At 46.2% G+C, this 72,089-nt stretch overlaps 1 protein-coding gene and 1 pseudogene across 1 annotated transcript; one reads left to right on the top strand and one right to left on the bottom strand.

The window, feature by feature from the left end:
- Nucleotides 1-33,984: 33,984 nt before the first annotated feature.
- Nucleotides 33,985-38,730, top strand: LOC144108734 (uncharacterized; annotated as a pseudogene).
- A 19,293-nt stretch (nucleotides 38,731-58,023) lies between these two features.
- Nucleotides 58,024-66,252, bottom strand: LOC144108733 (sterile alpha motif domain-containing protein 3-like). The gene is made up of 8 exons (XM_077641901.1): nucleotides 65,580-66,252; nucleotides 63,761-63,885; nucleotides 63,453-63,659; nucleotides 63,304-63,388; nucleotides 61,727-61,873; nucleotides 59,400-59,621; nucleotides 58,167-58,340; nucleotides 58,024-58,065 (listed from the first exon to the last, which is right to left on the bottom strand). The coding sequence occupies exons 1-8, from the start codon at nucleotides 65,724-65,726 to the stop codon at nucleotides 58,024-58,026; spliced, it is 1,149 nt and encodes a 382-aa protein (XP_077498027.1). The 5' UTR covers nucleotides 65,727-66,252.
- Nucleotides 66,253-72,089: the final 5,837 nt, after the last annotated feature.

Genomic DNA, 72,089 nt, shown 5'->3' with positions numbered 1-72,089 from the left:
CCCCTCTCCCGCGCGCGGGCTTTGGCAGTCTCCCGCGCAGCGATGCTGGCGCCCTCTCTTGCCAGTTAACGTAACTGACAAAGGAATGCGCTGAGCCTCGAGGTGAGACTGCCGCGGCACGGTGCCTCGTGGGAAAGCAAACTCAGGGGGCTGCAGGGCAGGTCCCCACATCCCCCCAACCTTAAATACACCCACGCGCCTGAAAGTACATGCTATGGAGGAGTCTCCTGGTCTTCATGTCCTTGAGGCACGTCTTGCAGCGGAGATCACGCCGACAGCGTCCACGCAGACTTCCGCGGTATTCCGAAGGCGGCGTGAAGGTCTCCGCTGGGACGACTCGCATGGCTCAAGGACTACCGTGTCCGCAGGCCCTCGAATCGAAGGCCGGTGGGAAAACTCTAGGCCAGTATCCTGCAGTAGTCGCCAGGGCTGCAGCAGCCGGAGGTGACTGCTGACTGGTCTCGCCACAGCTGCCTCGGATGGATGCGGCGAACAGGATACAGGCCGCCCCGTCGCAGCAGGTGGCAGCGAGACGATGTGCACCGGACAGCAAGCCTGGGTGGCTCCACCGGATCTGCAAAATTGCCGAAACGCTCCGGCGTGCCTTTAACGTAGGTCACGGGAGGGGAAACGGCATCAGCAAGGGCCTCGTGGCACAATGCCTAACTCGCTAGCAAAACGTGTCGGCGGCTGTGCAAACGCAAAGTTCGAGTGAACAAAGCCCTTTCTTGAGTTGAACGAGACTGCTCAGTTCGTGCGAGGTTACAAAAAAAAACGGGTGGGCAGCAAAGTGCGCCCCTCTCAACGACACGGTTCGGTGGTCGTGTCTCTTTCAACGTGGTGCAGGCAGCTACGAAAAGTCTCAGGCCTAACTACCACTCCGACAACGACCATGACCACAACAAAGACCCGAAACGGGTTATGTTCGCGCTGCCGCGAGGAGACGTCAGCTTTGTGGGGTGGTCCTACCCGGCTCACTGCACAAAGCAGCTTCTGAGTGGTCGGCGCCCACCGTTTCGGACCTTGTCGGAGCGCCCGGTGCCGAGCTGCAATACCAACGAGCTCGTAGCGGCACCCGTGGCCCCAGGCCACCCGGCTCTCGTAACCGCGACTCCCAGAGTCGAAGAAGAGACAGTATAGAAAATATATACAGAAACTCGGACCACCCACGCGGCTTCCGTACTCACTCGCTTCGGGCTCGGCGACTCCGCGGGCGCTAGCCCTCGCGCTCCCTCGATGCGGACCAAGTGATTCTCACGAAGAAACTACAGGGAAAAATGTGCTGAGCATATCGAAAAGTTCAAACATGCTGCAGCGCAATACTCGCACTCAAGAAAGCATGCCGCAGGTCCTAGCGATCAAAATTCACTCTAGGCCTAGCACTTGTCAAGTCAGGACAAGGAGCGTTCCCCGAACCGAACCGACAGTCGTCCAATGTTCGAAGAGCAGGCCCCACGTTGGGCTGCCAGATGTGGGGGTTTTTTGGAAGATAAGTACGTTCTCCACACTCAATCGTGGCTGACACGGTTCAAAGCCGCCCGGACCCCACCCCGTGATCGCGTACGCTACCGAGCGCTCGCCGACCACGGCAGGCCTTGCTCTGGGGGAACAAAGGAACGACACATTGGCTAACACAAACAGGCATTTATTGCTACAGAAACAATAACTCCAGCTAGCAACAAGGTACGCTAATGAATCAAGGTCGTCCGACTCACCAGCAAGCTTCCTAGCGAATGTTCGCCCGCGCTAGGGCAAGGGATATATACTCCGAAGGCCGGACGGGACGAGTACGGGAGCCTGTCTCCCCGTCGCTTCCTCGCCCCGCCGGCGGAGTGGAGCCGCGAGCGACACGACCGCCGATCCCAGCCATGCCCCCTCTCCCGAGCGCAGGCTTTGGCAGTATCCCGCGCAGTGATGCTGGCGCCCTCTCTTGCCAGTTAAAGTAACTGACAATGGAATGGCTCAGCCTCGAGGTGAGACTGCCGCTGCACGGTGCCTCGCAGGAAAGCAAACTCAGGGGGCTGCAGGGCAGGTCTGCACAATATATATATATATATATATATATATATATATATATATATATATATATATATATATATATATATATATATATATATATATATATATATATATATATATATATATATATTAATGTGTCGTGCTTATCAGTGGCATAATATTACTTATATTAATAAATCGCTTAAAGAACATTACTTATAAAGCAGCAGAAAAACAACCATGCCGCCGGTGGGATCCGAACCCACGACCTCCGAATATCGCGTCCGAGCTCTTACCAACTGAGCTACGGCGACGGCTGTCCAATCTGCTGCTCTCGTGGGTATTTATGTTTATTTGGTGTACGCGAACCTTGAGATTGTTCACCAGCGCCACTCTCGACCATAGCGGCGGACGTAGCACGTCCAGTAATACCGTGAGCGCGACATGGAACGTAATCTAACAGCGAGGGCGGAAACTGTGCGAGAGCCCTCTTAAGCAACCTGTGGCATCAAGACTGCCAGAACCGAGACCCTCGTTAAGCTATTCGCAGACAAGGTAAAGTAAATGAAGGGCCCGTTTGACAAACTTATGAAGGGAGCCAACAGTCACCAAAACCAAGGTGCATAGGGGAAGGTTATTTTTTATTTGTAAGTTTTTTAATGTGTTGTTCTTATCAGTGGGATAATATTACTTAGATTAATAAATCGCTTAAAGAAAATTACTTATAAAGCAGCAGAAAAAACAACCATGCCGCCAGTGGGATCCGAACCCACGACCTCTGAATATCGCGACGAGTACACTTACCAACTAAGTAATATCACTAAATAATTAATCTAAGTAATATTATCTCACTGATAATCACGACACATTAAACAATATTGTTACGTCCGGGGTTTATTCAAACCACGACGGGCGACTGAAATACCAGGTGGGGACCAATCTCCAAGTACCAGACGCCACCAACCGCCTCGTTCTCCTCTTTCTCTTTCTACCCAGCGATGCCGACCAAATAGACTAGGCATCGCCTCTTAGTGAGCGTCACACTTCCCCTACGCAGCCGAAGCCCGCTGGGGGAGTCAAAAAGCACCGCGGGAATGGTAGGGCTTCAGCCGGGCAATGTGAGTCACGTCAGTTCGTGTAGAACGACGGCCACTTGCCGTAAGACGCGCTATGAGGTTGTTGAGGTCACTAATTTTCTCAATAATGACATATGGTCCATCGTAGTAGCACAGCAGCTTCTGGGACAGTCCCCGCTTTCGGACAGGCTTCTACAACAAGACCAAATCACCAGGTCTGTAAGTGACGTGACGGCGGTGGGCATCGTAACGCGCTTTGGCCCGATTTTGGGAGGCGAGGGCACGAAGGCGGGCGAGACGCCGGGAATTTTCGGCGAGACAAAGTGTCTCGGCGATGGAAGGGTCTTCATGAGACTCGGCAGAAAATGGTAGTATGGTGTCCAGGGTGTAGCGTGGAGGGCGAGCATATAGTAGAAAGAAGGGGCTGAATCCAGTAGTCTCATGGCGCGTGCGGTATTTAACGCGTAGGTAATGAACGGCAGGACCCTGTCCCAGTTTTTATGTTTCGAATCAACGTACATTGAGAGCATGTTGGTAATTGTTCGGTTCGTGCGCTCAGTTAGCCCATTCGTCTGCGGATGCTAAGGCGAGGAATGGTGAAAATGCGATGCGCAAGAACGGAGTAGCCGTTCGACAACGTCAACGGTGAACGGCCGACCACGGTCACTGATGATAAGTTTTGGGGGTCCATGGCGGAGAACTATGGAGCGCAGCATAAACGAGGACACATGAGACGCCGTAGACGAGGGTAGGGAGGCCGTTTCACAAGGCCGAGTGAGGTAATCAACAAAAACCACTATCCATCGGTTCCCATGATAGGATTTGGAAAATGGGCCAAGGAGATATAGCCCACTTGCTCGAACGGTGCGTAAGGTGGTGTCACAGGGTGAAGCTAACCAGCAGCAACGCTAGTAAGGCGCTTATATTGTTGGCACTGAGGGCAGCTGGCGACGTACCGCTCAGTCGTGGCGCGCATTTTCGGCCAATAGAAGCGGGCCTGGACACGGTGGAGCGTTCGTGCCGACCCAAAATGTCCATATGTAGGGTCGTCGTCCATATGTAGGGTCGCTACTCCTGATGCAAGACGGAGGTGTACAGGCTCTGCGGAACTACCAGAAGGAAGCGCTGAGCCGTAGAAGAATAATTTTCTTCCATAGCAGACCATCTCGCAAGTAGAACTGGTTTGCACCGGAGGGGTGTTCAGCCTCCTCAAGAAGAGGCCGCAGGGTCGAATCTCGCTGCTGCTCGGCTTGGAATGTAGTGAGGTCGGGAAAACACGGTGAGACTGACACGACGCAGTGATCGAAATCATCGATGTTAGACTCTGTCTCAGAAAGAGGCAACCGCGAAAGACAGTCCGCGTCAGCGTGCCGGCGACCGCTCTTGTAGGCGACTGTGTAGTCAAACTCTTGTAGCCGGAGAGCCCACCGTGAAAGGCGCCCACATGGGTCACGAAGGTTAACGAGCCAGCAGACTGCATGATGGTCGGTGATGATGGTGAACGGGCGTCCGTAGAGATACGAACGGAAACGCTGCGTGGCGAAGACGACGGCGAGGCATTCCAGCTCGGTGACCGTGTAATTGCGCTCCGGCTTACTGAGTGAACGACTTGCATACGCAACAACGTGCTCTTTGGTGTCGCAGCGCTGGATGAGCACAGCCCCGATACCAACCCCGCTGGCGTCGGTATGAATCTTTGTGGGGCGGAGGGATCGAAGTGGCGAAGTACAGGGTGGGACGTGAGAAGGAATTTCAGTTGGCGGAAGGCGGAGTCGCACTCATGGGTCCACTCGAAAGCCACACCTTTCTGAAACAGGCCTGTCAGGGGGTATGTGATGTCCGCAAAGCGATGGATGAAACGGCGAAAGTATGAGCACAAGCCCAAGAAACTTCGCAGCTCTTTGACAGACTGTGGTGGCTTGAAGGACTCGACAGCTGCAGTCTTGGCTGGATCAGGTCTGTCGCTGTCTTTGTCAACGAGGTGTCAAAGCACTAACGCTTGGCGCGCACCAAAGTGGCACTTTTTAGAATTAGGCACAAGACCAGCTTTGCGCATGCAGTCTAGGACGAGAGCTAAACGATCGTTGTGCTCACTGAACGTCTTTCCGAAAATAATCACATCGTCAAGGTAGCACATGCATCTCTCTCATTTCAAACCACGCAGTATAGTGTCCATAAATCTCAAGAAAGTGGCGGGCGCATTACAAAGACCAAATGGCATTACATTAAATTCATAAAGATCGTCAGGTGTAATAAACGCTGTTTTCTCCTTATCCGCGGGATACATAGGGATTTGCCAATACACCGACTGGAGGTCAATAGAAGAAAAGTAGGACGCTGAAAAAAGGCAGTCGATGGCATCGTCGATTCGAGGGAGAGGGTATACGTCTTTTCTGGTGACGGCATTTAGACGATGGTAATCCACGCAGAAACGCCATGATCCATCTTTTTTTCGAACAAGGATTACTTGATCAGCCCAAGGACTCGAGGACTTTTGTATAATACCTTTGGTTAACATCTCCTGCACTTGTTCATTGATCACCTTGCGTTCAGACGGAGACACTCGGTAGGGCTTTTGTCGGATCGGATATGAGGCGCCAGAGTCAACCCTGCGTAGGGTCCGAGATGAGGGGATGGAAGATGCGCCGCCGGGCTGTGAAAAATCGAACACAGTGGAGTGTCGCCGGAGGATGGCCAACAGAGCACGGCGCTCATGCGTGCAAAGCGAGTTGTCGATCATGCGAAGAAACTGCGACTCGTCGTAAAGTTCTGGTGGTGCAGCGCACGAGGTGGTGGTAACGAAGGCAACGGATACCGGCGTGTCGTGGCTGCATGACGCAAGCTTGAGGCCATGTCACATATATTAAGTAGCGTAAATTCAATTTTAAAGAAAAAAAAGGTGTGAAGAAGACGACGCAAATTAACCGAAGTATACAGAAGAGGAAGAAGAACAATTCGTTGAGGTGGAGAGAGATGATTGGTGGAGAAGCATTCGGCCAGGTGGAGAGAGATGATTGGTGGAGAAGAGAAGACGACGACAAGGCTTACGTGGACTAATACCGAGGCTAATACCGAGGACTAATACCGAGAAAACCCAAAAGACCTTAGAGACAGATGCGGCAAAACCAAGATCATTTGGCGGTGAATCTAAGGCGCCAGTAGGGTGCTTTCTCTGCGGCAAGGTGGGACACCGTGCAGCGGACTGTCGGACTAGTAGCGCTGCCCAGAAAACAAAGGTTGTGTGCCAAGGTTGTAAGAGGAGGGGTCATACTCTGGATGAGTGCCGATACAGAACGCAGGACCAAGCTGCATGCATTGTCGACTCTAGGGTAGAACTTGTAACGCCACCCGAAGTTCCACAACTGAAAGGAGAGCAAACGCCGCTGGAAAATGAGGCAGTGAGTGGAACACCCAAGTCGAAAGCAGCAATGCCGGTGGTGGTTGGGCAAATAGGGGACCGTCCTTTATTGGTGCTTAGAGACAGCGGAGCTATTACATTCTTGGTTCGTAAAGCCTGGTGAAGGACGAGAATCTTACAGGGGAAGCGTCGGTCGTCACTCTGGTAGACAGCACAGTAAGGTACCTTCCTGAAGCCAGGATTCTAGTGTCCACGCCATATTATACTGGGCAGGTAGTGGCAAAATGCGTAGACCAACCCATCTACGATCTCATCTTGGGGAACATTACGGGTGCAAGAGGTGTCGAAGACCCCGGTCCCGAGTGGAGGATGCTCGACATTGAAGAACATCCAAAGGAGGAGAGGCCCGCGACAGCTCAGACGGGTGCAGTCAGTTTCTCGTGGGCAGTGGAGACAAGAGCTCAAGCGACAGCCCAAGCAATGCAGCGTCCACTCTCTACTCCTGTTACGATGTGCCTGAGCGTAACACCGGGTGAAATTGCAATTAGGCAAAAAGAAGAGCCGAGCCTGAATACCTGCTTCGAAAGAGTCGGGGAAAAGGTGAAAAGAAAGAAGAGTCGGACGTCATTCGAGTATCAATTGGTAAATGGTCTTTTGCACAGATAATGCACATTTAGTTCAGGAAGGCGGGTCCACCAGCTGGTGTTACCAACAGATATGCGAGAGACCGTGCTACGCTTAGGACATGACGCCATTATGGCCGGGCACCAGGGTGTTAAAAAAACGGTGTCTAGGATCACCGAGGAGTTCTTTTGGCCGGGTGTTCAGAGGGACGTTAAGCGCTTTGTTCGCTCATGTGACGTGTGCCAGCACACAGTTCCGAAAGGAAGAGTTGGTCCCGTACCTCTGGTGAAAGATGCTAGCCATCGGCCTATCGTTTCAGCGAGTGGCTATTGACATTGTGGGGCCAATCTCTCCAGTATCCGCCAAAGGCAATAGATATGTGCTTACTCTAGTTGACGTGGCCACTCGTTATCCTGACGCTATTCCACTGAGAACTATTGACAGTATACAAGTGGCGGAGGGTCTCGTGGAAATGTTTTCGCGTTATGGGCTCCCCAGGGGAGTTTTGAGTGACCGGGGCTCGAACTTCACATCGGAACAAATGAAGGAGGTTAACCGCCTTTTGTCAGTGAGGCAGTTACTGACGACGCCTTACCATCCCATGTGTAATGGGCTTGTAGAGCGGTTCAACGGCACCCTCAAAAATATGATCAAGAAAATGTGCCAGGAGAGACCTACTGATTGGGATAGATATCTCCCAGCTCTTTTGTTCGCTTACCGCTAAGTACCGCAAACGAGTCTTGGTTTCCCGTCCTTCGAGATGTTGTATGGGAGAACCGTTAGAGGTACACTTACAATACTCAAGGAGCTGTGGGCTTATAAGCAGATTGCATCAGATCTCAAGACAACATACACATATGTTCTCGAGTTGCGGGGCAAGTTGGAAGAAACATGCAGGCTTGCACATCAAGTCCTGGAAAGGGCGGGCGAATGCTACAAGGGCTACAATGACAAGAGAGCCACTCACAGGAATTTGAATCAGGGGGACAACGTTCTCATCCGCTACCCACGGATCATAATAAGTTACTGATGCAGTGGAAGGGCCCTTACCTTGTGACGCAGAAGAAAAACGACATGGATTATGACTTATTGATAAATAACACCAAGAAGGTTTTCCATGCAAACATGTTGAAAAAGTACAAAGAAAGACTTCCCATACAGTGCGCCCCCAAGGTAGCATGATCGGTAGTAGCCGAGGAGACAGATGATGTTGTCGAGATGGCCACATGCAGTGGGAAGAAAACTGTACGTTGGGATAAGGTGCTAATTAACTCCAAGTTTAATGAAGACCGAAGTTCAGAGATAAAGGCCCTACTCCAAAACAAAGAGGATGTGTTTTCATATGTTGCAGACTAGATCTCTCTACAGATAGACAAATCAGCGTGAAGCAATACCCATTAATTTAGCAGTTCAAGAATCAATAGAAAAGGAGGTGCGGGATATGTTGGAGCTTCGTGTGATTGAGAGGTCGTGGTCAGCATACAATGCGCCTTTCGTGGTTGTCAAAAAACCCGATGGTACTAACCGACTGTGTGTAGATTTTCGTCGGCTAAATGACATCATAGTACCCGATGCAGAGCCCATACCAAGAGCGGTCGGGGTGTTCGCTAAGGCGGCTCACAAAAGGTTTTTTTTTCTAAATTTGACTTAGCTAAAGGATATTGGCAAGAACCAATGGAAGATTCGTCTAAAGAGAAATCTGCCTTTTCGTGCTCGGCGGGTTTATTCCAGTTTAAATTCATGCCCTTTGGTTTGAACACAGCATCTGCAATATTCACGAAGCTGATGAGGAAGGTTTTGGATGGGCTCCAAAATGTAGAACACTATATAGATGGCATCCTGGTGGCAACAGATACGTGGGAAGAGCATATAATTACGCTGGAAAAGCTATTTGATAGAATTCAGCAAGCCAGGTTGACCATAAAACCGGCAAAATGTGAGGTGGGCTTTGAAGCCATTTCTTTTCTCGGACACAAGCTGGGGATGGGCCGTATCGCGACGAAAGACGACATCTTGGACAAAATACAGCAGGCCCAGACACCGACGACGAAAAAAGAGGTACAGTCGTTCCTGGGTCTGACGGGGTACTACAGGGGCTTTATTACCGATTATGCCCACATAGCCGACCCGCCTGTCGAACTAAGAAGGGGGCAAGCAATAATCTGAATTAGACTGCTGAACATGAAAATGCATTCGTAATGTTAAAAGTGTATATGGCAAAACCGCCCGTTCTGCTTGCTCCTAATCTGATTAAAGAGTTTGTGCTTGCTGTTGTAGCGGTGGGTGCCGCCCAAGTACACGAACTGCTACCAACAAAACATCCCCGTTTATTGCCACATACAGTCATATATATACACATAGCGACACTGGTGCCTCTGGCGGCAGGTGATCTCCAAACCGGAACCGAAACCACATATACAACATATTCCCTTCCTTATAAAAAAGACAGCTACATGGGTTAGTGATTTAGTAGTGGTAGTACGTTAGTGCTCTTTTACAGAATTACATTTACAGTAACAACAATGTGCTTGTCTTATGCACTTAATACGAAAATATAAAACAAAAAGAGGAAAACAAGATACAACTCCATTTATGTCCATATTTCACAACGTCAGCAAACTCAACACTCGTGCAGATTGTGACAGGTTCATGCTCACTGCAAAACGTGTCTTTCTGTACTTAGTGTCCATAGCGGTCTGGAGATCGTCTATTCCTTGATGGCTGTACCCTACGCTGAGGTCCCGATGCTTCTGAGGAACCACTGGCGGCAGGCGAAGTCTCTTTTGGCTCACAGCCGGTCACTGGTGACATAGGCGGCTGCTTCGCAGCAGCCACAGCTGAAGTTCCGGTTGGCGCTTCTGAAACGGGTCTCTCCAAGGTAGGCGGTGAGCTGCTTTCCCTAGCGGTGTCATTTGTATCACTCCTTTCCCCCCACCCACAGATAGATGCAGAAGCTCGTGGCATCCTTGACAACTTTGAAGCGTTCCACGTTTTTCCATCATCAAGTTGGAAGGACGATTGCCGCTGCTTTCTTATCACTTTTCTTGGGCGGCTAAAAGCCAGGTCACCTTTAAAAGCAGTTGTTTGTCTGCGTACTCGTACAAGGTTACCAACATTCACTTTGGTTTCCCTTGCGGCCCTGCGAGCGTCTGTGTATAGTTTACTGGATTGCTGCTTTTGCTTCACCCGCTCGCGTAGGCGGTGGAGCTCTGAAGTAGGGTCGGTTGCAAATATTGCTGACGGATACCCAACAACATCGAGCCGAGTCCTTGGCAGACGTCCATGCAGGAGAAGTGCCGCAGCAACTGCAGTTGTGGCATGCGGCGTACAACGGTAAATGCCCAAGTATTCTGTTACCGTTTGGCGTAAGGGACGCTGCTCGAGTGTAGCCACTTGAACAAAGCTTTTAAAAACTCTGTTGAACGGTTCTACCTGTCCGTTTGCTTGCGGGTAGTATACGGACGAATGCCGCAAGCGGATGCCGCGATCCTGCAGAAAAGCTTGGAACTCTCGAGATGAAAACTGTGGCCCGTTATCGAAAACAATTTCCTCTGGGTAACCTTACCGTGCGAACACTGACACCAAGAAGCCTGTTACTGTGCGTGTTGTGGCTTGGTTGCAAAAGTATACTTCGGGCCACTTAGAAAAGTACTCGACCAGCGTGATCGCATATCGACAATCGTGTGCTGCTCTCTCAAATGGGCGAACAATGCCCATGCCAAGCTTTAGGCACGGTTCCTTTGGTAAGGGGACCGGGTTCAATGATGTAGCCATAACCTTCGGGCTCCTGTCCGCTGCCTTGCATATACTACACGTTTGAATAACTAGCTCGACTTGCCTGTTCATGGCTGGCCACCAAAATATTTCTCGCAGACGTGCTTTCGTTCGTACAATTCCAGGGTGAGCCTCATGAGCAGCGGTAATTATCTGCGCTGTAAGTGATGCGGGAACCACAAGGCGTTCACCACGCAAAATCAAATTGTCCACCACTGACAGTTCATCGCGAAGTTTGAGGAAAGGTTGAAGCTCACCCGGGAAAGATTTTTGCGTAGGCGATTTTGCGAACCCTTCCGGTACTTTACTGTATAGTTGTACTGCACTAGGCGCTCCGCCCACCGTGCTATCCGCAAAGGACGCCTTCCTGGCCCTTGAGTAGACAGCAATGCGACCAAGGCTTGATGGTCAGTAAGCAACGTGAAATAGCGTCCCCACAAGTAAACATGCCACTTCTCGCACGCCCAAACACACGCAAGCGCTTCGCGTTCTCCTACTGAATATCTCGTCTCTGCAGATGAAAGCGCTCGGGAAGCAAAGGCGACAGTGTGTAGTTTTTCTCCCTCCACCTGTTGGAGAACCGCTCCAAGCCCACAGTCTGAAGCGTCAGTGGAAACAACTGGAAGAGATGCATCGAACATCTGCAGGACTATGTTGGACGCAAGTGCCTCTTTGATCTTTCGAAACCTGGAGTCTACCTCGCCAGACCAAACAAATGGTTGCCCCTTTGGAAGCAGAACGCGCATCGGTTCAACCATATCGGCAAAGTTGGGAACGAACCTAGAGTAGTATTCGACCAGACCCAGGAACGATCGAAGGCTGGCTGTATTGGTGGGTGCCGGTGTATCCTTGATGGAAGCAACCTTTTCCTCCAGCGGAACAATACCACTTGCTGTGATCCTGTGACCCAAAAATGAAAGTTCCTGCGTATCGAAGATACATTTGCTGTTCAGTTTGAGTCCTGATTCTTAAATGCGTTGAAGTACTGCTGCAAGGTTATCTATGTGCTCCTGCCGGCCCCGCTCGAAGACTATAATGTCATCTATATAGAAGAGCACGTCATTACATCCTTGCAGGACTTTGGACATCATACTCTGAAATGCAGAAGGCGCGGAAGCCAGTCCGAAGCACACTCGTTTAGAACGAAAGAGGCCTTCGTGAGTTATAAATGCGGTCAAATCGCGACTCGCAGGGTGAAGCATGACCTGGTGGTAAGCTGATGCGAGGTCTAGCTTAGAAAAATTTGTAGCCCCCACTAAACTATGCAATAGCTCTTCTGTATGAGAGAGGGGAAATCTGTCTATTACGACAGCTTTGTTTGCTTGTCGAAGGTCTACACAGAGGCGAATACCTCCCTCTTTCTTCTTAACGACCACAATGGGTGACACCCATTCAGATGCTTCCACCCTCTCTATGTCCAGATTTTCCAACCGATGGAGCTCTTCCGTGACCAATGGTCGTAGCGAGAGAGGAAGGCGCCGAAGTTTGGATTGCACTGGCTGCACCGTGGATCGCGTTTTGACGTGATGCACAAAACTTTTCGCGAGGCCAAGGCCTGGATCGAAAAGAGATCCAAACTCGCCAACTAATTCCTTTGGGAGGTTAATATCCTGCACGGCCTTCGTCGGGTCAGGGCGCTGTTCCCTTCGCGAATTAGAAGTTAGCGTCGTTTCAAGGCATTGCAGAGATGACCCATCAATCTGTAGACCGAGGGCCTTGATGGCATCGATACCCAAGAGTGAGGTGCCTTGTTCTACGATGTAGAAAAGAACGCTTGTTGTGCTAGCTTTGTACGTAACGTCAGCGAAGAAACAGCCGCGAACCGGAATTGGCTGTTTTGAATATTCCAGTAACCGAACAGTCGGGGCCAAAAGTACATGGCCTTCAAAATACTGCTTAAAAAGATCGTGTGCAACAATGGAAACTGATGACCCAGAATCTACAAGGAATGTTATGTCCGCACGGTCAATCGAAACTGTGACGTGAACAGCGGAGCGAGCGGCCGTCGTCACAGCCAGAATGCTCAAAACTTCCTCGCTAGGAGAGTCTTGGCTGTCTACCTCACGCACCGGAGCGGAGCCTCGTTTCTGGCAAACAGAGCGGAAGTGACACATGACACCGCAATGGTGACAACGCTTGCTTTTGGCTGGACAGCGAACTGATGCTGCATTGTGCTGGGATGAACCGCAGCGGTAACATTGAGACTGGCGGTTGTGCGACCGCTTCGAGCTCTCGTCGGATTCTGGTGTACGCGTAGGCATATTTCCACGAGTATTTATGCGTCCAACATCTACAGAAGCAAATTCTTGCAGATCATTGCACGCCTGCTCAAACTGCCTTGCTAGTAGTACTGCTCTAGCGAACGAGAGAGACGATCCTTCAAGCAGAAGACGCTCGCGCAAGCTCTGAGACGAAATACCAGCAACGAACTGGTCACGCAGCAAATCTTCTTCGACAGGAAAAGAGCATGTAGCAGAAAGCTCCCGCAATGCAGTGATGTACTCATTCACTGATTCACCAGCTTGCTGAACTCGCCTACTGAAACGATGCCGTTCGGCAACAACATTGCTTGTTGCCGAAAAATGAGCGTGCAGAGCGGCGACTGCGATATCGTACGACGATACTTCAGACCTTGTGTCGCCTGTGCCCTTGCTATCTTCCGACCTTTTCTCAGTAGCAGTTTGCTCACCGAGCTTGACGTTGTCCAACGATGGAAGTGGTAATGTGTAAAATATGCGCTGACCTTCTACGCCGAGGCTGTGAAGAAGTAGTGCTTTGCGACAATCCGGCGTGCAGTCAGAGGCCCGCGAAGCAAGCAGGTAGTTCTCGAAGATGCGGAACCATTGCGGCCACGCAACAGCAGGTCGACCAGGCACAAGCAGGAACGGGGGCGGCGGCGCGAGTCCAGAAATGCTCATGGCGCCGGAAAGCAAGCGGCAAAAGTCACGCCCCCGAAATGATCCCATCCTTGTCGCCAATGTGGTAGCGGGGGGTGCCGCCCAAGTACACGAACTGCTAGCAACCAAACATCCCCGTTTATTGCCACATACAGCCATATATATACACATAGCGACACTGGTGCCTCTGGCGGCAGGTGATCCCCAAACCGGAACCGAAACCACATATACAACACTTGCTTCGAACTGATGCGTCAGACCGAGCTTTAGGAGCCGTACTCTTGCAAGAAGAGAATCGCGTGCTACATCCGGTATTTTTTGCAAGCAAGAGATTATCGGCTAGTGAACGCAACTACTCCACTGTTGAAAAGGAATTTTTGGCGGTGGTGTGGGCGGTAAAGAAATTCCACATTTATCTTTATGGGAGACATTTCAGGATTCAAACAGATCATCAACCGCTTGAATACTTACCCAAGGCCAAAATGAACAATAGTAAAGTTATGAGATGGAGTTTGGCCTTGCAAGAATACTCATTTCAGGTGGAATATATTAAAGGCAGAGATAACGTTGGAGCGGACTCCATGTGTAGAGCCAACTGAACAGCTCTACATATCTCTGGGATGTATCTTGTTGTTGTTGTTGTGTTAAAGTATCCCTGGGATTTATCTTGTTGTTGTTGTTGATGTTGTTGGTGTTATGTGATTTTACAAGGGAGTGTGTTGTGGACACGAACATGTTTATTAAGGACTGTACGGACGGCGGCAGTGGTGTGTTAGTGTTCTGAAAACGCAGTTTGGTGTGCTGTGTTAGAGGTGTGCGTTTGGTGTGTGCTGGACATCTTCAGTGTGGTGTGTGCTGAGTTCAGAATCGCCACAGAAGATAGTCAGTTGGCTGAATGGCTTGGAGATGAGGGCGACGTGAGCAGTTTTTCATGGAAAAACTCCTGAGAGAGGGGGCCCTTGTCACATATATTAAGGAGCCTAAATTCAACTTTAAAGGAAAAAAAGGTGTGAAGAAGACGACGCATATTAACCGAAGAATAAAGAAGAGGAGGTAGAAGCATTCGTTGAGGTGGAGAGAGATGATTGGTGGAGAAGCATTCGGCGAGGTGAAGAGGGATGATTCGTGGAGAAGAGAAGAAGACGACGACAAGACTTACGTGGACTAACACCGAGGCTATAAAAGGGGGAGTGAGAGCGAGGCACTGGGGGGAACAGCAGAGAAGTGGAGGCTCCGGCGGGTCAGGGACACTTTGGCTGGAAGAGAGCGACGCCGGCTACTGCTGCAGTGAGCTCGCGTTCTACGACATCGCATCGTGGACTTCCTGCCGTGCCTGAGCCCGTTCCGGGGAGTCAACGGAGGACGCTACCACCTGCTACGGCCAGGGGTGTCTCCAGCGCTATTGCCACCAACCCGGGTGGTGCTTCCATGCCAACGACACCGGCATCACCTCCACGGGCGCTTGGACCGGAAGCTTGTACGACGCCGCCAGCGACGCCAGCCCAAGCGCGTCGAACGCCGCCAGCGACGCCAGCCCAAGCACGGCGAACGCCGCCTCGCCGCCGCCTACTGGATCTATACAACGCCGCAGCCACACCGAATCAACCGTGAGCACGAACGCCGACCGCTAATAGTAGAACACTAGTAGTAGACGCTAGTAGCAGTGTCCCCGGGTCGTGTGTATTTATAATATTTGTGTTTTGTGTTAGCTTTGTTAGTTTTGTGTTCTAGTGTGTGTGTCACGTAGGGAGTATTAAATGTGCGTTTGTGTGGGTACACCTGGCGCCTAGTCCATTCTTTCAGTCCGAGTGTTCTCCGGAGAGATCCGTGACAGGCCTTCAGGCAGAACTACAGATTCTGTCGAACAATTCACTGTCCAGAGTTCAGTGCTTCCGTTGGTGACAGAAACCATGGCATGAGGTACCAAGATGTTCTTCATGCAGTTCGAGTGGTTCGGCTCTATAATCGCATCAAACACGTCGAGAGGGGTATTGGGACAGGAAACGGGTACGCATACAGCCGAAGGAGGAGGCATGACAGTATCTCGAGTAACACAAAACACACTTTCTTCACTGCACGAGCCTTCCACAAGGCCACAGATGGAACATTTGCCGACGTTGAGCTCACCAGTGTGACAGTCGACGTTAGCGCCACACAGCTACAAAAAGTCACGGCCAAGAATAACATCGTGCGTCGACCGGGCGAGCACCGCCATTTCCGTGCTGAACACTTTACCATTCAAAGAAACCTTAACACTACACACTCCAACTGCACGCAACGGTTCCCCACTCGCACCACGAAACTAGACATTTCTGTCCCATCGAAACAAGACTTTACCTCCGAGGCGACACTTAAACGCAGCGCTCATGACTGAAACAGTAGCACCGGTATCCACTAAAGATAACACAGGTACTCCATCCACTAGCACATTTACTTTGTTTCGTAACATCACTACAGGCAGAGGTATCTCTTCCAGCGGCAGACGTCCAGCGACCTCATTTCCATCGGTCGCGCCGACTAGTTTTCCGGCGGAGGTGAGGAGGATCGGTGTCGGGGTGATAGAGATCGACGAGTGCGGAGAGCTGGAATTGGTGTCACACTTCTATCCGATGCCAGCGAACGATTTCTCATTTGTGCAGACCATGGGTCACCGGAATCAAGCGTGTAGGATGGGTACCGGGCAGAAGCAGGTTGGTAATTCAGCCGCGGAGGATAGGTAGAGGAACCGTAACGGGAGGGCTGTCACTCTCGTCGACGGGGACAAAATCGCGAGATGTGACCGGGTTGGCCACAGCGGTAGCACACAAGAGAAAAATCAGCAGCAGGCTGCGCCGGCAAGTAGTCATCATGCGAAGTACCGGGCCGAAAGTTCTCGTCGTATGTGGCCGGCGTAGGATGGTAAAATCGGGACCGGTGTTCCGGGGCCGATCGCGGTATGTTGCTCGGCTGCAGCCCTCGGGGTACCCGGTGCTCCTCGAAGTCCGTTGCGTTAACGGCGGCTGGCGGAGGAGGGCGCGTGGGATGCACAGAAGGGAGAGCTGAGGAATCCCATGTGAGTTCCAGCGACCTGGTTAACTCTTCGCGAACGATCTGGCGGGTTGTGGAAGCCAGATCACATGACGATGATGTGTCTACTGCTGCCACCGTCGTCACCCCGGCCAGTCGGCCAAATTTAGGTGTGATGCGACGCATTTTCAATGTCTAAAACGTGCGGCAGTGCTGGATTACGTCGGACACGGACTCAAGACTTTCTTTGCCAATAATAAAATTATAGACGTCTTCGGCGAATCCTTTAAGTAAATGGCCAACTTTGTCCTCTTCTGTCATGTTCGGAGAGACGACCTTGCATAACTTGACGATTTCCTCTGTGTACTTCGCACATGTCTCACCGGGAAGCTGAGCCCTTTGCGCAAGCATTTGCTCAGCACGCTTCTTCTTCGTGACTGAGTCGCCGAAGCACTTCTTCAGCTCCTCTACAAAGCAGTCCCACGTCGTGAAAGAATCCTCGTGTTTGTCATACCACGTTAGGGCCGTGTCCGTTAGGGAAAACACAACATTGGCAAGTCGAGCGGAGGAGTTCTACTTATTGTAGCGACTCATGCCTAGGTAGTGGGTGAGCCATTCATCCATGTCGTCGCTGGTTGAGCCCGCGAACTACCGTGGCTCCCGGTAATGCTGCCACGAACTGCTGGGCACAGACCTCGGAGCGTCGCCGTCCAGGGACATCATGGGCACAGAAAGCGGTAGACCAGCAATGCGGCGACTCCAGCGACGGTGAAGCAGGGGATCCGTCTTCGGGGAACCAGTATACCCGGCACCTTCCACCAAGATGTTACGTCCGGGGTTTATTCAAACCACGACGGGCGACTGAAAACCCAGATGGGGTCCAACCTCCAAGGTTGGACCCACTAGACAGGAACCACTAGCCGTTCGTCAGAGGCCACCTCCGCCGCGCGTCCCAGCGCGGACAATTCCGAGTAGGGGGCTAGGAGGACAAGAAGGAAAAGGGGAATCAAAATGGAGAAAAGAAGAAAGAGGGGCGCATGGTGAGCAGGATAAAAAATAAATGTCAAATAACAAATTGGAGCCTCTTCTGCCTCTTTCAGTTGGATAGGTTTTTGAGGGAGGCGAAATTGCCCAAGTTCTCACTGATGCCGTTGGTTAATGTCCGAAATTTGTGTATGAAATGCGACTCTGGAGGAGGACGACCCTGATGCTTTCGAATATAGGTTTTGGTAGACATAGGGGCTTAGAAAAGGGTAGTCTGATCGGTTAGGAGAAATATTCATTGTACCCATTTAATCACTTGAAAAAAAAAACTCAGTATGAATGGCTACGGTCGCAGTCTGGGATTGTTGGTGATTCATGACGGAAATGTACAGCGCAAAGAAGGACGAGGGCACAAGGTAAACAGAGGGGACACTCGTGCACTGACTTGCAACAGTTTGTTTCGATCCTCGGTTCAGCATATATATACTGAAGAAACGGCCAACATCACACATGGGCATTAGGCGGCACATTCAAAATGATGACGTAAGTATAGCTCCTTACGTGCAAGATCAATAAATGACCCGGCCACGCGGGACTCTCCCGACCGGTCTATCATTTATCATTTCAGCCTCTATAATTTCTTCAGTCGGTTGACAAAAGTTTTCGGCGATAACAGAGCAATCTTGGTAAGCTGGCTGTCACAAGAACACTTAATCTGAACCGCTATCGTCTTAATCTACACCGTTTTCTTTACATTTTCTGCAGTGTGGGTTCAGAAACCCAGCTTGTAAATCAGGCACATTTTTGCGATGTTCTCAAAGGTGGTTGTTGAAACACCTACCGCTTTTTCCTACATAGTTTTTACTACATTTAAAAAGGGATGCTGAAAACAGTGCAATGCGTACATTCTACGAACTTTATTCGGTGTTTTTTCTTGCAGGTGAGATTTTTCGAATAACCGGGCCTGGACAGGCTGCATAATTTTTGCAGCTTATCGGTGGCAGAAAAAATTGCTTTCACATTCTCCCGTCACTGATTTTTTAGGCGCTGAGACAGGCCATGAATGTAAAAGATCACAGCAATGCACTTTTTTGATGGTGGTAGTGCCGTACGAGTCTCCTTTGAGAACAAGCTCTTAAGAAGGGTTTCTGCAACTCTGATCAAGACATGAGTTGCCACAGGCAAGTTTGACCTCTTGTGTCCAGGACTGTACTGACATATTTTAAAATACAGCTTTTATGAATGAAACAGGAATGACAACCAGAAGCTTCTTACAGGTTCCAAGGTTTCATCTTCGTTCAAATTTTATCCATTGGGAAGAGTAAACACATCTGTAGAAGGGGAGATTTTTTATCAGCTCCTGTACTACCCCATTTTTAGTGAACTATTTTTCACTTATCTTGAAAGCCGTTTGTGAATACCTGCCAAATTTTAAGGTAACCACAATATTTAGGTAGATTGATGATGTTCTAATATTACTTGAATGAAGTTCAGACTCTTCTTAAGTATTAGCTGCTAACACACTGCCCTTTTTACACGCAGACTTGTCGCCTCTAGAATTAACACACCAGGTACCTTCTTGCGACATTATTCAGTTTGTGGATATCAGGTTTTTGTTTCGTGGCACACAGATGCATTGGAAGTACGAGCCACGCGCTAACTAGCCACTGCTCGCATTCGGCTCAGCGCATTCCAAAGTGGAAAAGGGGACATAAAATAGTTAGATATAAAAAATGTGCCTTATATGGTTTGGTTTCCGAGTAAGAGGAGGCCTCGCTTTGAAAGGAACCCTGGCGCAGCCACTCGTGCCAGCCCTACAAGTCAGCGTCGCTGGCCGTGACCTAGGAATATTCACCTGAGGATCCGCGCTACGAATAACGCCTTCACGGTCACTACCCCACTCGAGACAAACACTCTTCACCTCGCTTACCTTTCAGACCACTTGCCCTGTCGCAGCCTACATTGAACCGCCGGCGCCTGCTGTGCGCGGAGTCACATCGCAAGCCCACTGGGAGGAAACGCAGGAGCAGATGCTACAGGACCTCCATGCCCTCAACACGTACGCTGATATCATCGCAGAATGGGCAGGACTCATTCCATATACTGTTCCATCTTTGCGCACGGACCAGTCCCCCATACCATACGCTACATGAGTCTAGTGTACAGATGCACGCCATACGCCATGAATAAAATTTTAGTTGGGAGACAGCGCCTGTGTTGTGCACATTTTCTTCGTCCGTCATCGCTGTTCGAGCTGTATTTTGTTTTAAATTGAGCGTGCACGAACTGTCGACGGCCGGCCGACAGGTCTGACGTGTGCCCACACCTCAAGACTGGTCTCTGCCCTTGTTGTGGAGACAGGCAAGAACCGCAACATGTGCCCTCCGGCATCCCGACCTGCATTCTTTGTGGAGGCCAGCACCTCATGGGCACCGGGTCGTGCAAGGCAAGAAATCCCAACGCTAAACCACGCAACCCATCGCCGCAGAAGGCAATGCCCCCTAACAAGAAAGACTTTCATCCGCTGCAAACGACCCTTCCGTCTACTAAAACATGGGCCTCCAAGGCTTCCGGGACGAACACCAGGACCTCCCAGGACACGGAAGTGAAGGCTTTGTGCGAAGAGGTAAAGCAGCTCAGGGAAGCCCGCTCTACCGCCACATCTGCTCTATTTTCCGATCCAACACCCCCATCTTATTCCCCTACCAAACCCACCCAACCTCCCCCCCCCAAAAAAGGGGGTCTGATAAGAGCCCAATCCAACCCACAGACCTGGACACCAAATTTTAGGACTTCGACCAAAACTTGGAGCCCTTGGAATCCAGGCTAAGAGAGAGCATCAGTGCGCAGTGCCATATTATGATTGAAGCTACCATTAAACGTGTAATGGATAGTGTCATCTATAGCATCATGGCCAAGGTAGAGGAGCATTTCACTCGCCGAACTCCTGGATTCTCAACAGACTATCCTTCCACAGTCCCACTCTCCACACCCCTCGTTCCCCTTACTACCCCGCAACATGGCTCCTCCGACGTGCCATAATTCTTTACAGATTATTCAATAGACTGCAGGGGCATTTGACGAAAGCGCCATCCTCTGCAGCAAATTATCGCAAGTTGTTCATCCCCATGAGACAATATTGCCATTCAGGACGCCAGTCTTTTCCAGGCAACTGCAGTAGGCATTTATCTCCTCAGACTCCCCCCCCCCCCTGATTTTCCTCTGGTGGTCACGTCGTCTATAAATCCTAGCATTACGTAGAGCACGCAATTAGCTCCCCTATCGCTCAAAACCTTTTTTAAATTTTACCGCCCACTCTAGAAAAATCTTAACTGCTATCTTCTCCCACATCAGCTATTTAACCTACTCCCCCACTCAATCAAATCTGCAACCAAATTGGCTGGATGAAATCCCCTACTTATTGCCGGCGATTTTAATTGTGCTCACGTGGACTGGGCCTGTCGGCGCACCAACCACAGAGGCAGTTTTATACAACGAAAAGTTGGTGCTCCACCCCACCATCTTTAATGATTTCAGCTAACCAATTCGGATTGGTAACAGTACTACTGCCGATACTAGCCCAGACCTCACGCTTGGTAGAAACTTGGCCCGCCTGCAGTGGGAAAGAATGCTATCAACACTAGGCAGCCATCACCACCTAATTCGCACCACGCTAAATATCTCCGATCCTAGCGCAAAATTACCGTTAGCACACTAATTGGCACGAGCTCCGCAAATTTTGCAAGCGCAGCCAACACAGGCCCCCTTCGACTCAGACACCTGGGTTACTCAGTTGCAGAAAGACATTCGCCAAAACACTCAAACAATTTATTCCACCCCAGGCACCCCTGTTTTTGACAGTAAGCTCGCCCACCTCCTCCAGGGACAAGACAACGTAACCCAAACTTGGCAAACTCAAAATCACAATAGGAAATTAAAAATCAAACTTTCCCAGATTCAATCCCAAATATAACACTGTAGTGCCACTCTTCTCAGCGCTAACTGGGTTCAGATTTGTGACGGCCTCCGCGGCAATCTCTCCACAACCCGCGCTTAGCACCTGCTACTGCACATGCTAGATCCCACGCAATCCAAATGCGAGATGCGCCTTAGCATTCGCCGCCTCGCTCACAACCATAGACAGGACACCGACGCCTTCTTCGCGCAGGTGAAATGAACTTATACCACCCATGGTCTCCCTTGAAAGTGCCCCAATTACGCGGGCCCACCCCAGGCTGAGCTTGACGCCCTTATTACAGAATCAAAATTTCGCGCCGCCCTATTGAAATTACGGAATACCGCTGCCGGAGACGATCAAATTACCAATGCAGCTATCCGAAATCTTGACGATGCTTCCATCTCTGACCTAGTCACTACTTTGACAAATGTTGGGACGCAGGTACTCTCGCTGCCTCGTGGAAGCATGAAAAAAAACTTTACTCAAAACCCCGCAATCCTATCAGCCTAAAAAACTTCCGCCCAATTTCTCTTACATCCTGTCTAGGCAAGGCCTTCGAGCACATAATTCTTGTTTGGCTAACAATATATAGCCTTCGTCAAAAGTCTTAAGTCCGAAGGCTTTCGCTTCAGTCGCATAACAGAGCCACTACGGCACTATTAAACCCCGAGTGACCTTGAAATGATAGCAGAAAGTTTCGTCTTGTTGTAGACAAGCTTCCCGCTCGTCTTGTGATTTGAATGAACCGCTACATGGAGCGTTTTAGGAACATTCATTTCCCTGCACCTGAACGCTGTGGCCTTAAGACTTTTGAGCAAGACTGTACATAGAAGACAACTAACTGTTGCCACACAGTATGCTCTGCTTTCGTGCGCATCTATCTGCGCACGATGCCCTACTCCAAATTACGCCTGACGTGATTGATGATACCATCCCCCACCACACTAAAGCTATCGGGGCAATTGACCTCACCAAGGCATTTGACAGGATTTGACACGATGCCATCTTACGAGAACTGCAGCCGCTAAATGTAGGCCCTAAAATTTACAACTACGCTCTGCGCTTTTCACTCGGGCCGCACTGCCTCCTTACACGTAGATCAGCTTATCACACCCAAATATACACTAAGAGAGCTCGAAACCCATCAAGGCGAGGTCCATTCTCCCCTTCTCTTTGACATTGCTCTTATCCTCCTACCTCGCAAACTGGCTCTAATCCCACACATAATGATACCGTATACGCGGATGATATTACCACATGGACCACTCATAGCTCTGATGAGGAAATTCAGGAAACTTCAGTTAGCAGCAGACACCATCTCCTCTCACGCGTCATTCATCGAGCTCGAATATTCCCCCTCTATGTCCGCGCTCTTCCGAATGAAACCAAAATCTGGCGCTAACTCACCCATTCAAATCGCTTTAAAAGGATCCCCTATCTCCATCACACCCGCCCTCCACATCCTTGGCCTCCAGTTGCAGGATCGCGAGCGAAATGAACATACCCTTAAAAGACTCAAGGCCTCCATGCACACTGCGTTGCACCTTCTATGCCGAGAATCCTCCCTTAACAATGGTTTAGACGACGCAGACAACAAGAAAGTAGTGCATGCATTTACGTTCAGCAGCATTCTATAAGGCAACTCCATATCTGAACTTCAACCACACGAAGCCGAAGTCGTGAACGCAATGATCCGCCTCGCAACTAAGGGAGACTTAAACCTTCCTCGTAACACTAGCGCAGCCAGTCTCCTTGCACTAGGCATGCAGAACACCATTCAGGAACTCGTTTAAGTCCACCTTCATATGCATACCTTAGACTTGCCGCGAGCGCCACTGGCCGCCATATATTCTCCTCCCTTCGCATCAACCTAACAGCTAACCACTCAATCCTTATAGCCATCCCTCGACACATCCATACACTTCTCGCCGTGAAACCCCTTCCTGGAAACGTCCACCCCAATATCATATCCCTCGCCTCGTAGCCCGTGCTAATGCCCTACATAAGTTTTATGGGCAAGCCCACGATGCCATTTGGGTAGACGCCACATGTACAGAGCATGAAGCGAGGGCATTTGCCTACAATCAAACTGTACCCCACCCTCTAACTCTCCGTATTCCCTCGTGCTCTACGCCAGAGGTGCCAGAGGGGACCACCAACGCCCTGGCCCTCGCATATTCGGACGCCCGAATGCATCTTCAGCGACTCCAAAACGGCTCTGTCAAACTTTCGCAGAGGCAGGATGCACACCTGTGTCTGGCAATTGTTGAAAACCCCGACCTAAAGTTTAACGCGCAAGGTGGAGCTCTAGTGGGTGCCGGGTCGTTCTGCGAACCCTGGAAACGAGGCTGCGCATAAATTTGTCAGAGGTTTGATTTGCCGGGCTGAGGACAGTCTCGATCCAGGATTCTCGAAGAAGCGGATGCACAGCTTTTCAGAGATCACGCAAATACCCCGTTTGGACCGTCGGACTTAATCTCCTCCCCACCCCTCTATTACGCACTCCCAACAGATCATCTTCAGACGCCTCCAGACCCGCTCTCTGTCATTCTCTGAACTGTTATCCCACTATTGTGGCACGTCCCCTGCATGCTCCCTATGCGGTGACCCTCACGCCACACTCTCCTACATCCTTTTCGGCTGCCCTGCATACTCTCTCCCCCATGGACAGCGCGCCATCTGTGGTTGTGAGAACTAGAAAGTCCTGCTCAACTCTGCAGCCCGTACATCGAAGCTTGCGGCGGTGGCTCAGGCTGCCGACGTCATGTCTAGACATGACGAACATGATGCAGTGCTGGACCGCGCAGTGTCCCAGGGACCCAGCAGAGCCTAAAACTCACTTGCAGAAATAGTTTTTTTTGTCTGCCTGTCTGTAAATCTAGTCTTGAGCTTATGGATTCTAGGTTCAGTAAACAGATCCTCCGTCTCAGAAGCCTTCGGTATCCCACTCATGATTTTGATTTGTAGCACGGTTTGAGATGTATGGTGTCTATATTTAGGAATGAAAGTGAAGTAGGATAAATGTGCAATTCACAGTGGACTGTGGATAAACTCGAGAGGTTTGGATATTACATAAATAAATCTGTCGGGGTATTCTTACCGTTATGAGTCGAATTCGGTGCTGGTAAAGTGGAATTTATTAATATGCAGGTTGCTTTAACACACACACAAAACGCACGCCCAGATGGTTGTGAAGTTTATGTATAATTACTGTAAGGTGTAGCAAGGCGGAAATTTGGGCGAGTTGGTAAGTGTTCATTTTCGCTCTCAGCGCAACACGAACGGGACACAAGACGAAGGACTAGCACAAACAGGTGCTGACTATCAAATGGTTTTTATTGAGGAACGAAAAGCGTATAAATACAAACAGTGAACTACTTATCAATCAACAAAAGTTATCTGGAAGGCACGTCGGAGGTCAGATAGCTCAATTCCCTCTCGGATTACGTTATGGAAGGGCTGCTGATACATTTTGTGCCATTGTGGTGAATATAAAAAGCTTCCATTACCTCGCGTGTTAATTTATTGTTATGTCGGAACAGGATGCACGTGTTCTTGTAATCGAGAACACATTGGCACTTTTGCACTGGAAAGACGCTTGGGCAAGGGGGTCCCCTTTAGTTCTCCTTTCTGCATGATCCTTTTCATGCCTGCATTGGCATTGCCTGCTGTGGGAACCTCTGTGAGACAGGGGGTCATTTTTCCTGGTGTTTTGATGCTTCATCAAGCGTTTATTAACGCACCTGCCAGTCTGGCCAATGTGCATGGCAATGTACATTGTTCGCTTGACACCAGAGGATATGCGCCCCCGTTGCACCGTGGATTGCGTGGACGTGCTGGGGAGAACCCATGGTAAGCAGCGGAACAGCGGTAGCATAAACAATACCGTTGAATTTCTTGCTGGAAGCGGTCTGAAGTGGCTGACAGCTGATAAGGAGGGATGCTTTGTAGTGCTTCCAGCGGGGGCCTTTGATGAGAAAGCGTCCGAAGCCCTGCGGAAGAACTTCAGACAGGTTGCCTTCAAAGCTTCGAAGGTGAAAGGACAGGCAGTGCAACTTATAAGAGGCCACAACTTGAACAAGCTGGCTGAAGCAGCCAAGAAGTCAACGGGTCAGCAGCTCGAAGTCTTTTTCACCGCTAAGACGCACAAGCCAGGCTATCCTTTTCGTTCCATCTTCTCTGAACGGGGGACTTGGCAGCATGTCATCTCAGGGTATCTTCAGAGGCAACTGGCTTCTTTTTGCGTTCCGGACCCGTTATATTTCTTTTTGTTGTAAAGACGGATGGTTTTATGGTATTTGCGGCGCCGGTTTGGCGTAAGGAGAAAGTTAGCGCGAATTACTTCGTGGTCGCTTATTCCCGGTAGGTATGTAATAGGCTGTACGCTGTCTGGGTGACTGGTTATTAAGAGGTCTAAAATATTTGCACAGTTCTGTGTTACGTACGCGTGCAGGTTCAAGTATTACCTGACTAACGTTGAGGCACTTGCAGAAATCTAGGAATTCTGTTGTTTCTCCATCGTTAACTGTAGGTGCGGGCTGGTTATGCCAGTTAATCTTTGGAAAATTAAAATCGCCGAAGAGGAAGATATGTGAACTAGAATGCTTTGTGGACAGTTGACTTAATACCTTTTAAAGGTGACGGGAAAAATCCTGGATACTATGTGGGGGCCTATAACAAACTCCTAGTAGAGCTGTGTTAGATGCTGCGTGAAAGATTAGCCACAACATTTCGAGGTCGGATGAATCTTGTATTAGGGAACATGATAAATCTTGGTTGACAGCAATGAGTACACCCTCTCCTCGTGAATCTTTACGGTCCTTCCGAAAAACTTGAATGTTTGGTAGATGAGTCAGTACATCGTTGTCTGTTATGTCACTGCTCAGCCAATCTCAGTTAGTAAAGTAGGCTGTTGCTTGAAGACAAAACAAGGCTTGAGATAAGTTCACGCTTAGAAATAAAACTACGAATGTTAGTGTATATAACGGAGAGCGAGAAGCTAGATAAAGAAGCGTTATTGGTACGGTTTGCAGACGGTTCATGATGAGGTGATTGCTAATCTGATTGTGAGGGACGAGTTACTATTTCTTCACTGTTTTTGTGGTTTCGTCGAACACGTAGCGCTTGGGACCAATATGCAATGTCTTTAAGTTCATGGCAAATTTTGTTGTGATTTGTTTAGCGAACGCGACCAGGTGCTCTCGCGCATTTCGTACTTTGAGGGAAATGTCCTCGCCGACGCTGAAGTTAGTTTCCTTAAACTTAAGACCATTCTATAATATGGCATCTTTAATTTTAGATGAAGTAAACTTGACGATGATTGGACGAGTGTGGTTAGATTTGTAACGCCCAAGGCGATCGGTGCGTTCAATGTTCTCGTTGATAATTGTTATATTGAGAATCTGACAGGAATGGTTGACTGTTTCCTCAGAGCCTGCAAAATTTTCTGATGGGTTAGTGTCGGGAATGCGATAGAATATAAGATTATTGCGACGCGAGTGATTTTCTGCATCCTCATTTCGCGCATACAGAATGTCTACATGTCGAGCAATCCCAGAACTCTCAGATTTCGTGGCTTCAAAATCGGTTTGAAGATCTGAAAAGCTTGAGAATGGGCCTCTAGATCAGTCATTCTCTTAGTCAAGCCGGCTATGGCAAGTTCAGTGGAATTGAACTGAGTTTTGAGGTCTTGTATTTCGGAAATAAGCGTGATTTGACCGGCGGATATATTTTTCATTTCAGCGAGCACATCCTCGATAGTGTTAGGGCCTGGGTTAGATTCGACATCACCTGCGAAGAGCAACAAGGCACGCAAAATATTGCTGCAATCGGCTACAAAAAAATACGCAGCACTGCGGGCTCGGCAGCTGCACTAAGAAATAGTCGCTAGTTTAATTTTTTTGCAAACAGAGAATACTTGTTACCAACCTGCATGACGAATACCAGAGGATTAGTGACTTGTGCGGGAGCACAGCCCCCGAGCGCACAGAGCGGCGAAGGTGGTTGCAGCACTTTTATATCGGCGGGTGATGACTGTGGTGATGCGGCTTTCCATTGAGCCTTCAAGAATAGAAATCCGGGTAGTGAGGCGGCCGGACGGGATGAAGCGTTGATGTCGGGCGGAAGCAGCAATTGGATGCTGTTATCACAGTAGCTGGGTGCTGCAGTCGACACCGTGGTAGGGGGAAGGGCGAGCAGAGCAGTGAAGAGCGCGTTGGCAGTGATGGCAAACACCTGCATGATGAACACCAGAGGATTAGTGACTTGTGCGGGAGCACAGCCACCGAGCCCGCAGAGCGGTGAAGGTGGTGGCAGCACTTTTATATCGGCGGGTAATGACTGTGGTGATGCGGCTTTTCATTGAGCCTCCAGGAATAGAAATCCGGATTGTGGCGCTCCCGGACAGGATGAAGCGTTGATGTCGGGCGGAAGCAGGAATTGGATACCGTTATCACAGCAGCTGGGTGCTATAGTCGACACCGTTGTGAGGGGAAGGCCGAGCAGAGTAGCGAAGAGCGCGTTGGCAGCGATGGCAAAGACCTGCATGACGAATACCAGAGGATTAGTGACCGCAATGACTACATAAGCAGAATGCAAAGCCTACGGCAAGATGACGCCACCTACTCCCGTCTCGACAAGGACCCGACCACAAAGGTGCAGCGCGCTTTACAAAAACTTGTTTCTGACGTGTTCAAAATCGTTCGTCCTTCCCACAAAGCACTTTACTTCAAACTGTTGTGCACGACTGGTTCCGCCCCCGCTCTCTACGGGCTTCCAAAGGTGCACAAACCAGGTATGCCGATGCGTCCCATCGTACACTACAGTCCTTCTCCTCTTTACAGTTTATCCAGCTAACTTCACCGGATCCTCAGGCCACTTGTTGGTCTCGACTCAACACACGTACGCAACTCGACAGACTTCATTAAGAAGGTAAGCGACGTATCACCAGACGATGACGGGCACATGGTTTCGTTAGGCGTCAAGTCGCTTTTCACATGCGTTCCCGTTGACCTCACCGTACAAGTGTGTTCTGCGGCCCTTGAAGCTGACAATTGTTTACCACAAAGGACCCCCATTGACATTCCAGATCTCCGCAGGCTCTTACAGTTCTGCCTGGACAACACTTATTTCGTCTTCCAAGGTTCTTTTTACCGACAACTTCAGAGCACACCAATGGGCGCCTCTATCTCAGTGACTGTCGCGAAACAGACTATAGAATTTGTTGAGCGCCGTGCCCTTGAAACATTCCCACACCGCCAAGAATTTTCCTTAGATATGTAGATGACTGCTACTGCCTCATTCGGAAAGCTGATTTGCTCGCCTTTTCGTCCCATTTAAATTCCATTGAAGAAGCGATTGATTTCACCGTCGAAGAAGAAATGAATGGTGCGTTGCCCTTCCTGGACATATTGGTAAAACGAAACAGTGGAAAGCTATCATTCAGCGTTTGCAGGAAACCCACCCACAACAGAAGATACGTTAACTTCAAATCTGTGCACCCGGCTAATCAAAAGAAACCTGTTGTCACAACTTTGTTCAAACGCGCAGAACGCATATGCAGTTTTCCTGAAGATCGGGCAGTCGACTTTGGCACTGCACGGCTAGAACTCGGCGCAACGAGTACCCAGCTGCTTCTGTGGCATCCGTTGAAAAGCAGTTATCTTGCCCGACACGTGAAACTCCCGTGTTGTCCCCCCTGAAACGTGCCGCTGTTCCCTACACACAAGGAATAAGCGAAGCCTTGGCGAGCATTCCGCGCACATTCCAAGTTCACGTTGCCCATGTCCCCACAAGGAAACTACGGCATGCGCTGGTTAACGTCAAAGACGTTCTCCCCAAAGAAAAGTACCCTTGGCATTGTTTACAGCGTCCCGGGTTCTGATTGTGACAGCGTCTACATCGGCGAGACTGATGATTTTAAAAGACGCCTAAAAGAACATTGTAATGATGTTAAAAACAAAAAAGTGAACTCTAATGCTATCACCGAACACTCCGTATCAACTGGCCACGATATTGGCTGTTGTAGGGCACACGTGCTGGCAACTGAAAAGAACCTGTACCGTTGCCTTCACCTCGAATCATTATTCATTCAAACGTCTAATCGCACCCTCAATCTCAGCACTTCTGTATACACATGCTCCCTGCGCCCTCTTTTCAAACGTATTTAACCCTGACGCACTTCCTAATCCTTTTCATTTTGAACAAGGCTCCGGTACGGGAGCCGAAACGTCATTTTGTTGTTTTTTGTTTTTTACTTTTGGTCGGCGCCCTCCTTTTAAGTTTTATTATGATTAGTGAGTTGTACGGGAGCACAGTCACCCAGCCCACCAATTGGCGCCGGTTAGTTTTGCGCGCCTTGAAATACTAGCCACAGATGCGCCATTAGGCGGCTTTTCTGGCCAATTTTTTTTGTTGGGATAGTACGCCAGCCAGTTTAAGTGAACCTTGATGGACTCTAACCCTGTAGGGTAGGTGGTGATGCTGCGGCCCAGGGTTGGTCTCTGGACTTGTCGGGGACCTGCCACCTTCATGCTGCTAGTACTTGCTTTCATAGGCCATGTTGCCAAGTGCTTGCGTAGGTTTTAGGGATGGCACTTGTGATGAAGATGCCCGTCTCTATTGCGTGCCAGAGACCTCGAGGTTTGTGCTGACTTTGGCAGCTCTACCTCAGCCAGTTGCAGAAACACAACGCAGCGGGGCGTAACTTTTGTACGCAGAGGGGTCCGTACGGCCACTTGCGAACCACACGTGGGGGCAGCTTTATAAGGGACGCAGTGCGGCGAATGGTTGGAGAGTGTTGCCCGTTGGTAATGTTTGGCCACTGGCTCGCGCCACTCGCGAGGCCTGTTGGTGCAATCCGCTCTGGTGCTTATATCGGCGTTCAGAAGTTATCATGGTTTGGCGTGTGGGCTACGGGTATGTTCGAGTCTTCAGTGTTGCTCCTATGCTTGAATTGCGAATGCTTTCAAGGTCTTCGGGGCTCCCATTATAGATGAAGGAAGGTTTAGGATGAGAGAAAATTTTGGAGTAGGAGAGGTATGGTGATGAGATACATGGGAAAGGACGGTACAGCTACAGGAACAAAGCACAAAAGAAGGAAGTAGGGTTGTGGTGGAGGCTAAATTTGAGGTATCAATGCTATGGTTGATCTTTTATTATTATGGTCTGGCTACCTGATCGATGCATATAACTATTTCCTGTGTTAGCAATTATACTGCTGCAACTTTTATGTAGTAGTAAGTGGATTTACTAAAGATAATAATAAACGAGGAAGGAAAAGATTTTTGCCAGCCCCGGCATCTGCCTTCGGTATTGAAGCACCAGATCTGGGGCAGCGGAAGTATAACGATAGCAGGCAGAATGGAGAAATGAAAAGAAAGAGCTGAGAGGGCAGGAAGAAGGGATAGGGAGAGAGATGATGTATACAAAAACTATTTGCACAATATTAAATATATGCTGCCTGCACGCGTGGTATGTTCATGAAAAAGGGATAAAAACACACGCGCACAACACTATGTACACTACAGCTGGAGTGGGGCGTCCAGCTGTTAATCATCCAAGGTAGGACTCGCGGAGCGTTCGGTCACTGCGCGTAACTACCTGGCGGAGAACAGACGGGACGTCAAGCCCGTCTGTTCAAGCAATGCACACAGAGCTTTACTTTTTATCATATCTGGTTTTTGGGTAATACATCTGAGAACTCATCCATAAGTGCTTTTCTTTCTTTTTGTGCTTATGAACAGTTTGTTAATTAGTGATCAATGTTTTGTCCTTGAAGGCCCCAAATTGCAGGTTTTGTGCTCTGTTTAGTACAACTTGTAAAAGTAAAAATGAAAGCGATGATGACCTGTTAATGCATAGCTAGTATAGAAGTTAGTGTGCAAATTGGGAGGGAGGAGTATGTGGCGAGGGTGCCGGATTCGTTGGTATTGCTTTCTATCTGAACTTTCGTTGTGCCATTCGTTGGCCTTTTAAGAATGGACGTGTACACTCTGAACACAGTAACCTACAACGGAACTTTTGAACGTAATTAACTTTTGTCACAAAGATTACAATAGATGTTTTTCGGTATTTTATTATGTTTTCATTATTTTTGTGGTGCGAAATGGTTACCAAAAGTCAACCAAAAGTAAACCGTTTTAAAGGTTACGATGAAAAAATTGTCAAGTAACATTTGTGCAGTAACATTTGAGCAGCACGGTAACCTGTATACGTGGACAAGCCAGGATATATGCACATAGAGAAGACGTATGCCGCTTATGTGCGGGGATGTGCTTTTCGGATGCAGTGAGGCTGCGGTTTTGACCGCGAGGTAGATGCTTTAATATGCCGGAGACATCAACGTAGGTTATCGCATGAGCCCGGTACTGCTGTTTTGGGTCGCAGTCACATTGAATCGCGCGTTATCAGATATCTGTCTTCACTTTTACCAAAGGAGGCTGCGAATGCAATGCAAACACAGTATTTTTCGGCTGAATATGAGAGAACACATCTTGAATGTTCGATTCCTATTCATGAGTTTTGCAAAGAAACCCAACGTATCCTTCCCTAACCATGTTCTGTTTAGATTTTATTGCACGAATAAGCGTTAATAAACAAATATTTCAAATTACTCGTAATTTCTCGATGCCTGGGATGGAGCCTATTTCTCATCTTCCTGGAACTGATACGCGATAACAACAGATGGCAATTAATGGTCAAAAACAGACATATGGAAGGACAGCGCCTGGGAAGGCGACAGCGTACGTAACCGCATTTGCGGGCTGCCGAGTGCGCTATTCGACGTCCCTTCTTGCGGTTCTCTACATACGCTTCCAATGTATCATATCAGGTGGCAAATATATATCACAAATCAAAGCGTAATAGGCCCACGGTACGAACGGCGGCGCCCAGAAAACGAGTAATTGGCAAAGAACTACTCAAAATATCACATGACGGCCGCTCCAGTATGCGTGAGACGCGCTTGCGCAGATGGACGACGCTTCACCCAATGAAAAGCGAGCTTCTGCTTCACGCTTGGCATCGTTGCACGCCGGTAAGTCTAGACAACGGGCACGGCCGCTCAATGGCAACGCACTTGGTGCGGCCCGTCGCGTCGCGCCGATTCTGCTGGGCGAGAGCGTGACACGAGAGTTTACAGTTTCCGCCGTCGGGGCGCCACTGCTCCGGGACACTTTGCAGTGGGGAGAGCGCCCGAGCGCCGCAGAACCAGTGGGTATCACGTGTCGCAGCGTATTTCTTTTCGATTCACGACTGCTGTATTATGCGTGCGCACGTGTGTGATCGTGCACGGTGTAAACAGATGTTTTAGCACATGCAGTGCCATGCCGCGCAACTGCTGTGTGCCGCTGTGCAGCACCAACGCAAGGAAAGATCCGACGATCCGATATCATCAATTTCCGTGCGATCCTCAGCGGCGGGCAGCATGGTTGAAGAAGAACATTTCCCGGGAGGGCCCGGGTGGAAGAGGCACCAAGTGGGAGCCGAGTGATAAATCGCTGGTATGCTCACTGCACTTTACGGACGCGAACTACAAGATAGAAACGAAACTGAAGATTCTACTTCCGACAGCGGTTCCGACTGTGTTTTCGAACTACCCAAATTACATGCAAAAAGAAAGTGAACAATGAAGAAAGAAGTGGCCACGAATTGACTGCTCTGCTGACTGCACGGTTAAAAAAAAAAACAGAGCCCAAATGTGAGTGGAAATGAACTTTTTGCAGAGGCATGCACAGGAGTTTCTAGTGAAAGTGCCTTGTTAATCAAGAATTTATACCAGCTCACATTAAAAGCCGGCTGCGATAATTCTGCGCTGGTTGATGAAGCTTGTCAGGCAACATTCGATATTGCGAGAGTGATAGATGATGCAAAGAAGATTGAGCGCAGGCTGAAAATGAAAATAGCTCGTCAGTTTAAAGCACTACAGAAGCTGCAAGCCGAGCACGACAAATTAAAAGAACGTTTGCAATGGTACGAAGTAAACAAGGAGATTCAAGATCATCCGAAGCCGAGGACAAAACAGCTCTCTTCATCAAAAATCAGGTTTCTAATTGCTGCAAGCAAAAATCAGTGTACAATGAACCTGTCTTGAGAGAGTGTGTGTTATGGAAAGCGTGCTCAAGCAAGGGCTATGAGCATGTTCGCTCGAGAAGCCTTTTCAAGCTACCGTGTCGTACCACACTACAGAAATATGTGGGTCATTCAACAGGAGAAGTTGGAGTCGCATCCCTCATCAGAGAACGTCTTCGTGTTGAGTACGAAAGCCTGAGTGTGCCGCAAGAGGCTTTCTCTTCACTCATCATCGATGAAATGGCGATTGCACAAAAAGTAATCTATGACCGGGATGTTGACAAGGTTTTTGGCCTCGTAGACGTCGGCTCTACCGAGCATGCTACAACAGTCCCTCAGGTGGCAAATTGCCTGCTGTGCTTTGTTTTGAGAGGGTTGTCGACACCTTACGTTATACCAGTCGGCTATTTTTTCTCCCGCTGCCTGAAAAATGACAAGCTTCATTCTATGACTATGGAACTAATGAAAACAGTGGAAGAACTTGGTTTTCGTGTGGCTAGAATTGTGACGGACAACCATCAAACTAATGTTGCCCTATTCAAACGCCTTTCAGAGGATGATGCACTGGCCCACGCTGTACCTCACCCTTTTAGGGAAGGTGACCCACTCTTCTTGTCCTTTGATCCAAACCATTTAATCAAGAATCTCCGCAACAACTTCCTAGAAAGGGAAATGGTAGATGAAGGGCAAGCCATTCGAGGTTGATTCTACCTAAGGAAACTTTTTGCAATTCAAACTCAACTCCTCGTTAAGCCCGTAAGGTTCCTTACACGGGCTCATGTTGAACCAAACAACCTCGAAAAAATGAAAGTGCGCAGGGCCGTGCAAATATTTTCTCCGCCTGTTATTGCCACTCTCCAGTACCTTCATGAAAACTCACAGTGCCACCCGGATGCGTCTGAATTCCAAGACTGCTCTGCAACAATCACCTTTATGAGGATGATAGCAAAGTGGTACGCTCTACACAACATCGCTTCAGTGAAGTCATGGAAACAGCAGTAAGAATCATTCACTGTATCTGACGACGAAAGACTGTCTTGGTTAGAAGTTTTTGGTGGCGTTATCACGTCCGGCATAAGTGACCACTTGCCTATTTTCTTACTCGCTAAAAATGCGCTAAGGAAACATGCGGACGGAGCCAATGTAATTAAAGCATTTCAAGAAATTAATGAAAAAACTTTGAACACATTTCGCACAAACCTTTCTGCGGTAAACTGGGAACCAGTGTATAGCTCCCCGAGCGCCGATGGTGCTTATGAACTATTTTTGAGATTGTTTATTGATGCATACTCAAGTTCATTTCCAATGAAAACATGCAAAAAAAGAAGAAAAATTCGAAAACCTTGGATCGATAACGATTGTTTGAAATTAATAAGAAAGAAAGGAAAGCTATTTACTAGGTTCTTAAACACTCGCAATCTGAAAGACTGGGAAATTTTTAAAAGGCATAGAAACAAAACTAATGCTAAGCTGCGAAAGGCAAAACAGGTTTATTTATGTAACTACTTTGAAGCTGGTAATGCCCCAAAAGCTGAACATATGTGGAAAAAAATTAATGTGCTGCTAAATAGAGTTCCCGTAAAGGAAAATATTAATGAAATCATATTAAACAATAAAGTCATTAAGGGAGCGATGCTAGCAGAGGAATTTAATGCCTTTTTTCTCAACTTGGTCACCAGCACACATTCCTCGGAGGCAATAAATGGAATGATTAGAAACCCACAAAGTTTTTACATTGACCCTACAAGCGAGACAGAGGTCTGTGCTGTGTACCATTCACTGAAAAACAGCTTTGCTTGTGATATTGATAATATCCAGATCAAACCAGTAAAATATGCACTAGACCTCATTTTGTCGCCGCTCACATACTTGTACAATATTTGCCTCTCAACAGGCACTTTCCCCAGGAAGATGCAAATCGCTAAGGTAGTCGCTATATTTAAAAAAGGGGACAAAAATAATCTGACAAACTATCGGCCAATTTCCATCCTGCCAGTCTTCTCGAAAGGTCTAGAAAAACTCATCCACATACGAATTACCAAGTTTGCCACTAAACATAATTTAATTAATCCCACTCAGTTTGGCTTTAGAAAAGGAATGTCCACAGAATATGCTCTTTTGGCTCAAAAAGAAATAATTTTGAAAGCAATCGAAGAAAAATATGTAATTGCAGGTGTATATATAGACTTTTCGAAGGCATTCGATAGCATAAACCATGTTACTTTGTTAAAAAAACTGGAAGTATTGGAATACGTGGAATACCTCTCGACCTCTTAAAGTCTTACCTCGAAAACAGAATGCAGTGCGTTTCCATACAGGAAATTCTATCCTCTTGCCAGCCAATAAAAGCAGGTGTCCCCCAAGGCAGCATACTTGGTCCCCTATTATTATTATTTAACTTGTACACAAATGATATTACGTGCATTAGTAGCAACGCAGAATACGTAACATATGCAGACGACACGACAATATTTTTTCGCAGTCGTTCCTATCATTCTCTTCAATCCGAAATAAACAACACTCTGGAAAAACTGACCACCTGGAGCGAAATAAACTCTTTACAGATTAATGCTAATAAAACAAAGGCCATTATTTTTACTACCAGACAAGCAGCCAGCGCTCCAGAGATGACGTTCACTTTAGGCGACGCAGATGTAGAAATCGTAGATTCTGTAAAATGTCTTGGTGTCCACTTTCACAAAAATATGTCCTGGGACACGCACATTGACCACGTTACCACACAGATAGCAAAAGCTGCTGGGGTCATAACTAAATATAAATCGTACTTACCGACGGCCGTTAAATTACACATTTACAATTCACTTTTCCTTTCACATGTTAACTACTGTCTCTTAGTGTGGGGTAAAACAACACTTGGTAATTTAAATCGCATACATGTCCTACAGAAAAGAACGATCCGCAGCATAGCAAATGTTCATTATCGTGAACATACATCCGAACTTTTCACTAAATTTGACATTCTTTCCATCCATCATATGTACTCATTCTACCTTGCAAAGCAATATAAGCATGACTCGCTTGAAATTCTCCGTACACTTGCTAACTTGACCCCTCAAACACGACACTACAATACACGCACTAATCTAATTTGGAAAATTCCTTACTCACGCTTAAGACTATCTGCACAAATGCTCCGTCATGCCCTACCGACCCTACTAAACCACCTTCATTGTCAAGGAATTAACATAAGCACCATTACCAACAATATGCTTAAGTCCTTTGTAACGCGACAGTGAGCGTGTATGAAATTGTTGTTGTATTTTAGAAATTCTCTTGTAGAATTGGTGTGCTACCGTGGCAGCATTCCTTGTACATACTGACCTTTATTTGTGGCTCTAAAATGAGTATATTATTTTTGTATTGCATATTACACATACTGGCTTTTAAACTTTCTAATGTATAAAGATGTATGTTTCTTAATGTTCCACTGTATATGCCTCATAAATAGGGGGCCCGAAGCTCGTCAAATGGAAACTTCCACTTTTTCTTCGAGCCCTCCTCGTCCTCCGCTAATCTTTTTGTGAGGAAGAAATAAAATTATTGATTGATTGATTGATTGATTGATTGATTGATTGATTGATTGATTGATTGATTGATTGATTGATTGATTGATTGGACTTCGTGTGCTATGTTGAGGACATTCAGATACAAGGCGGCAGGTCCAAACGAAAACTCATCAAGGAGATATACGAAGCTATGCTCTTGACAACAAGATCAACAGTGGCACTAATTGAGTACCTCCTGGATCACGTCAAGTAAGTGTCTTCTCAGTGGAGTCTTTAACGCCCATTTAACTGAATCTCTTCTATTTCAGCTTCCGCTATGTCCTGACACAAGCTCTTAACAGCGATCCTGTTGAATCGCTCTTCAGCAGCCTGAGACAATTCAATGGTGGAAACGACAGGGTCGACGCACGGGCGGCAGTGTTCACATCAGAAAAACTTCTGAAGGTACCATCTGTAAACAAAAACAATTAGGCAGGTGAGGAGTTACATATTTTGCCATTCTTTATGCAGGTTGCAATCCTGCAAGCAGCAAAGACAGCAAATGCTCCCATGAACTCCGAGGCGAAAGCAGCTGTTAAACTTCCCATCTAGGATGGTAAAACTTATGCCTTGTCAGCTGCCATCTCATCTGCAGCCAAGGAACTCTCGAGTGAGCTTGAATTCATCACTATGTGGAGTGAGCCGGTAGCTGACATAGAGTTGGCACCAATTGTATACCTGGCCGGTTACGTTGCACGTGCATGTGAGGAGAAGGTACAATTGGTTTACAAGTTTAAAAAATTGGATTAGGCTTGCATTTATTTGTCCTTTGTTTAGATGACTAATTCATATACATATATAAACGGAAATATGCCTGAACTCTTTTAGTACCGTTTTTCATTGTTATGCTCGTTTTCAGGTGGCTTGTGATTCCTGCAAACTCCTTCAAGCAGCGAGGCCAGCTGAAGCAATTTATGGATTGATATGCAACGTTGACGATGGACAGCTAGGTACCCAACAATGGAAGCAGTTTGCCTGTGTAAGCTTGTATGCACCTTTGTCACCAAGGTCATGAAGTGCTCGGACGTGAGACGAACCAGCAGGCTATGCAACACCTTGACGTCCGCAATATATTCCTCATTTCAGACAATGTCCGCCATTGACTTGTGAAAAAGAGGATCGCAACCACGCTGAGGACCTCTGCAAAGTATTTTTGAGCAAGCTGATAAGACCATTGTTGACGAACTGGTACACAGCTACTGCTACACAGCTCTTTTTTCGCAACAAATCAAGCGCTGACCGCGCGGCCGCTGCAGGCGGAGAGCACAGCTCTCCGCCCGCAGCTCTCCGCCCGTTCGGCAGCAGTGCTTCTGTGGTGCATGTTCTTATTTCCCCTGCATTTTGCAGCCTACACTACGTATCGGATCACCCCAAGACTTGGCCCTTTTTCATCAACATGACAAGCACGAGTCCGTTCTGAAGCCTGCTTATCACCAACCCCTGCTACTGCGCACGCCCGCGGAGCGCCATCTGCATCACCTGAGAAGGCCACATATACCCAACTCCGGAATTCGACGCTTTCGTTCGGCAGCAGTGCTTCTGTGGTGCATGTTCTTATTTCCCCTGCATTTTGCAGACTACACTACGTATCGGATCACCCCAAGACTTGGCCCTTTTTCATCAACATGACAAGCACGAGTCCGTTCTGAAGCCTGCTTATCACCAACCCCTGCTACTGCGCACGCCCGCGGAGCGCCATCTGCATCACCTGAGAAGGCCACATATACCCAACTCCGGAATTCGACGCTTTCGTTCGGCAGCAGTGCTTCTGTGGTGCATGTTCTTATTTCCCCTGCATTTTGCAGGTAAGCCCGCGTTTTTTTTCCACTTCTAAAATATTGTAGGCCTTTTCCGCGCTGCTGCCGAGCCAAGTTGTGTCTTACGAGTTGCGTCGTACGAGTTGCGTCTTACGAGTTGCGTCTTACGAGTTGTGTCTTACGAGTTGTTGCGTCTTACGAGTTGTTGTGCCTTACGAGTTGTTGTGCCTTACGAGCTGTGCAGAGCCAAGTTGTGCTTACAGCTGTTTGCCCTGTGTGCGTAGCCTTCTTCTGATCCCATTCAGTCATGACAGGAACCAGGGGAAAGAAGGATAAGGACGCGGAAGAATGCACTGAATGTACACAGTGCACCAGTATGAGGCAGGAACTTAAAAAATTCCGAAAAGAAATGTTAGCTGAGTTCCAGGAGCTGAAGAAAAGCGTCGACTTCTGTAGCAAATCATGTGATGACATATCCGAAACAAAGGTTGATGTTAAGGAACTCATCAAAGAAGTCAAAGCGTTACGAGACACTAATCATGCAATGAAAGAGGAAAACCGCAAGCTTGCTCGGCGAGTAGATGAACTGGAACAATATTCCCGAATAAATAACCTTGAAATAAAAGGGGTTCCTAAGGACGGTGACGCAACAGACATTGTGGTCAAACTAGGAACACTCGTTGGCGAACCTATCTCAAAAACTGACATTGATATCTGCCATAGAGTACCCACCTCAAAAGAAGATGAAAAGAACATCATTGTGCGCTTTGCCCGGCGGGAGAAACGCAATTTAGTATTAGCAAAGGCGAAGAAAACGCGAATAACAACAACAGACCTCGGCTACAGCCCCGAAAGCGCCGTCTTTGTTAATGAACATCTAACACGCAAAAACAAGCAACTGCTAGGTGCTGCCATCACAAAGAAAAAACAGGTTAACTGGAAATTTGCATGGACGAAAGATGGAAAAATCTTTGCGCGTCAAGCTGAAAACAGCACTGTACTCCGAATCAACTGTTTGGATGACTTGGAAAAAATGGCTAGGCAAACCGACACACTTTGATCAGGCTAGCAATCCGGTCCGTGGCCCTGTACCTGCAGTCTTTAGTAGTTTTCTACCGCCCTCATGGCAGTACAACCTTCCGATCTGAAAAATTTTCATCATAAAGGTCTTTTATCTTTTCTTCACCTCAATGCACGTTCATTAGAAAACAAGCACGATGACCTTCATTATTTAATCAATGCAACTGACATTTCTTTCGATGCGATTATGGTATGTGAAACGTGGTACAAAAATAGCTCTGTCCCGTTCTTGTCGCACGACTACCAAACATTTGCGTTAAATCGCCCCCTGCAACATGGTGGCGGCGTTATGCTATTAATGAAAAACAGCTTTAACGTGAACCCTGTTCCTGAGTTTACTGAGTCGACTGACGACTACGAAATAGTGACAGCGCGTGACAATTCACAATTTTTCTCTGTTCTTTATCGTCCTCCAAAGGGTGATCTGAAAAATTTCCTACTTTTTCTTGAAAGCCTTTTAGATTTTATATCTCTTAACAAATACTCTCTTTTTCTTGGCGGTGACCTAAACATTGATATCCTCAAAACTTCTAAGGCTAAAAATGATTTCCTGTCCATTCTAGAGTCATATGGGTTTCTAAACATTATAAATGAACCAACACGTGTTACATCAGTGTCAGCAACTCTACTCGATCTGTTCATCACTAATACTGATAAAAGTGTTTCTTCTTGCGGTGCGCTTGCTAGCGACATCAGTGATCACTTGCCCATTTTCGCCTTCATTCATGTAAAAGATTATCCTGCACCTTCAAACGATCCGCCGATTTGTAGACAAGACATAACCCAATCTTCCTTGGCATCTTTTCGAGCCGATGTTCAGTGTCATGACTGGAGCCATGTTCTTTCAAGCACTGATGTAAATGCAATGTACAAAGCCCTTGTATGTCAAATTACAGATCTTTACCAAAAGCACTTTCCATCTGTAGCGCGACGAAAAAACAGGAAATCGCGGAAACCGTGGGTAACACGGGATCTGGTCAATAAAATTAACATAAAAAACCATCTTTACTGGAAATTTGTGAAAAGCAAGGACATAAATTTATTAAAAGCGTATAAAACATATAGAAATAGGGTAAATAAAGAGCTCAAAGTTGCCAAGGACGAATACTTTGCTACCTATCTGCATGACGCATCCGGGAACGTCGAACTGTTGTGGAAGCGCCTAAATAAGATCATTAAACCAATCAGTCATTCCAACATCACCAGCATAAAAATCAACAATGAAGACATAAGCGGCACTGATCTATCTAATGCGTTCAATGCGCATTTTGTCTCCGTTGGGGAAACTGACTGCGCAAGCACAGCTTACTCTCCCACTGCAGATTGCATCCCTAATATCTCTGGAAGTATGGTATTCTTTCCCACTAATGAAAGTGAAGTGATTTATGTATATAATAACCTCAAAAATTCTAAATCTCGTGATGCAAATGACATGCAAATTGCCCCTATGAAATACATTATTGATATCATCGCTCCAGTGTTGACTAGCATGTATAACTTAGCCTTTGAGCTAAATACATTTCCAGAGCTAATGCAAATAGCCAAGGTGACTGTAATACACAAAGGAGGTGACAAAAATAATATAAATAACTTTCGACCCATTTCAATTCTCCCAGTGTTCTCTAAAGGTTTAGAAAAAATTATGCACATTCGTCTTTATTCATTTTTAGGCAAGCATTCACTCATTTCACCTTGCCAACACGGTTTTCTGAAACAAAAATCCACAGAATCAGCTCTTTTAACGCAAAAAGAAATCATTATTAACGCTCTAGAGCATAAGAAACTAGTTTTAGGCATATATATAGATTTTTCAAAGGCATTTGATTGCGTATGTCACAAAACGTTAATAATGAAACTTCAGCATTATGGCATACGGGGAAATTCTAATGCTCTATTATCATCGTACCTTCAACACCGCTCTCAGTATGTTAGCCATAATAATAAAAATTCCAGCGTCAAAAAACTTACTTCCGGTGTCCCTCAAGGCAGTATTCTCGGTCCCCTCCTATTTGTTCTTTACATAAATGACATCTTTTCCACTATAAGCGAGGTACAATGGATTGGATATGCAGATGATACCGCGCTCTTCATTACCGGAGATAACCCAAACAATTTGATACACACAGCAAATACAGCATTACAGTTTGTTAAGCGTTGGTCCGAAAATAACTTTCTGAGAATTAATGCAAAAAAGACTCAAGCAATACTTTTTCGTGCAAGAAACACCACTGTCACTCCCACAGAAAAGCTATTTCTAGCGAATGATGAAATTGATATAGGAACGCACGTTAAATCACTTGGGGTCTTTTTCTCAGAAAACCTAACCTGGGATAAGCACATTGAACACGTTTGCTACAAATTAAACAGAATCGCGGGAATATTGAGTAGGAATCGGCATATATTACCTACAAAAGTAAAAAGGATGGTGTACAACGCCTTATTTTTATCTGCACTTAATTATTGTCATCTTGTATGGGCGACCACATCCAAAGAAAACATTCATAAACTAAAAATATGTCAAAAACGCGCAATTCGAGCCATTGCGAATATTTCATACCGTGATCATACGTCCGCATACTTCGCATCCTATCGCATACTTCCAATTGAAACCATGTATTCGTTCCGCCTTCTTTGCCAGTACAAGACTGCTGTTCGCACCAATAATCAGTATTTTCTTCAGCTATTCAACCTTGACACGCGCACTCATAGTCATAACACCAGACACAATAATTCATGGGTCGAACGTTTCTGCCGCACAACATATGGCAATCAATCTTTATCGTACCACATCGCCGTCCTCTTGAACGCACTCAGTCGCGTTGGTGTTGATACAAATACAGAATCTGCACGCTCACTTTTCAAAAAATTAGATCGTAATGCATCCGCTTTCTGTTAATACCCTCACCATTGTCTCTGGCTTCATTTCTTATCCTCCGCTGCACTATTGCCCACCTGTATGGTTTTATATCCCTTTCTTTTTTCTTTATATCGTGCAGCTAACGACATTTTTGCTTACATATTGCTGCAACTACGCCCTGTACCACGTGCATTGTATTATGTCAGCCGCTTACTTTTTGCATCTCACGTATAAAACCCTGACATTGTCGTCCATATGTATATATCTTGTACAATGCTTGTCATTGAGCGTCCTTTGTTTATTTTTCTTGAATTGCTGCTGAACTGTACCCAAGGGGGCCGGGCTTCGTCAAGCTGCGCATGTGCAGCTTTTTTCCGTTGCCCCCTTTCTTCCTCTCGGAGAAAAATAAATTTGACTTTGACTGACTTTGACTGTCCCGGAGCAGTGGCGCTGCTGCGGCGGCGATGGGAACTAGGCGCGTCACGCCTCTCTCGGCCGACGCGACGGGCCGCACCAAGTGCGTTGCCATCAGTGATGCCAACCCTAGGGATTTATCCTTAGATCTAGAGATTTTCTCTTTGCTTTAGGGATTTAGCGTCTTTTTGTGAAATCTAGGGATTTTGAGGCCTTATAATTCGTATCTGATTATACTGCCTTTCGAACAGAAAAAACTATGAAAAATCTTAGTTACTGTTCCTCTATTTTTGGTGTTGTGCCAAGCCGATAGATGGCGACAGCAGTTCTGCAACGCGAAATAATCTGCTGCTGCACAGAGAGGAGAAACGAAACTATATGACTTCCAAACTGTTTATCGTGCGTGTCATCACTGGCGCTACGAGTGACTGCTGCTCTACGCAAGAAAAAAGTTGAGTTTTGACTTGTATTGCCTGGATCAACGCGCTACGTCTACACTCACCGCGTACCTTGTCGGTTCAAACGTGCTGGATGTCAGATGGCAACTTCTGGACCGGGAGACTTTGAGGAAGGTGAGCCAAGCAAGAAGAAAGCGAAAGCATACGACCAAAAATATTTGACAAAATGGGAGGCGGATCCAAAGTACAGAGGCTGGTTGTCAGCCAGTAAAAAAGGGCCCTTGTTCATTTCCTGCAAAGCATGCAGATCCGATTACAAAGGGGGAAAATCCGAAATCGACCGCCACCTTGCGAGCTCCAAACACAAAAAAAAGCGCTGCGAGCTTGCAATCGACCCGCGCGCTGACATCCATGCCTTCAATAAGTGGGCAAACTCAAGTAGACAAATCTGTCAAAGAGGCTGAAATAAGACTTGCGGCTTTTATCACGGAACACAGTCTACCTTTTAATGCCATGGGGCATTTAGTTGATGTTGTCAAAGCGTCGTGCGACGACTCGCAGATTGCAAAGAACTTAAGTTGCCGCCGGACAAAGTGCGCTGCCATCATAAAGAATGTGCTTGGAGAGGAGAGTCGCGAAGAGCTCTGTGAGCTTTTGCGCAAACAGAAGTTCTCCCTTCTAGTCGACGAATCCACTGACAAGGCAACGGTGAAGCATCTGTCCCTCGTCGCCCGAGTAATGAACGTCGACGGCGGCATAATGGATGCGTTTTTGGACTTGGTACCACTCAGTGATGCTACTGCCAGCTCTCTCTACACTAGCTTGAAGACAGTGTTCAGTGCTGCGAAAATTCCATACGAAAAAAATTTGATTGGTTTTGCGGCCGACGGAGCGAACGTGATGATGGGTGCACATCATTCCGTCGCGTCGCTGCTACAGGCAGAAATTCCAGGCCTCTTCATTATGAAGTGCGTTTGTCATTCGTTCCATCTGTGCGCCTCGTATGCATGTAAAACACTTCCGAGAGGAGTTGAGGATCTGGCACGCGATGTTTTCAACTACTTTTTGTCGCCGAAGCAGACATCTGCCTTCCAAGAATTCCAGAAGCTTGCAGAGGTGAAACCACACAAGCTGTTGCACCCAAGCCAAACAAGGTGGCTATCTCTACAAGTTGTTGTGACACGCTTACTTGAGCAGAAGCATGCCCTAATTTTGTTTTTCAAAAAAGCCGCTACTGACGACCGCCTGCTTGCTGCAGAAACCATTCTGGAAAAACTGATTGACCCGTCAACGAAACTCTACTGCGAGTTCCTTGAGTATGTCCTGCCTTTTTTCACTAACGTTAATAAGGAAATGCAGTCTGAAGAAACCAGAATCCACTTGCTCCATGAAAAAGTTTCGGCCATGCTGAAATGCATACTCGAATGCTACATCAAGCGGGACTACTTGGAGGCCACAGCGTTGTCCGATGTGCGGTACAAAGACCCAGCCAAGTTCCCGCCATTGGAAGAAATTTACCTCGGAGCAAAGCCAGCTGCCGCTCTAGCCGGTAACACGCACGGCTTAAACGATAATCAGGTTCACAACTTCCGGCTGCGGTGTTTAGAGTTTTTTATTGAAGCAGCTCATCAGATCTACCTGCGGTTCCCCCTAAGAAGTGAACAAATGAAAAACCTTCGAGTCATAGACCCGAAAGTTGTCCTGGGAAAGACAGTGCCATCAATCGCGTCGCTTGCGGTCTCATTTCCTCTGATAGTGAAAGAAAACGAAGTGAATGAACTGGACAGGGAATGGCGACTTCTCCGCAACATGGAGCTGAGCGACTACGCTGACTTGACTGCGAGCCAGTTCTGGCACAAAGTGTCTCAAATGAAAAAAGAAGACGGTTCACAAGAGTACCCCCTGCTGTCAAGTTTCATGAAGAACCTTTTATGCCTGCCACACTCCAGCGCCGCTGTCGAACGCGTGTTTTCGCAAGTCAACTTGCTGAAAACAAAGCAGAGAAACAGATTGTCAACAGAAGCGTTGTGCGGTTTGCTGCACGCAAAAAGAGCCTTGATGGACAGCTGCTGTTACAAGTTCAAGATCACTCCTTCTCATTTGAAGAGGATGAACAAAGATATGTACGATGATTAAGACTTTAAGGTTGTGTGCGTGTCTAATTCCTTGTTCGTGTGCCATATAATAATTCTAGAGAGTTAAGAAAGATGTCTTAAAGCGTCAGCATCGACACTGCACGCGCGTTTACCTTATTTCTGAATACAGGATCATTTGCATCGTACGTGTTTTTATGTTATTGAAGAAAGTGCTTCGATCTGTGCTGCTTTTTTTTTAAAGAAAAGCATTCTCCACGTTTGCTAGACCGCTTCGTTTCAACGTGCTGCTCAATTCCAAAGCAACATATATATTCTCAGTTTTAAGGAACCATTTTCTGATTTTGTAATTACCAACTCTACGTCTGAATTACTGCTATATAACTAGCAAGACTACATTTTTGAGGATGTCAAGTTCTCGTGATGTCATTTCTCAGTCGCTCCAACTATGCTGTTTGACGATCTTTGATTGAAACTTTGATAAATAAAGTACTGGGCTGTGAGGTACTCCATTTCACCGCTTCTGAATGTTCTGTTTGAGGCGAGAAGGGGACTTTCACGAAGTTAAACGTGTTCGTCTTTCTGTCTGCATCTTAAAAAGACTTTTAATGTTGTCTGAACAAAATACTTTGATGCGTTAAGGGGGCTTAGCAGACAATGCCAGCTCTTTCAACTTTGGATCAACTCCATTCTATGTACAAAGGGCTGCAAGGGTTCTTTGCGCGTAAAGATGAGCCTGCTGAAGGAGCAGCTCAAAAGGCGGTGCGGTGAAACAGGAGTCGTTTGATCGAATTTTACTTCAGATAGAGAGGGAGTCAGGAGAGCGTCGTTGCTGACTCCCCCTTTATCTGGTGGTGCCTTCTGTGGACTTTCTATGCATAGTGACTCTACAAAAAATTATGAAAAAAGCCACAGTTGCGGCTAACACACATTTATTTGTCTCTGATAAAATGTACAAGACATGGAATAAAGCGTGAACTGCGTTGAGACTTTGTTAAAGCTGTAATCGCCACATTAACAAGTAAACAACTAAAAGCTAAGGATTTTTCTTCAATCTAGGGATTTTTGGGGGTTCATTTTAGGGATAAAACGTTGACCTGAGTTGGCATCACTGGTTGCCATTGAGCGGTCGTGCAACGGGAAGGCGCGGACGTTGCAGCGTTGCGCAGGCTGCTTTGTTCTTCAAGCTAGACTTGGAACCGTTCGTGAACCACGCAGTCTTTTGGTGTTGTTTCTTAAGTGGCTTGTTCGGGGCGCAACGCGTCAGTAATGCCGCTAAGCAGCAGGGCCCTGTGGGGTACTGACAATGCGCGGCAGCTGCAATGAACCTCACTGTGACTGTAGACGCTACGTCGTCGTGTACTCGGCAGACGTCTCTGCAAGCTGCGCTATTCGTTACGACTGTTGCAAGCACGTTCCAGGGATTCATTTAAGAATAACGGACTTGGGTGAGTGCACAATAATGACTTGCGAATTCATTTATTTCATGCTTGTTAAAGCGCGTATTTTCTCTGCTTGCCAGAGCAGCTCCATTTGTAAGGCTCTTTGAGTGCACTTCGAAGCAAAATCTGGTTCAGTAGTTTGAGTGCCTTAGTCACCTATTGCGCGAGGTTTCCTGTCAATAAGTTCCGTTATCCAGAATACTGATTTTAGGCTATTGTTGCAGTATGTCTTTGGGGTCATTAGGTGCGATAATACGGGGGTAATAGAGCGCTAATTCTTGATCGTGTACATGTGTGAGCGCATTATTGCACAGCTACAAAAGAGCAGGCTTGAAACGCACGGCAGTACTTTTGTTTTGAATCTGAATGCTGGAACTTTGCACGTCGTTTCATTGATTATCGATTGATTGGTGCGCCATAAGATTTTGGCGACACAACTGGGCACATGAAAAGTAATATTGAAAGTGTGGCGCCACCGAACTTTATGCAACATGTCCTGCTTTAGGATTCAGTGCGGTACAGACGGTGTGGTGGTGGTAGTGGTATTTTATTAAAATAATAGTAAAAAGGAAGAAAAAGATTTTTGCTAGCCCCGGCATCTGCCATCGATACTGAAGCACCTGAGCTGGGGCAGCGGAAATAAAGGATAGGAGGCAGAATGGAGAAATGAAGTGAAAGAGGTGACGGGACAGGAAGAGAGGTACAGACGGTGTGAATTTCGTTTTCGTGCCAAATGATTCTGTAGCGCGTTTTACTTCGCATTTTACCTAGGTGCCCCAGAGCAAGACAGTGGAGTTGCTGAAGTACCGCAGCATATTCCGGAGCCTAATAGTTTATTTATTTATTTATTCAAGGTACCTACAGCGCCTTGAGAGGCATTATTGTAGGGGGGGGGGGGGGGGGTAAGTACATTAACAGTAAAATTCAATACAGCACAAGAGAACAAAACAGAAATAAAAGTTACAGAAAAATGATAAGAACTTCCAAAAAGATAAAAGCATTCTGATTGCACCCGAGACACAGAACCAACACTGACAGCAGCATAATCAGAATATTGCAAGGTCAATTGCTGCCTGGAAATTCTCGCTCTCAAACACTTCATTAGGCAGCAGATTCCAGTCACTTATTGTGTTGGGAAAAAATGAATATTTAAATGTATTGATCCGGCAGTTATACCCTCTAATTTTCATGGTATTGTCCCTTCTACTCGAAACGTAGTGAGGTTGCCTTAAATAGAGGCTTTTATTAATTCCTGTTTTATTATTGTGAATGTCGTACAAAAACTTTATTCTAAAAACTTTTCTTCGGTGGGATAATAACTTCCAACCAAGAGCTTCCCGAAGTTCAGAACCTCTAACCTTAAAGTTGTAATTCCCAGTTACGAACCTTGCTGCCCGCTTCTGAACTCGTTCTAGCTTGTCCTTTAAAATATTTGTGAACGGGTCCCAACATACGCATCGATATTCGAGAATTGGCCTGACATTCGTAAAGTACAATGTTTCTTTTAGGCGTGGAGTCGTATGTTTAAAGTTTCTTTTAAAAAGGTTGAGAACGCAGGAAGCCCTGGCAGTTATCGCGTCGACGTGTGCGGTCCAATCCAACTTCGCTGTAAATGTGATACCGAGATACTTTACTCTGTCCTTTGTCTGTAGAACAGATTGATTTAGATTATAGTTGCCCCATATCTTCTTTTTTTTTGTTTGTGAACTGCATGAGGTAACATTTACTGGTGTTGAGAGTCATCTTCCATTTCCATGATTAGTGGGCTCAAGGAACATATTTTTAATTTCTGCTTACAAGTTCTTGTTGTTTTTGTGGAACCGTTTTCTCTTGTTCGCCGATGCGGGCTTTCATGTGCACTTCCGCTTGGTATAAGGCATGTTTTTCGTATTCATGAAAGTGGACGATTGCAGAGTGGGGCTGCGGTACGATGTTAAACGGGACTTCTAGAACTTGTTTATTAATCTCTGTACTGCACACTCTTGGAGCTCCATTCCGCCTCGGGTTACAATATTTTTGCGGCTGCTGACAGCACCTATGCAAGCGTAGGTCATGTTTTATGCAATGCGTTAGCTAGTGTACTTTACTGATGTGTTAGAGCCGCTGGGGTCCTGCACTGAGGACACCACCTTCCTGTATATCCCCCCTGCCCTTTCTCTTATCGATAATAAACGTTTTTCTACTCCACTCACAAGGCACAGTATGCAGCGACCACGAAATAAGTGGTGATCCGTCAAAGGCATAAGGGACGTCTCTTCCTAACCCTGCCCACACTCTGCCTTTAAATCCGAGTACTGCAATCCGATACGAAACCGCATGCGTAGCTGTTTTATTGATGGCGGCAGCGGAGTTATCACAGCATTGCTCCACATCTGTCTGCAAATTCAAGGTTTACGAGAAAAATGGTTAACCGGCTGCAGGGGGGCGAGTCAGAAGTTGTCGTCCCAGCCGCCAAACGAAAGGCTTTTAATACACGCTCACCTGGGGTTTTGCGTGCGCGGTAATCTATGGCTCTGGACAGCGCACCGCGTGACAGACCGAATGTCCCTGAAACCGACTGTGTTTGCTTTCGTTGGGGGTCGGTTGCCGTTTTTGTGTTTTTGTGTATCAAGCTAAAATTCGTCGCGTCTTCCAGGAATTTACGTGGTGATCGAGAGTAAAGAATCTCGTGGGCACCGGCGTGCTATTAGTTCTTCGCTTATAAAGAAATCCTTCTCACTGGCTCCGACAAGCGCATTAACGATTGGTCACCAAAAGGGTCCCCGAAATCCTGGGCGATCGTATTTCAGAGGGGTTTTGGCGCTAAGTGGAAGAGGAACGGCGACCGTCCGAGGTGCTGCTCGGGACCTCTGCTCAGAAGATGTTGTGTACTATGACTAACTGCTTTGTTGTTTGATCTATATCAGTTCGTTTGAATTAACTAATGTTCGGCCTCATCTTTAATAAATTAAGTTAACTAATGCGGTCCATCGGCTCACTTCCTCGATGCGGCGGAGCCGCCGTGCCGTCACGGACGGACGTTTCGTCACAATATAATAGCATTTACTGAAAGCACTAGTGTTGGCTTGTTGGCTCGTGAACCATGCATCCAGATGAGTTCGAGAGACCTAGATGAGTCTCCAGCGCTCACAACTGCATATATATATGCGGTTGTGTTTCGACAAATGCTTTAGAGGCAGGAATCTATCAATTTTCACTTCGTTGTGCATTTCTTTAGCTAGTTCGTCAACTAATTTCATAGCTTTTACTTCCGTGTGTCCTTTTACATATTAAAGCGTAACATTATGTGCCTATGTAGAACTTGATGCTGGACTACAGTCATTTGTTGTAGCGAGAGCTACATTACGCCAGCATTTCGAGCCTTAATCATGACACCCCTTGAGCTGCGTGAGCGCCCTCGAGCTCGGTGGTGGCGCCATGGCTGGTCACGTGGTGCAGCTGCCACCGGCAGCTGCTCCGCACCACGCGACCAACCACGCCAACAGCTCCCGGTGGCAGCTGTTGGCGCAACTGCATATAGCAGTTCCTTACCAGTAAGAGCAATAGACGGCTTGGCCACGCAGGACCCAACCAACCGGTCTATTATTTCAGCCTCTATTATCTCTCGAATGAGTTGGCAACGGTTCTTGGCGATAACAGATGAGTTTGTGTGTCACCCTGCTTACCAAAAAAATGCTCTGTTATCGCCAGAAACCGTTACAACTCACTCGAGAGGAAATAGAGGCTGAGTTGAGTAAAGGTACTGCGCAAAATAATACAAACATGGACGAGAAGGGCACAAGGACGGGCGCAGGACTGGGTTTATTCAGAGCAACACATACTTATAAATTCCACACCACCATGTCAGTCACTGAGCGCAAGCCAGAAATCTGCGTTCTGCCTGATAAAGTCTTATCGAGGTATCGATAAGACTTTGTGCCCTTCTCGTCCATGTTTGTATTACTTTGCGCAGTACCTTTACTCAACGATGTACGACCGACTCGCCCAACAACATGCACTCCTGAAGTAGAGCCTGAAATGATATACCCGTTGGCTGGGTCCTGCGTGGCCAAGCCATCTATTGCTCTTACTAGTAAGGAGCTGTTATATTTGCGCCAACATATGACTGGGTCGCCTACTGCACATGTGTGATAATTGTCTGGTTTTTCCAGCTGTAAATACCGGTCGGAGTTTCGAAATAAACTGTTGCAAGTCAGCGCTCGTGTGTTCCATCTGTCTTCCTTGTGTCCTCGTCTTTATTTGCGCTGTACATTTCGATCGTGAAAGCAGAGTTCATCCACTGCTAACCCCATCCCTATGTACCAAACCGGAGACGTTTCAATTGCCAAAATTACGGACATGGATCTAAAACGCGCTGCGGAAAGCTCACCTGGGCAAAGTGCGGTGGCCATGATCACCCAACTGAAAATTGCAGTGCCGCTAAAACAGGATGTCTGAACTCTCACGGGCCAAACGCCGCGTACTCGCGAACTATAGTCAGACATTTCAAAAGGAGAAAAAATAATTTAAATCAAAGTCACAGAAAACATCAAATTATCGGAAGCCCGCAAGAAGCTCTCGCTTCTCTACTGAAAATCGTTCACCGACGCAGCTCGCAGGGGGGCCGCGCGGCGTCTTGTAACGGTGGGCAAGCAATACAGCATCGCTGATGCGCGCCCATCTCGGCCCCTCACCAAGGAGCCTTCCGCTGCGCCGACCTTCCATGTCCCAGAGGTCAACTTTCCAAAGGTGTCAGCTAAAACGCACACAAATGAGTGGAAGTCGCTGCTTCTTGACAAATCCACATCTGCTTCCGCGTCTCCACTGGAAGCAATAGAGGTGACACCAGGATTCTCAGCGTTGGAGGCGCAGAGTGAGTGCCCCAAAGAGAGGCGGAGTTTCCTAGACCACATTAAATCGAAAAGAAATCTGCCAGTCTAGCCACCTGATAACGGTGGCAACATCTACCTCCCACTAGTCTTTACTTCTTAAGCAAGAAATATGGCTGTCGAAAGCATTACCCAGCAGAACTGCCGAGGCCTACTTAAGAACCCGCATTATGTATATGAAATACCCACGCAGTATCAACCAAACATACTTTGCCTGCAAGAAACGCACTTCAACCCAACACATAAAACTTTCTAAAAAATATGTAGTATAGCTGAAGGACCAGCAAGGTATTACGCACTTATCAAGTGATGTTGCTATCATGGTTCAGAAATCAATTCCCTATCAATGTTTTCCACTGGCTACTGATTTAGAGGCGGTGGCAATACGAGCCCTAACTTTCGGCAGAATAATAACCGTATCTTTCTTTCAAACAGCTAAGCGCTAAAAACGACGAACAGAAGGCGAGAGAACGACGACTCCACAGAGCGCTAATCTGTTTCAAAGAAATGTTTAACCAACTAACCCAGCACCAAGTTTTACTAAAATAATAAGCGTATGTTCTCTATTTATAGCACCAGATGTTACCTGTCCGCTGATGAATCACAAAACCCATTAATCAGCTTCCGAGCCATTCTTGTTGGTTGGCGATTATAGCTTTCACCACCCATTATGGGGAGGTACTAGAACCAATTCTTGAGGAGCACTAATTAAAAAATTCCTATTGTCGTCTGGCTCATGCATTTTCAATCAAAAAGAGCAAACAAATTTTATGTAGTTTCCACTAATACAATGCGATAGACCTTGATATTGGCTCTCCATTGCTCTTGCCAGCTACTGAGTGGGCATTACATGAAAACCCATATGGAAGTGACCGCTTTCTCATTTCTTTAAAATACACAGAAAATGTCATGCCAAAGGTAAACATTCTTAGGAAGTTGAAAGAACATTTTGCTCACTGAAGTTGTTGCGGGAACTATCCGCATTGCCCTGTTCATCAATCACAGGCCTAGGTATAGATGAATCTCAATCAGTGATCACACTGAATAATATAGATGCTGCACAGAAATCTATTCCACAGACATCAGGTAAAATACAAAACAAACGATGGCCATGTTTGAATGCAGAGTACAAGAACGCTCATCAGTACCCAGCATATAGCATGGTCAAAATTCTGCCGTTATCCTACGGCTGACAAGCCAATAATTTTCAAGTCAATAATTTTCAAATGGCAGGCGTACTGGACTTATATCCAAACGGGAAAGTTATCAGTCGTTTCTCTCTTCTGTAAATTCTAACACAGATGCGCATAAATTGTAGACTAGACTAAAACCACTTAACGAGCGTAATGCACATCCAATCCCTCTTGTTAGCGCTGCTGGCGATACATTGAAACACCAAGCAGATGTAGGAGGCAAACGCGTCGATTACACGTTTAGCTCAACGCATTATACAGCTAAGCGTAGACAGCTGGGCTAGTTGGTTCACAGTCGCATTATGATACATCGTTCTGGCGCACGAAAAACACGGACGAAGGAAGAACAGACACACAATCGCCGGACATCAACTGAAGTTTATTCACAGAAACCAGTCCTATATGTACACATGTGACCACCAGGTAACTGATATCAAAAGCACAAAATCGGGAAAACCAAAAGGCAATCAACCAGAGCCACAGGTTCCATATCGCACACGTGCCTTCATGCAAATTGCCCACAATTTCTGTGCCTAGCTGACACGATCAACACCGTTAGCCTTCAGATAATCTAGTTCCTTTCTTCTAAGCACAATAGAGGGAGTACTGACGCAGTGATCTTTATCATTGGCAATACAGAGGGCTTCAAAAATTTCCCGGCTTTTCTGAGTCCTGAACTTTCTTAACACACTTGTTTTCTTCCAAAAACGCCTTGCATGCTGGCTTATACGAACAACGGCGAATGTGGTCAGCTAAATGACCTCCGCCACTAATCGAAGTTACTGTCCTGCGATGCTCTAGCAAGCGTTCGTTGATACAGCGCCCGGTTTGTCCAATGTAGCGTTTGCCACAGGCGAGAGGGATGTTATTACACCACGCCAACCTTGCAGTCGACGAGGGCTTTGGTGTGCCTAATTTTGCAGGCAGACCTCTTTTGGGGTTCGTTTACTAGGCGGCACAGGCGTCCCAGCTTCTCCGGAGCTGAAAACACTACACGAACGCCGCACTTGTCCCCGACCTTCTTGAGGCGGTGCGAGACCTTGTGCCAGTAAGGCACAACGACAGGTCGCTGTGGCGGGCGTGTGTTATCCACCTGCATGTGCCGTCCACCAGATTTTACTTCGCTAATCTGGCTTTCGACCACTGAGGCCACGATTTCTCTCTGGAAACCTGCCTTCTCCAGATGCCTTAGTTGGGCCTGGACACTCTCCCGGACTCGATGCTCACACGACTTGGCTAGAGCAGAGCGGATGCAGTTTTTTGCAATAGCTCTCTTCACGAGCTTAGAATGAGCCGATTTGTAGTTAATAATTTGTTTTCTCGACCGTGGCTTGTACTGCCAGCACACGCGCGTTTCCTCAAAAATAAAGCACACATCTAGATACTGGATGTGCCCTTCCTGCGGCAGTTCGTGCGTGAACTTCATACCAAAGGCGTTGCAGACAAAAATGTCAATAATGTCGTCCACGACAATACCCCTATCCCGAGCCTCAGTCGCGTTCATTACTACAAGGTAGTCGTCTACGTATCTACGTATCTAAAAACTTTCAGCACGCTGGCGTTGTAAAGGGACGCCTGAATGCGCTTGTCAAGGGTAGATAAAAATATATCGCTTAAAAGCGGTATCTGTTCTTCCTTCGTCCGTGTTTTTCGTGCGCCAGAACGATGTATCATAATGCGGCATTATACAGATTCCTTCTTGCGATACAAGCTAGCTCAGGAGCGGAAACCTATTCACAATAAAAGACAATCCGTAGGAGGATACAATAGCTCATTTCCATTCCAAGCGTTCACGGTTGCCTTTGAAACATGTCGCAACTCAGCAGCAGCAGGCCCTGGTAGGGTCACATGTGGAATGCTCAGGCACCTGGTTGAAGAAATTTTGAAACTATCCTGTGCCTGTTTAATAAGATATGGGCTGCAGGACGTCTTCCCAAAGCCTGGAAAGAAGCCATTGTTATCCTGCTGTTAAGCAAGGAAAAAAGCTGCTATTGCGGCGAGTTATCGGCCAGTTACCCTAACCGGCTCTTTATGTAAACTCTTTGAAAAATGATAAATCATCGCCTTGTGTATTTCCTCCAATCAACGGACCAGCACCAAGCTGGACTTAGGGCTAACAGGTAAACCACTGACCAGCTTGTTGCCTTTGAATTGTAACGTAATGGGCGTTTTTGTGCATAAACAGCACTTTTTATATGCTTTCTTTAATCCAGAGAAAGCATACGATACACATGGCGGTATGGTATCATTCGTGACCTGTTCGTCTTTGGGATCTTCGGGAGCGTGCTGACCGCAATTCAGAGTTAACTGTCTGAACGGATATTCAAGATCCGTGTTAGAAAGGATACTTGGCCTAGTAGGTATAGATTTATTGCTACGAGGCAGCGCGCAGAGGTGACGCACTACGTAAGACCCACAGCAAGGCATAATTGAATTTTATTTAAAAAAAAGATCTCTTAAATATCGCTGTTCTGCAAGTCAAGCGGTTGAACCTTATGTGCAAATGATTAATAAGCAAACCTGTCAATAAACATGCATTATTTATCACGCAGAGTCAAAGTGATATTGCTAACGCATGAGTCTCATTTTATTATGTGATGCGCTTCTGCGAGCTTTCGGGTCACTTTATCTCGGTGTCTGAAAAGCACCCACCACATTATGAAAGACCGGCGAACATCCTTGGCAAGAAGTGCAATGCTCGGCAAAGTTTCTGAAAGGCAGGCTTGAGAGGGAACAGAAATGCTCCCGTAATCGCTTTGCTGTGTCTTTTCTTGTCCTTCGTCTCTGTGCGCTGCCTCGTAGCAATATTCAAGATCCGTGTAGGAAGTTCCTTACCTAAGCAGTTTTCACAAGAGAATGGTGTCACTCAAGGCGGCGTCCTTAGCTGTGCGCTTTTCGTAGTCAAGATGAATTCATTGAAGAGCATCCTACCTAGATCAAATCCTACGCTGTTTATGCGGATGATGTAGAAATTAGCAGCAAGTCATATAATTTGTCCACCTCTGAGCGGCAACTTTACCTAGGAGTATACGAAGTAGGAAAGTGGGAGACGAACATGAATTTAGGCTCAGCTCAGTAATGACAGCCAGGGTACTCTTAACGAAGCAACGTGGTGTTAGACCTAACCTCGACATCACAATTAGTGGCCAGAGTATTGCTGTCCAAAAAGAGACCAAATGTCTTGGTGTCATAGTCAATGAAAAGCTTATGTTACTCACAGACATTAAACAGCTAAGACTTAAATGCATGAAGGCAATGAGCCTTATAAAGATGATCACACACCTGTTTTGGGGTGCAGATTGGGACTTGCTGCATTGTCTTCTAAATAGCGTAGCTCTATCACCTATAGGAACTAGCGAGAATTAAATGGGATGTGATAGGGCTTAGCGAAGTTAGAAGGACAGGTGAGGCATGTACAGTACTAAAGGAAGGACACATACTGTGCTATCGCGGATTACAGGATAGAAGAGAACTAGGTGTGGGATTCCTTATTATTCAAGATAGAGCTGGCAACGTAGAGGAGTTCTATAGTATTAACGAGAGGGTAGCAGCTATAGTAATTAGGCTGAATAGGAGGTACACTCTAAAAAAAAAGGTAGTCGCAGTTACAAACATTTAGGGTAGTAACTGCTTGTCACATATGTTACTACCTAGGTAGTAACTATAGGTAGTAACTGCAAGGTAGTGGTTGTTACTACCTACAGAGAGGTAGTAACAGGAACTACCCTATGTAACAGTTACTACTCTTGGGGTAGCAAGTATAGCTACCTTTAATGTAGTAACCGCAACTACCTATAGTGGCATTTACTACCTCTGGAGGTAGTAACAGGTACTACCTTAAGTAACAGGTACTAGCCTTGGGGTAGTAAGTAGAGCTACCTTTAATGTAGTAACGGCAACTACCCATAGTGGCATTTACTACCTCTGGAGGTAGTAAGTAGAGCTACCTTTAATGTAGTAACGGCAACTACCTATAGTGGCATTTACTACCTCTGGAGGTAGTATCGGGAACTAATTTTAGGAATACTTACTATACCCTGGATAGTAGTGATCGCAACCACCTTTTGCAAGCAGCTCTGCTTTGTTGTTGATGAGGCAACCACCAGCCTGAATGTTGGCTAACAAAAGTTACAAGCAATATGAAGCAGTGGGCTTATATGGCTGCTCCAAAAAGAACCAGACAAACAAATTGTCTTGAAACGATGCAATGTTTATTTCTTGCTGGAATGGCTTAATTGGCTTTTTCCAGCAAAGCAATCGCCCGCAGCGTGACTGGCTTCAGGGGCTTTGATTTTAGGCCACAGAAATGCTCTAAAACAGCAAAGGTGTTCTTGTTTTTTTTTTTGGAGTATTTGATGTTCATGACCCAATATATTTCCATGACTGTGGCGAATCCACTTATCACATCTATTGCTTCCACTTTCATGTTTTCGAATGTTGCACACACATTTGTTGCAGTATGCGGCTTGTCATTCATGACAATGCAAGGGTAGCTGTCCTGTAATCAAATGGAATTTATAGAAAACAAGGCACTTTCAAGCAAGCCAAAAACCAAACAGGAAATCAAGTAAAATCTTACCGGTCCTCTTAGGTAGAATGCCTCCTCTTTCACTAAGTGTGGTAGGAGTTGAAGTACGCCAACAGCAAAGCAATCTGTGCGCAAGGAAAAGGAAATTCGTAGAAGCGGACAATTACAGAAACAAGAAAATAAAATGCATGAAATTAGAATGAATAAACAATTTCTCAAAACGTACATTTCTTTGCGTCACCTTCACTCTCAGCAATTGCCTTTTGTACCTCGCTGAAAATTTTTGTGCTGTGCGTGATGTTTTAAGGATGCTGAACAATCTTTGTCCATGACCATTTATGAAGCCAAGTAACTTTCGTTCGAAGTCAACCTTGCAGATTTCCATGAACTCCTGGTGAATCTGAAAATTATGAATGAAAACGTAGCCACAAGTTAACAGTACAGTCTCAACGGATTGACAATTCAAAGCAAGCAGAGAGAGAACCTAATCAAATAAAACCCCGGTGCTACAAAATTCAACACTGGGATATTTAGTCACTGTAATAATACATCACCATCACAACACTAACACAGCGTTATAATCATCAAACTATGCCCACTGCAGAATAAAGGAGTCTCCCACTGACTGTGTGACCATTGTCCTTTGCCAACAGTGGACACCCCATAACCAAACACAGTAACACCTCGTTAATTTAGATTTCACGAAATTGGAGGAAATGCCCATCATAATTATGTGTCAGAATTAATGGCAGGAAGAATCAATGAAAATTGTAACGCAGTGTCTCCATCAACATGCTTTTATGTAATGAAAAACTCTATAAACACCGATTGCTTTGTGTGACAAATTTCAGTGAAATAACCATGCAGTGCCTGTGATTTTTTGCTTCTGCCCCCAGTGTGTACGATACGTGCTCTTTAAGTGTGTGAAAACAGGCGTGGGGGAAGTGTCGTAGCAAGATGACCATTAAAGTTCATATGACAGTGCATTTCCACTGCTCCACAATTCAGCAGAACTGCTAAATATGGTGACTGGTTTATGAGAGTTTAATGTCCAGAAGCAACTCGGGTATAAGGGGCGCGCCATAGTGGAAGGCTCTGGATAATTTCAACCAACTGGGATTCGTTAACATGCACAGACAACACGCAGTACACATGCGTCTTGTTTCGCCTCCCCTGATATGCAAGACACCTGTGTACAGTGCACTGTACACTCCCCCTCCCTGCTCATTTTGTTTTGTTTTCAAAAATGCAACCTTCTACAATTTATCTCCACATCCTGGTTAGTGCAAGCACTGCTTATGTTTCAACTGAATCTAATGCTTTCTCAATTTATTTAGCCTCTTACAGCAGCTGGTTGTATTTTTCATGTCTCTGAAACCTGAAGGATGGAATGAGTATTACTGCTTGTTGAAAACCTTTTCAGTAAACCAGCCTGATGCTCAACTTTTTTGAAGCTTACCATTTCCCGAAGTGTCAGGGCTGGATACTTGTCCAGCAATTCCTCCGTTGATGGACTGTTTATTTTTATCCATTTTCTCCTTGAGGGGAGAGTTGTCTGCATGGAAACTTTCAATTTTTGTATATCTGGATTGCACCGCTTCATTTCCTTTGCCATGAAGTCTACATGAGCAGCTACGACTCCATCAACTTCTTCTACTGTAGTTTCCAAGGTGTCTCTTGGCTTGCAACGAAAATATTGAAAACATTAATACGGTTGAGCACAATATCACGAGTAAGGCCTAGCATAATTTAGGTAACACAGACCTGCTCTTCTAAAATCCTGATTATGATCTATGACCTCGGCAAAGCTTGACAACTGGATATCAGTCTGTCTTGTCAGCACTCTGCAGCTTTTGTATTGAGCTTTATGAAGTGCTCTTTCTTTAGTCAAAGCCTAATTCCCTAGAGTACCTCCAATGCATGCCTTTGTAGCTATTGTAATTAACTTCCTAGTCCACAGTTTCCGACCTTGATAGCTTTGGGGAACCGCCCAGAGTTTTTGAAAGGTGCTGCAAGACCTTGTGTTTTTGTTTCTGTCTTATTTTGCTTGATGTGTGCAAAGTACAGAACCATGCATATGCAGGTCCCTTCAAGAAATCCAGAAATAGATCGATGACTGTTGAATATCAGCAGTTACATTGCTGCAGTATGATTTGTGCAAAAAAGTGATTACCTACAGATCACTGAGCAACCACTGGGCTCGATGGAACTAATTTTGAGAAACTATTTGCTACATTTGAATGGTGCAAAGGAACACACACAGGAAAACAATGGAACAGGAAGAGCGTCCCCTTGTTTTCCTGTCTTTGTTCCTTTGTGCCATTTAAATATAGTATGAACAAGCTAGCCCAACAGCAAGTACTTCTTAAATAGACTCCAGTGCAAAGGCTGATGGGGCCCTTATATAAATGAAGGGTCCTCCTTCAAAGAACGCTAACGGGGAATACTAAGTTAAGCTATACAGATAAGCTAGCGTTACCTTATAGAAAGTGTTATTTTTACCACACACACAAAAATATTTTATAACCCACAATATTGTGCAAAAGCAAAGCACCCTTGGTGCCACTACTAAGAAAGACAAGCTGCCATGGGTGATGTCAGTACAAGCTTTCTTAAGGAATGCTATATCGCTCTCTTGAAGTGCGATCACCATCAAAATAAGAGGAAAGCAGCATGGCGGGCATAGGCAAGAATATGAAGAGTCCTGTACTTGGCTAGATGCGAACACGAGCACTGAATTGTTCACCTTGCATTCTGTGCACTCAGGCTGCTTGCAAGTGTTGCAAGCTCGCAACAGCATTCACGCTCTGTTCGATTTGCTGGGTGCTAGGTGGCCAGTGAAGCGGTTTCCCACTTAAGGTAGCGCATTATATACAGCTGCAACGTGGTGAATCTTGACAAAAAATTCAATATGTGCATGCCCAAAACTGATCAAAAATGCAATTAACTATGATGGAAGAATGCGTTTTTTTTATCTGATGTTCCAGCATACCTCTAATCCACAAAGCTCATTTAAAAACTGAATGGTTCTGTTAACTCTATTTCATGTACATTTTTGCTAAAACAGACTCAGCACAGCCAATGGGACAGTTGCACTGCTAATGAATCCCTCCTATACAAGCTATGTAAGGAAGGTGGCATACCAGGCCCCACAAACCGGTGGCAAAATATATGTGGAACAGGCGAAACACCTACTAGCACGTCAAGTGACCACCTAGGTACACATTGCCAGGATTGTGGTGGTGTTTCAAGCCTAGCAAAGGTACTCCATGACATGGTTCACATGGCCACGAGTGTATAACCTCAGTAGTTGCAATAACAGTCATCGTTTGGCTCTTATTTTTTGCTATCTTCTGTGCAAGGTTTCAAATTAAGCATGAAACACCAACTTGCATCAAATGCAGCTACTTTACAGCTTTGACGTTATTGTACTTTAAGTCTAAGTCAGGTCTGCTCGTTATATTTTCTTTACTCATTTCATTTAGAGATGCGTGCCCAACTAGTGGTCTGCACTGATTTGAAGCCCTCCAATTACTTTCATGGCTATGTTTTTTTGTTTCGTTAGTAAAATAAGATGGTAGAAATTTTTTCTTGTTATAAAAGATCTTTACGGGGGCCAATATTGTTACTTCATTACAAAGCCCAATTATTATAATTTTCTTGCCCACTTGTGTGCAATGATCACAGTAAATTTTAACATGCAACTCCCCTTCTCAAACTCAGCGCAACAGAATACTTTACTTTTCAGTGTTTTAAATACTAATGTTTAGCTGTAGTTTCACTTACCACGCGGCATTGCTTCTTCAGACCACTTTTGTCTTGGAAGTTCCCCTTCCTTCCAAACTTCTTCCTCGCCTCTTCAACATTAGGATCATTGTCCACGGATTTTCGGATATTGCCAATTTTGAACTTAAATGCAACCCTCCATGAATCCTGTAAAACAGTGCCACTGCATTATAAATTCAAACTGACCGGAATGGCCACCTAGCAGCCATCAGTCACAAATACAGATTTGCCTTGGAGAAAGGGATGCAAGAGGGCATAGGTTCCACATATGCCTGTGCAGTGGCCACTTGTGCTTACTGTAGGAAAAGTTAAAAGCAGCACTGCCTTGTTCTAGCCAAAGCAGATATGCATGAGCAATCCGAACGCACCTGCTGCCCAGTGCATTATTAGCACTGTACTTAATGCCTGACTCAAGGATGTTTGTCAACAATACGCAGTGCTCTTGATTGATGCTTGTGCATGAGGGGCCCTCAAGCACGCCTGTACGGGCACAAGAAAGTTTACTTCCGCACTTTTAGAGGCTCTGAAAGGGGCTCTAATAAAGTTGAGATATGCCTGGAATGTTAAAGCACCCCACACCACGAATAATGTCCAGCAAGAATTTTTTTAATGCATTTCACGAAAGCTGAGTTACCTGTAGTCAAAATTTTAATTTCAGCATCTTCGCGCTTTTCCCTCTCCTCTCAGCCCTTTTTGCACGCTGGAAGGTAGGCGCTCCTCCGATTCCTTACCCAGAGCAACGCGGCTTATTGGCCGTGGCCATAGGTGCCCAACGTCTGAAAGAATCTAACCAATAACCATCTCCCAACTGCTATACGCAGGTGCAAGTGACAGAGTACGGTGCGGGCATGGAAAATTCGCTGGAAAGGGCTTACCAGCTTTCGTGCGTGATTGTGGATTCTCTGCTGCATGTAGAAGTGAATTATTTTGGTCAGGTTTTATTGCTAATAAAAACACAATGCAGTGGTTGGGTGAGTTTGTGTGCTGTCCTCGGGAGGTGTTTCAGAGCCCCTTTAACTATGGTAGTGCATTTCCCATCAATGGCCAAGAAAATTTTGTTCATGAATAAGTGCAGCAACCTGACACCTCACAATACACTTACACAGAACACTCTGGTATGCCAATTTGTCCATGAGCATGCACAGCAGTGACGTTGCACACGAGAACAAAACCATCCAAGATAAGTTACCTCAAGAAAATGAGCCACCTGACAAGAAAGAAAGCAGCAAGGGAAATATATCTTGCTAGATAATCCATGAAATGCATGAAAAATATGTAGCAATAGCAGAAAAAACAAGTGCTGACATGACGAAGAAATGAACACAAACCTGTGCATTGCATGCATTGTGCTCCGCTGGTCATTTTATCGCAAATTAATTTTTCTCTCTGCTTTTCAGAAAAAAAAAATTGTAATCTACGAACCACAAAGCATTTACTAATTTTTTTTTTGTTTGAGAAGATGGTTCACTTTATAAATTTATAGTAGGCATCATTTTCCAAAGTGTTTTTGTGTGCCAATATTACCAATTCCTCATTTAGAGTGACTAGGAAGCAAGCATGGCGATTCATGTACTTACATAACCTGTCCCAATCGTATCCCTGAGGACAGGATACTTCAGAACAAGAGCCTTGGCCGCAGGCTCGTAGAATTTTCCAGGGTACCTGTGAGCACATTGCAGGCGTAGCATCAGAAATCGCGCACGCAACAATACTAGGCAATACTTACCAGTCAATTGTCAGCAAATGTGCCGTGATCGAAGACACTATACGGTTTTTCGTACGACTCGACACTTCTCCTAATGTTGTACCCTCAATGTCTGCCTTGATATCCAGTGGAATAGGAGGCAGTTCATACAGCGGTTGCTGAACAGTGAACAGGCGCTTGTCTGGCTCACTACAACTGGGAGCCAACACCAATGGTCCATCATCAGTACTAAAAAAAAAAGAAGACAGGGGACAGAATTTGGTGCAACATAAGTGCATTACTACAATGTACCACGTAATAGTTCTAGCATTTAAAGCTGGCCTACTCACCCAGTTTCGAGTGGCAAGTTTTGTTCATCACTGCTGCTACTGCCAACGAGGTTTATTTTATCTCCATCAGAAAATGTGTGCCCCTCTGGAACATCGACATATGTGTCGAAACGTGAGTTGTAGACCTACAACAAAAATTACCTTGTGAATCAGAAGCCACAAACACATGAAAGTGAAGACAACTAATTACACAAATTATTTCACTGCGGGCACGCTGAAACCTTTTAGTTTACCATCTGTTTGGAAGACTGTCCTGGGCATAAAATGAATTAACTTTTGTAACACAGGCAAAACCCATGTTAACAGAACCTTTCCAGAAGTAACACTAACTAGTGAAAGGCTGCAGATGCCCAAATTCTGAAGGTTGAACAATGCCTGACCCCAGATGAGCATCATATATACTGCAGTTAACAGCATGACAGACATCGTTGTTGCAGGCTCATCTTTTGCTCACAACTAAGATACATGCTCTAATAATTGGGTAATTCTAGGCAAAACGTCTCAGATGCTGTGCTCTACAATATCTGATTTGTTCAAAAGAATTCATGGAAACTAATCCGAATGTGCATAATAGAAGACGAAATTATTTTTGCCAAAAAAATTTATTTGTAGGTGAGCGCAGAAAGATAAGAAACCAGACACTGCTCAATAGTTAACAGTCCAAATTTTTAGTAGTCACTCCAGAAATTTTTAAGCGACATTTGCAGATTCCGGCTTTTTATCAGATTCGGAGCATTTATGCCATACAAAACTGTATGTTCCGAATCTTATTGAAAGCCAGAATCTGTGCAAATGTCATTTAAAAATTACTGCAGTGGTTTCTAAAAAACTGGATTTTTAAAAATTATTGAGCAGGGCCTGGCTTCTCACCTTTTCGAATGTTGAAACTGCGCTCAATAAATTTTTTTGACAAAAATAATGTAAGCTTTGCTTGCGCACACTGGAATTAGTTTCTATGGATTTTTCCGAACAAATAGGAGATGGTCGAGCGCAACATCTGGGACGCTTGGCGTGGAATGACCCAAATACATTTGGCGCCTGTGTCTCAAGGTTAGAAAGCAAATTTTCGACACAGCCTAAAGCCTGTTTCACATGCGAGCGAAAATGCTAGCCAATCCTGCCGCCGCGGCGGAAAAATCTGTTGCGAGTCGTCGAGGCGAAGAGCGGCGAGGTTCCAACAAGTTGTAAATTTTCGCTGCGACGCGCCGCTCAGTCGCCTGCATGTGAACCAGCCACGATATTATGTTGCCCTTGCGCGCATAACCAACTACGGCCGCGACCACGTGCGCGCGAGGAAGAGCCCCGAAAGCACCGAGCGATTAAAATAGCAGGCCCCGCCGCGTTGGCTCAGTGGTTAGGGCGCTCGACTACTGATCCGGAGTTCCCGGGTTCGAACCCGACCGCGGCGGCTGCGTTTTTATGGAGGAAAAACGCCAAGGCGCCCGTGTGCTGTGCGATGTCAGTGCACGTTAAAGATCCCCAGGTGGTCGAAATTATTCCGGAGCCCTCCACTACGGTACCTATTCTTCCTTTCTTCTTTCACTCCCTCCTTTATCCCTTCCCTTACGGCGCGGTTCAGGTGTCCAACGATATATGAGACAGATACTGCGCCAGTTCCTTTCCCCAAAAAAACCAATTATTATTATTATTAAAATAGCAGCAATATTTGATGGGAATAACGCGCTACACAAGAAAAAAAACAACTGAAACGTGTCCGCTTCTGTGTGTAGCGCGTTATCCCAATCAAATGTACAACCAACTAGCCCACATTGCTGCCTTGTTAGCAGCAATATATCGTATGAAAATAAAATGCACGCACCTCTATTCGGTCGCACTGCAACGAAGCCCATGAATCTGCTAGCATGGCAGCATTGATTACATCTGACTTCTTGCGGTCTCCACCGACGAAGAGAACCTGTTTTCTGCCTTCCCAGGTCACAAGGCATTCAATGGGCGCCGATGACATTGCGTATCGCAGGATAAAGGACAGTAGGCAGTTCGAAATGACGGCTGAGGTAAACAGTGGTACTCAACAGCAAAAACGAGTCAAAGCACACAGCGAAGCCTTTTTACCATCGCACGCAGGCTGCGGGCGCGCTCTTATTCTCGACACCAGCCGCGATCTGTCGGCGCGCGCGGCGCGGTGGACGGCGGGTCGCGCCGGCGCCGCGCACTCCGATCCCATGTAATTCTTGTAATCTTGTGTGAAAACAAAGCCGTCTCTTGCAAGCTCTCGCGAGACGAGCGTTTGCGAGTGGTCCGAGACTCAAATGGCTGGCCTCTTAGTGTGACGGCGACGTAGGCCATCCGCAAGTACATGCTTCAAGATGATTCATAGGTGTCCGCGTTGTCCCTTTTCATCAAAGAGGTTTTGCAAAGTGGTATGGCACATCAGGGACCACCGCTACGATAACAATTTTTCTGTGATGTGCGGTGTGGAAGGCTGCGCGAATACGTACCGGCAGTTTGAGTCTTACCGGAGGCACCTCTATCGTCAGCACCGAAGTTATATGGACCTCGACCCATCTGGCGATGCCGCTGTCACTCAACAAAACAGTGCTGTTGTGCTGCGGTCGGATGCTTCGGCAAGTGAGTTGCGGCCGGACGCTTCGGCGAGTGTTGACATGGCGGAAGGCGATGTTTTGAGTGAAAGTGAACTGCTGAGCTCTAGCCTTCTCATGGACGATACCGATGGCGAACAAGAGGTCGTTTCCAGTAGTGCTTTTCCAGTTGGTAGTGCAGCTCTCGACTTCAAGGCGCAAATGAAGAAGCACCTGTGCTTACTTTTCTTCCGCATGACAGAAGTGCACAAGTTGCCACACTCCACAATGGAAAGCATCATTAGTCATATCAAAGTGGGTTTCCGCGATATGTTTCACCTGTTTGCTGCTAAGATTCAGGAAGACATCCATCCTCTGCAGTTCGGAAAGGACATGCACTCGTTGCTTACCTGTGACTTCCTAGACGAGATTTTTGAACATGTGCTGAGCAAGCACAAGCGAGAGCAGTTCGCCAAAGAATGCCTTCCGTATACAAAACCTGAAGAGCATGTCTTGACTGCTGGAGACACGTTCCAGTACGTACCTGTCACTGGTGTTTTGCGTAACCTTATGCTTTCCGAATCCTTTCGCAGTCATTTAAATCCAGACTCATTAACTGCACAATCATCTAAAATATTGCGCAGCTTTTGTGATGGCCTGATGTACAAGGAAAAGTTGTCGGCCCTCATACAAGATGGATCTCAGTTCACACTGTTCCTTGTTTTTTATTCAGATGAGGTTTAGGTTGTGAACCCGATAGGGCCAAAGCGCGGTGTGCACAAGATGCTTGTTGTGTACTTCAGTGTGTTGAATATTCATGCGCGATACAGGTCCCAGCTTAGTGCTATATATGTAGCAATTATTGCACAGTACAAACTTGTTGGTAAGCATGGAATTGATGCGATTTTGGGCCCACTTCTCACTGAGTTGTCAGCTTTAAGCACATCTGGTTTTACTGTGCAGCTGTCTACTACCACTGTGAGAGTCAGAGCTTTCCTTGTGGCCTTCCGTGGCGATAACCTGTCCATGAACAGGTTAGGTGGTTTTACTTGTTGTTTCAATACAGGGCACCCATGCCGTTTTTGCACCGTGGCATTCTCGGAGATGCATACAGTTTTCCACGAAAAAGATGTACAGATACGAGATGCCAGTTTGCACAAAAGGCATGTTCAACTTGCAGCTGTAAATCAACCACTAAGTACGGCACTTCATGGGGTGAAAAGTATGTCAACATTGTCAGGTATCAGTTACTTTGATGTGACACAGCAACTGCCGCCTGACATCATGCATGATTTGCTTGAAGGATCCATGACTCATGTTCTAAGACAGGTCTTGCAAGGCCTCATCAGTTCTAACGTAATTAGCTATACTCAGATCTTGATAGAGTTACTTTGTTTGAGTTTGGGCCACAAGACAGGAAAAACAAACCTGAAGCACTCGAAAAATGCTTTGTGAAGGGGGAAGCGGCTTATAAGGGCACTGCGTCACAGAAGTGGTGCTTGTTCCGTTTCTTTTCACTTATATTTGGGGACATTGTTCCGGACTCCAATGAGCACTGGGAAGTGTACCTTCAGCTAAAGAGGGTCGTTGACATAATATTTGCCGACGAAATACCACATGACCACCTTGCATTCCTTCAAGATGAAATTCGGTTTTTCTTGACTAATTTTGTGGCCCTTTATCCTGGAAAAATGACCCCAAAGCTTCATTTCTTGCTGCATTACCCAAGACTGATCAACCAGCTAGGCCCACTGAAGCAATACTGGTGCATGCGTTACGAAGCAAAACATCAGTATGTGAAAATGATAGCGTCTCGCAACAGAAATTTCAGAAATATTTCGAAGTCAATTGCAGAACGGCACCAATTGCTTCAGAGCTTCCAGCTGTTTGGAGATGAATTAGACGTGGGCATTCAGACAACAAAGGCCAAGCCTCTCAGACAGGAGGACTTAGCCCCATGCACTCATGAAGTCTTCTGTGAAGGTGTTCCTGTCTGGGGAGTTTCTTCTGCTATTGTTGGAAAGTGTAAATACAAAGTGTTAGATGTAGTGGTCTTGGAGAAAGCCCTGCTGCCCGTATTTGGACAGATTGTGGGTCTGTATGTGTACTGTGGACCTCTCTTCATTTCACTCTTCATTTCAGGACTGTGTCATTTCAGCGACACCGCTGGTCTTATGCTGTTTCCAAGACGGCACAAGAGAGTTGTACAGCCTGCAGAACTGCAGTCATCCCAAGTTCTAGACATGTATTTTGGAAGTGAGCTAGTACTGAAGCCAGAAATAATGATCACAGATTGAACTTGCAGCATCATTTGCAGGCTGGCTGTATTTTTTGGTTGGAAATGTGTAGTCTTTCTGACTTCTGAAATAAAGATTAATGTTGCCTGCATATTGCATTTTCTTAACCACATTTTTTTTATTCAAGCATACTGCGGTAGCCTCTGAAGAGGCTGTGGCAGGCATTGGGACACAATGCACAGCAGTCAAAACGACCACTCACAGATTATTCGGAGCCCTCCACTACGGCACCTGTCATAGCCCGAGTCTCTTTGGGATGTTAAAGTCTGTAAACCATAATAACCACAAGATGGATTTACAAAAAATTACAATAGTATGTGCAAAAAAATACCACATAAGGAAAAAAATTGTGCACAGATGCATCTTCAGTAACGCCAGAAGCACAAGATGAGTAGAAGTCAGGCGCAATAGCTTGAAGTCGGTGAAAAAGTGCAATAAATATAATAACAAGCACATTTCTTGAACATGCGGTATACACAAAAAAATTCCATTCAGGTTATTCAAGAAGCAATATCAGTGCCAATGCAAAATACAGTCCTAAAGAAAAACTACCAAGTCATACAAATATTCTCTAAGAGCATGGCATTTTACAAAATCATCAGGCAGCGCATTCACCTCTCATAGGTTAGGGAAAGAAAGGGAACCTAAATGTGTTTTTCTTAAACTGATATTCTGTTAAGTGTCTAGTGGATTTCATTTTTGTGGGTGCATTTTAAAAGGGAATAGATACTTACTGGTGTCAATTGGAAAACTACAACTCAGCAAAAGGAAAAGAAACTTAGTGTGCTAGAATTGTGCTCTTTTGCTCATTATTGGGAGACCGACTTTATTAAGAGCTCTTTCAGTAAGTCATTGCGACTGTACTTATTGTAAATAAATGTCAACACCTTTCGTTGCACGCTTTTAATAGCTTGAGTTTTCTTCTCATATGGGAACCATATGATGACAACATGCTCTAGGACAGAAAGTGTCATATATGCGAGCAGTTTAATCAGTGGGGAAACAAACCTAAGGCTGCATCAAAGGGTGCAAGGTACGGAGAGTGCCTTAGATGTAATATATAATATATAAAGCCATAATCTGTACAAATGTCATTTAAAATTTTCTGGAATGATTTCTAAAAATTCTGAATTTTTAATAATTTTCGAGCAGAGCCTTGTTTCTCACCTACTCAAAATGTTCAAACTGCGCTTACCTCAAGAATAATATTTTTTTCAGCATAATATTTTAGGCTTTGATTACGCACATTGGGATTAGTTTCCAATAACTTTTTTGAAGAAATTAGAAATTGCCGAGCGTAAAACCTGGGACATTTGGAGTGGAATGCCCCAGAAGCACAATATAGTGTTTTTTTTTTATCTTGCTGCATGTATGTACTTTAGAGAGGCCTTTGTATCATAAAACATATGGAATCGGGCAGCAAAGCCATCAGGAGTGTTATATATACTATCATTCCGTGGTCGTGCATGATATTGGGCATTTTCTGTTCAAAGTAGTAACGTTTACTACCTAAGCCATGTTAGTTGCACCCGCATTTACTACCTACGCTTCTTCTGAGGTAGTAGAAAGGTAGTAAAAAACGAAAAAGGTAGTAACGGCAGCAGTTACTACCTATTTACTACCGCTTTCTTCTTTGAGGTAGTAACTAGGTAGTGAAAAGGTAGTACAAAGGTAGTAACAGTGAAAAAAGGGTAGTAACTGCAGCCGTTACTACCTTTTTACTACCTTTTTTTTCTAAGAGTGTACAAGCTGAAGGTGGTGCAAGCCTACGCGACCACATCCAGCCATGAGGACCAGACCGTTAAAAGTTTCTATGAGGACGTAGAATCGGCAATGAATAAAGTAAAATCACAGCACACTGTGATGATGGGCGACTTCAATGCGAAGATGGGCAAGACGCAGGCTGACGACCACGCGGTAGGTGACTATCGGATAGGTTCTAGGAATAGCAGGGGAGAATTATTAGTAGAATTCGCAGATAGAAATAATTTACGGATCATGAATACCTTCTTCCGCAAACGCGAAAACAGGAAGTGGACCTGGAAGAGCTCCAATGGTGAGACTGAAAATAAAATCGACTGCATACTATGCGTTAAAGCTGGCATCGTTCAGGATGTCGCCTTCCTCGGAAAGGTGCGTTGTAGCGACCAGAGAATGGTAAGGTCTCAAATTAGCTTAGACTTGTAGAGGGAATGGAAGAAGCTAGTGAAGAGGAAGTCCATTAACGAGTTAGCCGCAAGAGGTCAAGCACAGGAGTTTAAGATAGCGCTGCAAAACTGATATTCGGCTTTAACTGAGGAAGACGATCTTGATGCTCATAAAATGAACAATAATCTGACAGCCATCATTACGGAGTGCGCAGTAGAATTAGCTGGTAGGACAGTTCAAAAGGATACCGGAAAGCTTTCTCAGGTGACGAAAGATCTGATTAAGAAACGCCAAAGCATGAGGGCGTCTAACCTACGGACAGAATTGAACTGGCAGAGCTTCCGAAGTTAATAAATAGGCGCAAGGTAGCCGACATGAGGAAGTTTAATATGGAGAGAATCGAGCATGCTCTAAAGAACGGAGGTAGCCTAAAAGCGTGGAAGAGGAAACTTGGCATAGGTAAAAAGCAGACGTATGCGCTAAGAGACAAGCAGGCCAATGTCATTAGCAATATGGATAAGATAGTTAACGTAGCCGAATAGTTCTACACAGACCTGTACAGTAGCCAATGTAATCAGAGCGTTAATGAGAAAGACAGTAGTGCACAGCAATGCGTCATCCCGCCAGTAACGAAAGAGGAAGTAAAGAAAGCCCTAGGAGCAATGGAAAAGGGAAAAATAGCTGGGGAGGATCAGGTAACAGCAGATCTGTTGAAGTATGGAGGAAACATCGTGCTAGAAAAACTAGCCACCCTGTATACGCAATGCCTTATGACCTCTAATGTACCAGAAGCTTGGAAGAATGCAAATATTATCTTAATTCTTAAGAAAGAAGACACCAAGGAATTGAAAAATTACAGACCGCTCAGCTTACTATCCGTTGCTAACAAAGTATTTTCTAAGGTTATCGCTAACAGGGTCAGTGCAGCCTTAGACTTTAATCAGCCAAATGATCAGGCAGGCGTTCGTAAAGGATATTCTACAATAGATCATATTCACACTATCAATCAGGTGATAGAGAAATACGCAGAATATAACCAACCTCTATATATAGCCTTCATTGATTACGAGAAAGCATTCGACTCAGTGGAAACATAAGCAGTCATACAGGCATTGCGTAATCAGTGGGTAGAAGAGCCTTATGTCAAAATACTGGAAGATATATGCAGAAACTGCACAGCTACTATAGTCCTCCATAAAGTCAGTAATAAAATTCCAATAAGGAAGGGCGTCAGGCAAGGAGACGCGATCTCGCCAATGCTGTTCACCGCCTGTTTACAGGAGGTATTCCAAGTAATGAATTGGGAACAGTTGGGAATAAGAGTAAATAGAGAATACCAAAATA

The sequence above is a fragment of the Amblyomma americanum genome, chromosome 10 (assembly GCF_052857255.1).
Source record: "Amblyomma americanum isolate KBUSLIRL-KWMA chromosome 10, ASM5285725v1, whole genome shotgun sequence".
In the NCBI taxonomy this organism is placed as follows: Eukaryota; Metazoa; Arthropoda; class Arachnida; order Ixodida; family Ixodidae; genus Amblyomma; species Amblyomma americanum.
The sequence above is the reverse complement of the archived record's forward strand: the minus strand, read 5'-3'. Positions and strand labels throughout refer to the sequence as shown.

Coding starts and splice junctions, on each gene's coding strand:
- LOC144108733 (XM_077641901.1), bottom strand. CDS start 65,726: ATGTCATCGGCGCCCATTGAATGCCTTGTGACCTGGGAAGGCAGAAAA. Junction 61,874..63,303: donor ATACGATTGGGACAGGTTAT/GTAAGTACATGA, acceptor ACTGTTTTACAG/GATTCATGGAGGGTTGCATT. Junction 59,622..61,726: donor TGAAGAAGCAATGCCGCGTG/GTAAGTGAAACT, acceptor TTTCGTTGCAAG/CCAAGAGACACCTTGGAAAC.